At 37.7% G+C, this 55,351-nt stretch overlaps 2 protein-coding genes across 4 annotated transcripts; one reads left to right on the forward strand and one right to left on the reverse strand.

Annotated features, from left to right (window-relative positions):
* Positions 1-2,211: 2,211 nt before the first annotated feature.
* xpo5 (exportin 5) lies at positions 2,212-17,895 on the reverse strand. The gene is made up of 33 exons (XM_028469455.1): positions 17,702-17,895; positions 17,194-17,315; positions 17,044-17,116; positions 13,980-14,117; positions 13,550-13,732; positions 13,429-13,455; positions 13,164-13,349; positions 12,445-12,521; positions 11,770-11,814; positions 11,596-11,686; positions 11,422-11,505; positions 11,206-11,331; positions 11,040-11,130; positions 10,827-10,955; positions 10,500-10,615; positions 10,241-10,396; positions 9,282-9,323; positions 9,119-9,208; positions 8,826-9,025; positions 8,436-8,538; positions 7,399-7,580; positions 7,211-7,311; positions 7,025-7,121; positions 6,809-6,945; positions 6,623-6,720; positions 6,500-6,543; positions 5,708-5,814; positions 5,480-5,539; positions 5,302-5,396; positions 5,125-5,232; positions 4,281-4,418; positions 3,510-3,674; positions 2,212-3,304 (listed from the first exon to the last, which is right to left on the reverse strand). Exons 1-33 carry the CDS (start codon positions 17,801-17,803, stop codon positions 3,158-3,160), a joined length of 3,660 nt encoding a protein of 1,219 aa, XP_028325256.1. The 5' UTR covers positions 17,804-17,895; the 3' UTR covers positions 2,212-3,157.
* A 2,944-nt stretch (positions 17,896-20,839) lies between these two features.
* tp53bp2a (tumor protein p53 binding protein, 2a) lies at positions 20,840-47,241 on the forward strand. Of its 3 annotated transcripts, XM_028468444.1 has the most exons (20): positions 20,840-20,942; positions 21,237-21,366; positions 31,741-31,888; positions 32,802-32,915; positions 34,289-34,356; positions 34,599-34,700; positions 35,853-36,027; positions 36,529-36,710; positions 36,812-36,976; positions 38,052-38,099; positions 39,095-39,278; positions 40,456-40,578; positions 40,695-40,816; positions 40,908-41,316; positions 42,052-42,899; positions 43,701-43,838; positions 43,932-44,065; positions 44,892-45,058; positions 45,884-46,083; positions 46,173-47,241. In XM_028468444.1, exons 2-20 carry the CDS (start codon positions 21,340-21,342, stop codon positions 46,212-46,214), a joined length of 3,396 nt encoding a protein of 1,131 aa, XP_028324245.1. In that variant the 5' UTR covers positions 20,840-20,942; positions 21,237-21,339; the 3' UTR covers positions 46,215-47,241. The 3 variants fall into 3 exon arrangements, with proteins under 3 accessions (XP_028324245.1, XP_028324247.1, XP_028324246.1); XM_028468446.1 differs by lacking the exon at positions 38,052-38,099; XM_028468445.1 differs by lacking the exon at positions 21,237-21,366 and having other exon boundaries at positions 20,869-20,942.
* Positions 47,242-55,351: the final 8,110 nt, after the last annotated feature.

Below are 55,351 nucleotides of genomic sequence, written 5' to 3' on the forward strand. Positions count from 1 at the left end.
TAATGATAATAAAGGTTTAGTCTAAGCTGCAGAGAGTTTTTAATCTTTCCAAGTGTGCAAATATTTGTCCACCACTGAAATGACTACCATGATATCCAGGATACTTTGAACAATAGTCATATTAAAGCACAAAATACATGTCAAATTCTACTTCCTTTTAGCATCATAAAGTATTTCCTTATGTAAAAAAAAAAAAAAAAAGGCAGCAAAGGGTAAAGATGTTGATGCTTTTTAGATTTTTGTTTTAAACACTGACTTTATAGGCTTTATAATAGCACAATTTATTTGTCATGTTTGTTTTCATTCAGAAGCGCAAACGAGTTATTGAGTATTAATGGTATTATAGTTTAATATGGTTTTCTATTATTGCCAGTTATTATCTGTAATGATAATGTTTTCTATTGTTTCACTAGTAACACTGAAAGAGGAGTGAAGACGATCACACAAGGATATACAAGGTAAGGTATAGGAAGTATATTTCAAACAAGGCTGAAGGAAGATTTGATACATCATTTATCATGTAAAATAAAGTGTGGGGTGTGAATGATGTGCTGAAGATTAGAAAAAAAACATTTGAAATGATGAAAAAAAAATGGAACGCTATGAGAACATTTTGAAGAATCCATGAAATTGCGGATCCAACTTCATTTAAGGTCGATTTAATTATTAGCAATTAAAATGTATATTTAAAATGTTTAATCAATTTCAATTATGCCCCCCCCCCAAAAAAAAAAATAAAATAACTCTAAATTCTACTTTCTTGTACACCAAAGTCTTCCTTCATCTGTTGTTTATTTTAATTAAGAAACACCAAAACCATGAGTTAGTGGAAATGTTTTCTATATTGATAATCAATCTCTCTGTTGTACACTTAGAAACTATTTACAGTGACCGACATCATCTGTTTCTGCAGATGAAAGTTCTGAAATCAAAGGCAAACACTACCTTTGATCCAATGCAATGTCAAACATCAAAGTTCAGTAAGTGCAGACAAAACCAAATGCTTTATATACTGTATGTATGCAACTGTATCATCCATTAATTGTATATTTCTAACAATGCCTTTAGTATAAAAAAAAGATGTGAAGGAGAGGAAATCATTGGAAAGTGAAAAGTACAAGTAGGAACTTTTGTGGGGGAAAAAAAAATTAAACTTAGTTTTCATACAGGGGGCGAGACTACAAGTCTCACTATAAAAAAACATGCGATCTTAGATGATTTTCAACTTACTTTATTAGAATCTGGGAATGGAATGGGTGGTGATTACTACACTTTGACTTTTCAACAAAGCATTATGATGCAAAAATATGGTTGTATAGTATGTGGTCAGAACAGTTATTTGTAGTAAGAACAAAGCGAACATTTATTAATGGAAAAATGTTTGAATTTTATAGTGCATCACTGTGTGTCTATTGGTTGTAATCACTGAACCAGTCAATCGTGTACATTTGGACAGGGAACTATTCATATTTGATTTTTTAGCTCCTTATTAATCTAACAAACTTTTCCCATGGTGATGTTTATTTTTAATCTATGATAGTAATGTCTGATTGAGAACTAATAGTCTAAAGATTTAATCCACTGATCAATTAATTCACGATTGTCATTCTGCATTACAACAATGAATAAACAAATAGCGTCATCTTTAGCTTAGAACATTTTCACAGAAATGTTAGTGAAGAATACAGGACAATAAAACCATTAGACGAATTCAAATAATTCCTTTCTTTATTTAAAAAAAAAAAAAAAAAAAAAAAAAAAATACAGATTTTGAAAAATTTGTTCTCACTTTGTTTTTTGTTTTTTTACGTTGAACAAACATTTTTTTAAAAGCAACACTTGTAGTTAAATAATAAAATTAAAATGACAGAAAGTTAGCGGCCAGCTAATTGGCTTATGTTGTTTGTCTTTAAAAAAAAAAAAAAAAAAAAAAAAAAAAAATAGAACAAAAGTGTCAGATACTTTTAAATAGAACCAGAACAGAGAGATTTATATCTACTTTTGTTACACAAAACAAGAAAATTACAGACCGACTTCACAAAACTAACTGAGAAAAACACTTTTCAACGAATGACATTTAAAAACAACGTACAATAAGGGAATGTAGTGCTGGTTCCTCAATTTCCTGCTTTGGCAAAACTAAAAGAACAAAAAAATATAAAAAATAAAAACAGTAATATCTTAACATTCAGAAAAACAATTAAAAAAAAAAAAAAAAAAAAAAAAAAGGTACACAGTTCTTTAAATAAGTCGGCGTGCTTCCTAATCATTACCTTTTACAGAAAACATTTTCTACTCACATTTACAACAAATCATGATTTCTGCAGGAAAACGTTCTGTCTGAAATAAGTGAACTGCACAGAATGTAGGTAAATTGTGCAAATATATGGAATTAACAATGGGCAAATCATGGATGTCCCATTTAATAGTTCAATATTTAATTCATCAGTAGATTTACAAAAGCTAAAGTAACTTCACTCCATTGATTTTTTATATTTACGCACTTGTTCAGTCAACAAAATGTACAACAGCTGTGCAACCACAGTCCTGACCACAAACATTCAATACATCCACACTCACCTCTGAAATGACATTATCCTGATTTTACCCAAAAATAGACTTCTTTTTTCATCTGGACGCAGACAGGTGGCCTCTGCAGGTATCTGCTACACTCACTCTGTGTGTGCATGTTTGTACTGTGCTGTGTTATTGGTTGCAACTTTGGCATGTCATGATGTTACTAAAAACATTGATCAATAGAAGAAACTTCCGTCGTTAGTAAAAACCATTTATATTAAACAATATCTTTAGTGAGAAAGAGGTAATGGGTTTTAAAAGAATACTTTGTGGGGAAAAAAGGCAACAAAAATGTAAACTCTGATTCTATTAGGTTTATGGATATCCTAGAAATGTCACGTAGGAAAAATGCCGCCTCCAGCTCAGAAAGAAAGAAAGGAACAACAAATTTCCATAGCTTCCATAATCTTCAAAAACCGTAATGGCTGTCTCAAAACGTTGGTCGGGGTGACATGAATCGCTGAGAAGAAGCTGTGTTGACAGATATGTGAGGAGGTAATCCCACTGAAGGAAGAGACGAGGCTCCCGACCCTTTGTCTGCCATTTTTTTCTTTGATTCTATTTTAATTGATATGTGTTGCTACAGCGCATCGTTCTCAGGTTGGAAAAGAGCAGCCAGGCCAAGTGAATCACTGCTGAGCACATCCGTGTCTGGCTTTGGCTTTTTGTAGAGCGATGGAAGATTCCGGATATGAACCTCCTTCTTGAACTGCTGGCAAAGAGCTCTCTGTTGGCAGAAGAGAGAAGGACTTCCATTAGGCTGGGTGGCTTCACCACTGCTGCTCTTCTTATTTCTACTCCCAAAGAGGAGATTTATTACTGCTGAGAATGGCTTGCACTCTCACACCAGAAGTAGTGGTCACTTAATGAGCTGCTTAATGGACAAACATTTATGAGAAACACCGCCATCTAGTGTCAGACTGTGACATTACCCCAACGGTTCCTGCGAGCAGCTTCTTGAACTGGTCTTTCCTCTTCTTCTCCCCAAGCTTCTGGGCGTTTGGATCAATCAGCCTCTGGTCGTACTGGTCCAACGCCTCCAAGTTGATGTTTGGGATTTGGGTCATTATTGTTCTCAGCTCCACGTAACGTGGACGCTAACAAAACAAAAACAATATTTTTCAGTCCATCAAGGTTACTGTCTAGATCATGTTGCTATTTTACTAGCTACAAACAACTTCTAACTACTCGTAAAACATGTAAAATATGTAAAATCCACCTTGCGTTTAAAAAGATATATTTCAATCATAACGTATTATTATATATACCATACCACAACCCATACACCAAATCTGCAGCACTTAAAAACATTTGTCACAAGGTTTCAGTGAAAATAAACAATGATGGTTAATTTAATACTAAAACTTGATCACATGCAACAGTATTTAACTTAAATATGTAATAACTACATCTGCTGTATGCATTTATCTAACCCTAAGTAAATCAGATGTTAGATGGAGCTCACTGGTGACTAGAGCTCCTGATGGCCCCTCACATGTGGGCTACCTGGTGCCCGTGGGCACCGTGTTGGTGACCCCTGCTATACTCTAAATCTATGTAAGTTCACAGACACACAAAATATTTTCTTGCATTTTCTCTGGAAAACAACAAAGCATGCTTGCTGCACTTCTGTTTACCGAAAGAGGAAAAACAGTAACAGGTAGAAAAAAGGAAACCACAGCGGTGTTTGTGTTCAACCTTACCAGGCTTTCATAGATGTGCATGGCCAGCTGACACAGAGTCATGTTGCAGACCTCGTGCTGCCCGTGAACCTGAAGGCCTCTGAGAACGCTAGTGTACAGCCAGGTGACGGCTTCAAGAATGAGATTCCCTTCTACCACCTGAAATAAGAAGACATCCAGTAGAAAGAATGTGCACCTTTACTCGTACACAAACAGCCTAACTTAAATTGGAGGTACATTTAGGACTCAGAAAGCATATAAATTATTTTTTTACATCCATGTAATAGGTGTAGTGAAAATAGGGCCATGGATGTTTGGCGAATGTTAGGGATGTCCTGATACAACTTTTTCATGATACCGATATTGCAGCCTTGCGTATCGGCCGATATACCAAATTTTAACCTTCAACATAATATCTACAATTTAATAAAACAAATAAAAAATTAATTTGAAAAAATTAAATAAACATTGAAAATTTGAAATTTGAATCCGATATTCGTTTTATTATTCGCGATATCGAATCGGGACACCCCTAGTGAATGTACCCTTCAAAATGTGTGAAGGTACTCCAAGGAATATGAGAGAATTGCAAATAAAAGTATATATCTAAATAAATATTTGAATCATATTTTGCATATTCATTTAACAACCTAATCTATTTTTTCTGAAACACATAAATGTAAGAATGGAATCTCAGATGGTAATTTCAACCAATGACTTTACTGTACAGAGAAACTGTTCATTCTAAATGATGGAATTAGAAAGTGAGACAATATTTATGGCATTAAGTTAATAATTCACAGTTACAAATGAACATTTTAGGATGCACCTTTCACTGTTGACGTGATGTTTTGAACATGTGTACCTGTCGTAGAAGGGTCCAGCAGACCGTGGAGGCTGTGCGATGGCAGTTAACTGTGTCCTTCCATGACAACGAGTTGAAGGACAGGGTCAGCAGGGCCATGTAGATGTCCTAGGAAAAACAAACATGACTTTTATCCACTGCTTTGCTCTTCACCAATGACTGCATCCAACCCTTTACCTCATGTTTCATGAAACACTTTCCCAACTCTGTCAGCTCCACAGTGGGCTGTGCAGCCGAGGGCGTCTGTGCCAAGTCCATCATCATGTCTTCCTCTACCAGATAAACATTAACAGCAATAAGTTTAGGCTGCAGAAAGGTCTGTGTGCACATTCACCTGTTTGGACGGGACCATTACCTTCTATCTCCTCTTTATTTGTTGCAGAATCAGGAACCCTTCTAGAGACACAGCTCACAACTGAGGGAGCCAAAAAAAAAAATGTTTACATTTTTAAATGTTTCTGCAGCACAGAACAATAGCGCAGTTGACAAACCGATACTTTTTGTTTTAATGCACCAAAAGGACTACGTGTGAGCCTTCAGATGGCGTTAAATGACACACATGCAGAGTGACAAAACAACTCACTGAGGAGATCCAGCACCTCCCTGGTGAGCACGCGCACAAGCTGCTCCTCTAACATCTCCTGGGTCACCTGGCTCTCCTGGCACAGTGCCACCTCCTCATCTTCATCGCTGAAAACAAACAACTTTTCACTCAGGAAGTATCCAACCCTGTCATGCTTTTTTAGATGATTAAAATAAAAACATGAGGTACGATGGTAAATGATTAGCACAAGGTGCTCGCTTGATATTTGGAGTAAAAAGTTGTTGGATATGGTTCATATATTTGTTTTTTACATTAACCCTACCTCCTTTACAATTATTGCATGGTTTCTGTGTATTATATTGCACTGACTGTTTATTCACATTATAGTTTTCAAAGTGTTAGTAAATTGAGCGTTTGTTAACGTTTAAGTTAGGAAATCTAGAAAAAATTAAAGGTGTAGGATTAGATAAGTTTGTACTCCTTTGGGTTCATGTAAACTGAGATGCTTAAGAATTTGAAGATGCAAAATACAGTTTTGTTCTTATTTCTTGATTGAATTTCTTCAATTTATTTTATGTTAAACTGTTTTTAAGTTGTCATTTACATGATCAAAATAAATCAAATCATTTGGAGCTTTTTAAAATTTTATTTAGATTGTTTTGACACAACAGCCAATGAAGGTTATGCAGGTTCATCAGTTAAAGTAAACCTTTTTCATTTTTGGTTATTTGAGATAAATCAGTAAAATGCATCACATATGGAAATAACTTATTTGACATCACAATTAAAAAAGAAACCTACGTTACAAATGTAAACAACAGCAGTACGTACATGGAAGTCCTTTGATTGATAACTTGCCACTTGACGTTGAGCCTCTGTAGAATGGAAGAGAAGTGAGTCAAATGTTGCAGGACCAATGCAGTGCTTCTAATTAAGGTGTGAGGACATCCTGACCTGCATCATGTAGCTGAACATGGGGCCCAGCAGAGGGCAGAGCAGACTTTCATAGTATTCTTGGGGACACGAGATCACCAGCTGCTTCAGAAACACACGTGCACTAGTCAAGGACAATCAGCCTGATGCAAAAAACAAGATGTAATTGCTAACTATAATAATGGTGGTAAGAACATGGAAGGATATGGATCATGAGGCGAAGTCTTTGGTCGGGCACGTAGTCGAGAGAGACGAAAGCCGATCCTGCTACTTTTTCAGCAAACTTATCAATAGTGTAAAACTCTCGTTGCAGAGCTGGCCCTGCATTGCCCAGGATGTGGAAACTACGGAGCAGTGAAACAACACTTTAATCAGCAACATCGTCTACGTCCAGAACAGTTAAAGAAACTGTTGGGCTCTCACCAGTTATCGTGCACTGTGCTGAAAAATCCCTGCATGCGCTCGAGGCTGCTTTTGTCAGCAGGTGAATCATAAATGTCCAAAGTATTCGGAGGAAGACCTGGGAAATGTCAGGAAGGAGAGAGTCATCTCTTCAGACAAAAGCCAACACTGGTCAAACAAATGCTGATGTGTTTTCTCTCTTCTTACCAAGAACACATTTTTTCTCTGAATCCATTAAGTCAAAGGCTCTGGAGAAGGTCACACTGAGGAGGCACAAGTTCTCCGGCAGAAACAGGCTGTTGAAGGTCCTGTAGAAACCAAAAAAAAAACAACCATGATTAGAAAATGGACAAATAAAAGAAAAACAATGGTTTCATGTTATCTCACAGACATACCGGATTAACACCAGCAGGTTGGGGAGTAAAGCAAGAAACTGGGCAGCAAAGGGGTTTCTGTAGATGGGAGCTCCACTGGAGTTATAGCCCAACACAAATCCACCAGCCTTGGCTTCTTCAGGATCAGCAGGCCAGCGAGCACGTTTAACCACAGCCAATATGGCATACAAACAGAAACTCAACTGAAAACGAAGAAAAAAGGAACAAAGTGAATACATAAAATAATAAAAACTGACTGCACAACAAAGATTTTTACTTTAAATTTATTAGGTATTGCATGATTATTTTTAGGTATGTAACATCTTTTTTTTAAAAAAAGAATGCACTAGACACTTATTTTATATAAGCTTACAGTAGTTACTATATTTTCCTTTACAGCTGCTCAGGACTAAAACAAAACCATCAGATGAATTATAGGCCTCATGGTTCCATAAATCAAACAACTTTTTATCTCCACCATAAACCTTCTGTTGAGTGACATTTTTGGAAAAGTTTGGTGCATTGCATTGTGGGATGTGGACGGAGTCCCATAGACGGATGCAGTGTTTTCACTGTTTTGTTTTTTTTACTTTATTTGTGAGTGAGTGAGTGAGTGAGTGAGGTGATATCACGGGGAATACTTGAACAATCACTGTCCTCCTTGTCTGGTGAAGAAACAAAAAAACACTGTAGGAATGAAGTAAAAATGCATCTTTTTATGGGACTTCACATCCCACAATGCAATGCGCAAACCTTTTCCGAAAATGTCGCTATGGTGGAGATGAGAACCAACCTTAACGGAAATTTCAACCGTTTACATCTTGTTTCCGGCAGCTTTAAATAACTAACCACTGTGCAGCTCCCACTGATCATTTAAATGCCTTGCTCAAGGGCTCATAGTGGAGATGTACTGAGGCAATTTCATGCACCAGTCCCCTTGTCTGGTCGTTGCACGAACACTACCAGAATACCTTCAAATAGTATCTCCATCAAGGAAGTAATCAAGCTTTGGTTTTCACAAAGAAAAATCCTACATATATACAGTAAATTACACTTACTCTTCCTCTGTTCAGGCGAGCTGCATCAGATTCCTTATTTTGTTCAGTGATAATCTGATCTGCTCCAATAAAGGACAGGAAAGTGACAGGATCGCACAACACGCTGAAACACAATCAGAATACAGTGATTATTAATTATGTTACAATGTGCTACACTTGCAGACAAAGAAGTAAAGAGAATAGAACAGAGATACTTTACTGATCCCCAAGGGGGAAAGTCATGTCACAAATGGCAGGACAGGTAGGAGAGAGGTGTAAAAGATGAAGAGAAAGATAAAAAAGCTTCATAAAATGTAAATATATATATATAAAAAAAAAAAAGAATGATTGAAATTGCAGTGGGAAAGGTGACCAAGTTTCTGTACATGGATAGATGTAATTCCAACTGACCGCCTGATCTCGTCTGAGGTCCAGTCAGTCACCACTGAACCCATCAGCTCGTCGAGGAAAGCCTTCTGCTTGGCAAAGTCTTTAAACTGGTTGCTGATGAGAACTAGCGCTTCTATCAGCGCACATTTCTCCATGTAGCTCAGAGCGCCTTTGCTTGCATTCAGTTCTTTCACATGAGTGTAGAAAATGTCAAAAAAAGGCTGTGCAGGGCAAACACAATCATCATTATAGAGAACATATAATCATTTCGATGCTTTTCCATTCCAAATATTCTATAATTGAGTGACTATTACCAGGAGGAATTGTGGGTAATCGCGGCAGATTTTGATGATGGAACACGAGGCGTGCCTTCTCACATTTTTTACGGCTCGAGTCTGAGGTGCCTGAGGAAATTGGATTTTGAAAATTTGCATCTTTCTTGAACATATGGAAGAAAACAATATGAGGATGACTTGCCTTGCTGTCCGGATCAATCATAAATGTAACGGCTTTAAAGAGCTGCACGAAACAGAGCAATGACAGAACGTGATGGGTTAACAATCAAATCACAGCAAAACTAAAGAAATTCACAAAAAAAGGGAAAGACACGACCCAAATCATCAATTCAACATTAACCAATGAAATAAGCAGAAAAACAGTCCAACATCAATAAATCGAACAATAACTGAGACCCTAAAACTCTTTAGGCTGCAATTTAATACTGAGCATGTATTAAGTTTTGATGCCTTAAAATGCTAAATGCAGCTAAGTGAACAAATTGGAGTGTTTACATGACTTTACTGAATTGTTTACACAACTTTATTTCAAATGCAATTAACTTATTTTCCTTTCTTTCCCAGTTTGCAGCATTTTTCAATAAGGCAACAACAAGAAACCCAAGACTAATTCAGATAGTGAAGGTAGAAAATAATAATATTAAGGTTTCATTTATTCAGGCAAATTTTTTCATGAAATTTACTTTGATATCCTGACATGTTTCGACTGCCATCTGTCAGTCTTCCACAGATCGCTTTGATGTCTCCTTATGTCAGGAGATCAAAGTACATTTCCTGAAAAAAGTTGTCTGAATAAATGAAACCATAACATATTTCAGCATCAGCACACATCAATTTTACAAATGTAATATTGTAGCAAACGCTTTTTCCTATGTTGTATCGATTTTAGGCTGTGATGGTTTCTTGAAAACAAACCATCTGATTAATTTTAAATGATTACTGTTCCGCTAATATTGCATGTACAGTATTTGTTAGTGCTACTCACAGTTATTTGGAATGTACTGTTTTAATACTGTGTGCACCTGCCCAGGGACTGCAGATGGAAATTAGCATGAGCGGTGGATGTCTATAGGAATTCACACCAAAATGTATATGAATGAAAAAAAAAAAGTTTACAATAACATTATGAATTAAGCTGACCGTGGAAAGAACTTGCGGCAGTAGCTGTGGTTTGTGTATGACCAGTGGAAAAAAGGCAGAGATGTTGCTGAGCACACAGGACAGGATGAGCGGCTCTTTGGTGTTATAATTCAAAATGGCTTGCAGCATCTCCATTCCTTGATCGATGGGCAACTTCTGTTCAGAAACAGAAGAATAGCAAACACATTAGTAGAATTAGCTACATAAGGATCAGTTTACTTCTTCATATTTCTTGTGAAAAAAACAACAAATCCATTACCCCATCTTCCAAAGTTTTGAAGACCTGTGAGACCACACAGTCAATGAAAACCGTCATCGCATCCCACTGGACCACTGATGGAGACATGAGGGAGCAAAGGCCTTCAGTGGACTGGGCTAAGGATGAGCAGAGAGCATAACTCAGTAAACTGGCCACATATAAAATGATCATACTTAATTTATTGGTATTTATGTTTTAATCTAGCAAGCCATAAGCCTCCATCTCCTATTTTTGCACAATCAATACAAACACTTCCCTTATCTATAAACATTCCCCATGGTCTCATATTGCTTTTGCAAATGAATTGTAAGTAAATAAATGTCTTACATGCAGCATCTCCAGGATTGATTGGGCTGGCTATCTGATACTGTAACCATTCAGCTGCAATCTGAAAAGCTTCCAGAGGAACAAGTCTACAGGAAGTCCTCAAAACCTCCCCATGCTGGGCACGAAACGCTGTGAACCACAACAAGCCATCAATGAAGAAATGTGAAGTCCAGATCATGAGTGCATTGATAAACTCTGATCAGAAACACGTACAGTTAAAGAAAGCATTGAAGTCCTCGTCGCTGTCAAAGTCCATACGAGAGTACTCACAACTTGGGCTGTCGTCTCTGGATGGGAAACCAGTCTGTGGAGGGAAAACTGCATCAAGTCATACTGGGTTCAGTTTTTGTCTACATCGTGAATGACGTTCATGTCGGACCTTGACAAGGTTGATCATAGATGTTTTCAGGTACGTAATGACCATCTCTACAACAGATGGGTCTTTTGACAGAGTCTCGTGTCTGAACAGAGCTCCCCACGTCGGCTGAGTCAACGCTTTTAAAAACTGCAACAGAACAAAAGCATTATTTATGTTGGGTTTACTTTACTAAGCAAAATATAAGCTTAATGTTTAGGGCAAATATGATCAACTCACCAAACTGGAATGTGTAGTAAAGCCTAAAAGAGCTTCCATGTACTTGCTAAGATTTGATGGTATCTCAACCTGTACATCTGAACCCTGTAAAGACAAGGTTTTATCACTGGTTAGTGAAACACAGAAAAATAAACCATGGCTTTATATGATAGGCCTCGTGACCACAGGACTCACCACTAATGAGCACAGCTGACCCCCCAGAGCACAGAGGACCTGACAGAGCCTCTTTAAAAAGATGTAGCGCCTTTCCACCACCTGTCCTGCTCTAAAGCAAAGGAGAACCAAAACTGTCATGTGTGTGAAACATTCACTTTTCTTACAGGTGAGAAGATGATCCTCAATACTTACTGGGATATGGAGGATTTTTCACAGATTGCTGATCCATCAGCTGATCTGTAACCACCACAGAGTCATCCAATGAAACAAATAAAAGTGAAGTAACATGGTGAAGCGTTTAAAGGAATGGGAGTGAGTAGTAAAAAGCAATGAAACAAAAAGACAATCATCAACATCCCCTGCCAGATTGGTTCTCATTATACCTCACAACCTTTTCCTAAATCTAAGAACTTAGACGTATACATAAAAAAATATTATCACATCAGAATATAAAATTACTAACTATCTTAAACTGTTTCTAAGAAAAGCTGTCCCCTTTGAAGATACCTTGAACAGAGTAAAGAAAAACAAAACAAGAGCAGTAACTTCGTGAAAAATAATTGCGCGCTTCTCATTTTCAAACTCCATCAAGGTATTGATACCCTGAAGCCACACATCGTGTTTTGGTTATCCTATCTTAAACAGTTTCTGAGAAAAGCTGTCCCCTTTACCTCGGAGGGACGGACGCACGGAGCTCAAACCTACTGTATATTCCTTTCATTATTTTATATTTTATTATCCCCTTTGTGGCAGGGGATAATAAAATGTGCAGTAGGTGGCGATATGCGCCTATTCATGTCAACACCCGATCACCAAAAAAGAAGAAGAAGCATTTACACAGGGATGATAAAGAGGAACAAGTCTTACTGAGCTGCAGAGAGAATGTAGTCAATGGCCACATCGTCAAAAAGCAGCATAAATGGCTTCCTCTCCTCCAGCTTGCCCTGCAACAGAAAATCACAATGAATTGGAAATCATTGATTCTTGCAAATTCAACACAGACTGCAAATGAATTCACACAGGCTGATTGAATAGTTGTACAGTTATAAAAGTTCATTTATTAACAGATAGTGTTTCATTATTCAATCTTTTTTTTTTTAAATAAATATGTCCACTTATTTGCCATAACAATATGCTTCCCCTGTTTGATGTTATATTTTTAAGTCCATTTTCTGCCGTTTGATATGAAAAACCTTCTATGTGCTATGCAGTGCATTCTGACTGAACTACTCTCCATAAAAAAAACAAGCTTTTCCAACCCCTTGAGGAGCTGCAGACCAGTTACAGCTTTGACGCAAAGTTTTACATATTACGCAAGCCAATTGTTTTTTATCTGCTCCAAGAATCAAATTGGAAGAAAAATATGTTTATCATCTGATACGTCTACCCTCTAACGTGCAAAACAACATTCTGGATTCTCACTTTTCTTAGTATTGGTCAAATAACAAGAATGGTAGAATAGAATAGGCCACATGGTAGCACAGATTTTCTTTTTTGCAGAAAAGAGATCAATACAATGCTTTTTCCTTATATCGGTAACAACTCGACGTTTGGAACAAATTGGCAAACTCTTTGGAGAATCTCACCTTCCTACTGAGGGCAATAAGAAGACACTCGACTGCCTCCAACCGTAGCTCTGCTTCACCCAGCAGCAGACACAGGATTTCCAGCAGATGACAGTTTCCAGAGGTGATGTGCACCAGAGACACCCAGTCTATGTAGCCGGCCAGCGTATTTAACGTCACCACAGCAACTCGACAGTGAGCTCTGGCCTGTGTGGACAAATGGAGACCTCACGTCAGATGCTTAGTAAAGGAGTGAAGAGGCTTCAATGCAACACTATTTTCTCACCTGCAATTCATGCCCAGGTAACATTTTCTGCAAAAAAAAAAAAAAAAAAAAACAATAATCAGCTGACAGCTAAGCACCTCTATTTCTGCGGGTAAGAATCAACAGATAAGAGCCAACTGACCACTCTACGAAATTCATCCACGTTAATTTGAAGCACAGCCATCATGAAACTGAAGATGTTTTCCATGTTCTTGGTGAGTGTTAACTGGATTTCTCGGCGTCTTTGTGCGGGCAACGACTGGAAAGTGATCACGTCTTCTGCAAGCCTCAAAAGGATTAACATCACCAGCTCAGTCTGGGCCTCCTATTTGAGAGATGAGTTTTTTCCAAGTTAATAATAGACTGAAAGGAAAGCATTAAAAGTTGAAAAATAATCACGGTTAAATGATAATACAGAGAAGATATGGAGCTGGGTCATAGCTGAGCGATGACGTTACCAGTAGTCTGCATTATGTCATAGGAAAATGAACATTCGGAAAGTGATTGCATATACAAATGAATCCCTTGGAGGCAAAGAAAACAAATGAAGGACTGCGTCACTGTTTACTCACCCCTTGACTGATGAGGGCCTCCATTTCTTTCAGCATATCAGGCCAGTGTTGAGGCCACTCCCTCTTTATTATTTCCACAATTATTCGAGACAGGGCATCTTTGATGTGGCTTTCCTCCACTAAAATGGAATAAGTACCCTGTAAAGTAAACAGAGCTGGATTATAATCTGCTGTAGCATTTACATTTGAAATCTAATTAAACTGATCCAGACAGAAACAGGAAAGGAAAAGGTTTTCTACTACCCACAATTAATTCATTTATTAACGCTGCTGGAGATGATACATTTTTATCAAATAGACATAGTCGAGGCCTTGAAGATCAATAAATCAAAGATCATTCACTCACAAAAAATAGATGTCAAAGGTTGAAATTGCTACGCGAATGTTTGTCTTGATCTTTATTGTAAACACGCCGTTTATTGACATTGTTGGAAAAGTTTCACACATTGCATTGTGGGATGTGGAGTCCCGTAAATGAATACATAGGGGTGTTTTTAACTTCATTCTTACCATGATTTCTTTTGTTACTTCACTTGACACTATTTTTGTTCTAGTTCGTTCCTGGTATTTCACCTCACTCAGACATTTCATTTCCAGATCTTTGTAAGCCCCAAAATAAACACACACCAGTGTTTTGCTGCAACTTTCAGTCCGTAAAAACACAAGAAACGTGTTAGAATGTCACTTTAATAGAGTTTTTCAGGGCAAACGCAAGCAATTACGGAATCAATTAAGTATTAATTTGATTTATTGATCTATGAGGCCTACACGCTCTCTTTATCTGACAAATATCCAGCAGCTTTAAATATTGAATCAGACATAAGACAAACATAAAAGAGCTTCTCTATTTTCCACAAAAGAGAAGACATAAGTTAGGATTACATTCACATTCAAAGATTATTCAAACAGGGATTTTTTATCTTAAGCAAGAGCTATGAAAGATAAATAAGCAGCTACAACTGCATCACTGCAGTGTTTGTGTGGAAACAGAAATGCAAGATTTGAAAGGAAGCTTTTACACTGATTAACAACTCCATAAAATTCTATGATTGGAGGAGAAAATTAGGTGTGTGATGGTACGCAAGTGGGGAAAAAATGTAAGACCATAGTCCTGCCAGGAGGTGGTTTAAACTACGCAGCTATTCTGGGGGTAAACGGTACACTGACCAATGCTTCATATGGACATAAACACATGTCACCAATCAATTTTTTCTTAGTCACATAGAATATAATAAAAATGTTTGATTCAACTGTAATCCAAGACAACTCAAGGAACAGCTGATCAGCTGTGGCATTGGGTCAGTCAGTTTGTAAGTGTTGACAAATGAAGAAAAGACAGGACAGTATGGGGAGATGCAAAGGTGTAATGGACTCAGCCACTTCCATGTGCTTTTAATACTCTTGCAATATATCTATGCCACCCTTTCGTCAATAACATTGGAACACGCTATGCACTGAGTCTCTTAAGGAGATGGGGTAGCTGAGTTTTTGTGCAAGTCATGCGGCAAATATTCTAAACACACACACTAGGGCTGGGCAAAATATCGATTTAATCGATTCATTGAATTTGTAAATGAAAACCATCTTTATTTTGCAAATTCGAGTTCAAATTTATTTATTTTTTAATTTAATTTTTAAATATTTTTCTTGCGTTCCGGTATGAGCCAGACCCCTCTTTGTTTACCCTTTGAGTAGGCTATATGTGCGCCACAGGCATGTTAAAAAAAATTTTCGCACTATGCTGAGATGCTATGGGAAGAGTTTTTTTTTTTTTTTTTTTAATTGTAATGTTATTTGTTATAAAATGTGCAGTTATCTAATTTCTTAATCAGAAAATTTAAGCTAGTGTGAAATTGCTGTTGAACTTTTGCTTAAACCTGAGTTAAAGCTTGAAGTTGTTGAATGACAGAGCCTCATTTACTTTTTATTTTGGGATTGTTCTATGCATTTTAACTCTTGAGGAAAATCACAGCAATAAAGTTGCACTTTTGACAATATATCTGATGTTTGCAGTCATTTTTACGTGCATCAAAAAAAAAAAAAAAAAAATTGAATTGGAAATCAAATTTTTCTTTTAAAAAAAAAAAAAAAAAGAGATTTTTTTTTTTTTTTTAGGCAAAATCGCCCAGCCCTAACAAACACACACATGATGTATATGAAGTGATGAACACCAATGATACGTATTATAACTACAATAAGGATGTGCCCCTGATTTTACATTTGAAATAAACAGGCGTGTGAAAGATTATGTATAGAACACAAGCGTCTCCTAGTACGTAATATGTATCTATATACTGGCAGTCTATCTATACGAAACACATCGCCATGTCAGGATGGCCGAGTGGTCATAGGCACCGATCTGAAGAATTCTTCCTTCCGCTGCCGTGGGTTCGAATCCCACTATAGACATATATATTTTTTCATTTTAACATATTTAACATGGCAAATTTCACCTTTAAAAATACATATATATGAAAAAAAATTAACATTTTAGGGTGTTTCCTGGGTTAGGGCTAAAAATAAATAGGGGCTAAAATAAAACTGACAGAACACGTGACCTAAATTGGCCAATGAGGGGCGCTGCTTACGGATAGACTGCCGGTGTAGTGAAGAATAAACCTACCGTGAAAGTTTCTTACAGTAGACAGTGGGCATGCGCACCTGACGAACTGTGCATGCACGTCTGTCTTTTTGAAAAAAGGTTGTAATCTTTCCTTTAATTTTTAGGGTTAGGGTTCGTGTTAGGGTTTATCATAGTAGGAAAAATTAAGGTGGCAAAATATTGTACGGGATACGTGTAAATATTTACTACGCTATTAGTGTGCATGCGCCTATAGGAGACTTTCACACGTATGATTATTTTTCACTACACCGGTCTAGTGACACGTATTACGTACTGATAGCCACTGCCTACATGTTATTTAGAGGTGCATGTCAAAATACCAAAGGTCACCGTACAAGCAAGATTAAAACAAGTTAATAACATATAATAAATACATAACATCTAAACTGGCATGATGGCTAAATGAATTATTGACAGCCTGGCACACTTTGATAGACTTACAGTTGATAATAGCTGCATGGCACACTCCTTCAGCTTGACCTTCTCTTGTTGTTGCATGTCATTCCATTTAAACCTACAAGAAATAATAATAAATGTATACAAGTTTCATTTTCTGCAGCCAATTCGTGTAAATAAATGTGTGGCACTCACTTGATGACGTGCTCCAGGGTTTGCAAACCAAAGTGTCTGACAACAGCTGGCTGGGTTTTGTCAGCTAATTGTAAACCACATGGTACACAGAGGGAGCTGTGCTCTTTGAACTCTTCACAGAACTGTTGTGGAAGATGAGCTTTGTTAGATCACACATCCAAAGACTATCTGACACGTGAGGAAAACTAACAATTACATGATTTATGTTAAGCTAAGCTAACGTAGCCAGTTAGTTGGTTGATGTCAGTGCTCTGCTTTACAGTCAATGTGGATGGGTGAAGATGACAGTATAGTGGATTTGGTGCTATGATAATTATTCTAGCTTAACATCCGATTAGCATGTAAATAGCTACCATGCCTGCACATACAGCTAAGAATAGCTATCATTGACTCAATGCACGGGCAGCAATGTTGTGATTTCACCCCGAACAGCTACTAAAATTACTTTCCCTACGTGACACGATTAGCTAACAAGCAGCTAGCTAACAAGAATGAATTGTGCCGCTACCTTCAGGGCCTCCAGTCGGTAAATTTGGCTGGATTCTGCATCCATCATCACATTCACAGCTTTGATGAGCTGGTCACACAAGGTAGCCACCTGCTCAGCCATGGTTTTAGGATGCGTTATTTAGTGATGTGCCGAGTCTTTAAAGCGTGTACCGAGTAATCTAAGGGAGGTTCTTTTGAAGCGTGGGTCGAGGCGCGTGTTGGTGACGTATGTGGTGACGTTCGCGGCCGTACCACGTGACCGAACCCGGAAATGATTCGCTGGTTTGGAGCGCGATTCAAAATAAAACAGATGAGTCGACGCAATGGATTCCCCCTCACTTTTTGTGTTTTTGGGTTATTGCGCTTCTTTTGGCATCCTATTCGAGCTTCTTCTTTTGCGATGGAACCAGCAAGAAAGAGAAGATTTTCTCCAGATTGGGAGCACTTTGAGCAGATCTCACCTAATAAGGTAAGGCATAGCAATAATTATGTAATAATAGATTACACAAATATGACAACATATAATTTCTCTTGCTCACATTTGTCTTTTCTAAATAGGTTTGAATAATTGTTTTTTTAATTGTAGGTGAAGTGTCTGTTGTGCTCTAAACAACTGGGTTATAATAATAACACCTCAGCTATGCTAAGGCACTACCGAGCCTTGCATGGCAGTGTGGATTCCAACCAGGGTGAACCTGTCTCGGGTAGGCCATTTTATTTCATGATAATAATTGATGATGATTGTCCTACAATTACACTTTACATGGTTATTTGAATTTAATTGTCCATTAAAATGTCTAACTATAACCTATGCATTTTCATTCAACTGAGACGGTTGACTTGACTGAGGTGTTGGTGGATATGGTGATTGAGGATTCCCAGCCCTTTTCCATTGTGGAGGGAAGTGGCTTCCGAAAGCTTGTAAAAGCTTTGGCTCCATCTTATGTTCTTCCCACGCGGCAGGTATTTATGTGAACAAATGAAACAATGTTAACAAGTTCTTTTTCTCAGATCTGCTATTTCAATACTTTACTTTTTTTAGACTTTGAAAGCCATGGTGGAGAAGAGGTATAGGGAAGCCAAAGACAAGGCCAAAGTGGTGGTGTCTACTGCATCTGCTGTTAGGTTAACAGCAGACATGTGGACCTCAATCAACACGGATGCCTATCTCGCTGTGACTTGTCATTTTATTGATGAGACCACTTCTCTGCAAACTGTTGTCCTTGGGGTGCAGCATTTCCCTGAGGCACATACAGCAGCAAATATTGCTCGACTTGAAAGTCCCCTTCAATATTGGGAAAAACATAAATCTACATTTCCAATTCTGTACAAACTTGCCATTACATATCTATGTACACCTGCATCATCTGTGCCCTGTGAACGGGTTTTTTCAAAGGCGGGTGAAATCCTGTGCAAAAAAAGAAATCGCCTAAGTCCAAATACTCTCGAAAAATTATTATTTTTAAATAAAAATGAATAAATGTATTTTTGTTTTTATTAAACTCTGTCAATAGTTGCATAAGCACATACATGAACAAAGTCACACAAGCTCATTTTACATCACAACTTTCTCCACATTATTGGCTGTATTCTTTCAGACCATAGTTCAGACCCCACCATTTGTTATAGGCCCTTGGCATGTATTACATTTTTTTGTCCACATGATGGCGTAGTGGAGCATGTATCACTGCGACCCTTCGAACCATGTGCTGAGTAATAGGCTGCGATCCCTCAATGCTTCATGAGGCTTCATATTGCCATCACTAGTTATTCACGTTAACACCAAAATAAGCAACCCACGTCAGCAAAACAGCGGCGAGCAGAGCAGACTGACAACGTGCACCAAGTTTGTTGTCGCTCGAACCTCCGGCTTGCCGTAGAGACTTGGGATTTGTAGTTTTCGTTCTCCACTGTTTTGTAGTTCTTTTTTTCTTTTTCTTTTTTATAATTTATTAAGTTAAATAGCTTGAGCTCTTTTTCTAAAATGACTAAATATAAATATTTTGGGTCAAGTTTTGTAAATTAATAAGATTTTTCTTTAGCACAATAAAGAAAACACGCACTTCCCTTTTACTTGAGGCAGTGTGCTGGATCAAAAGGTCAAAAAATGCTAAGATGAAAAAAGGTCCACACAACTGCGTAGCTTCGAGCTGACCATTTCAGCTCGAAACGTCACGTTTTTTGGTGTATATTTAAAACTGATATTGGGAGCTAACTACGCAGTTGTGCGGACCTTCTTTTCTTCTTAAGATTTTTCTTTAGACATTTATTGTACTGACAAGAACATGACTTAATCTTCTTCTCTATATTAAAAATGTATTACAATTTTATAGAATGCGATACTGCTTTAAAAAGTAAACTTCAAATTATATAAAAACCCTAACCTATATAAATATCACAGCATGTACTATCCCATTATTCTAAAAGAGTTTGTCATAGGAAATACAGAGTTGAAATATATAAAAGTATATTTTTGGGATGTGATTGTTTTTTTTTTGTTTTTTTTACTGACTACAATGCTCCTTTGTAAAGCTATCGTTACCCTTAATTCATAACAGTACTTAAAATGAATTGCTAAGTCTGTACTTGAACAATTCATACACATTGATAAAAGCCATAGAAGTGCTATTGAAATTTAGATAAAATAAATGTACAAGTTTGTAATTTATTTATTTTTTATCCGTGCATTCGTAACACAGCTACTAAATTACAAAAATAGGTACACTTTCATATATACATAATACTAGGACATAAACACTACAATAGGGTGGGAAAGAATGAAAATAAAAGAAAAATGAAAAGTGTCATTGATAACTACTGCACTACTATCAATATTTACAGATCTAGTTTCAGATCTATGGCGGTAGATATGTCTCTTTATTTTTCAATCAGAAAAAAAAATTGCTGCATTAATTAAAAGTATTTTCAATCAACATATTTTTTTTCTTTAATACAAATAACACATTTCAAATCGAAGAAAAAAATGCTCATGTGCAATTTTCATTGATTGATTGATTATTTATTTATTGAAGTGAAGGCTTTTTTTAAATTAATTTATTTTTTTAATGAAAGTACTGTTTTTGGTTGATTACCTACCCGGTCGGTGGGCGTGTTTCTGTCTGCGGAGGGGCGGAGCATCGCCACCACTGTGGAATGAGTTTCCTCTCACTACGTCACTCTGGGGGATCGGCTGCGAGCTGTCGGTTGGGTTACTCCGACTTTAGTCCGAGGTTTCGTCTTGATCACCTCCGCGTCCTCTGGTGAGTTTATCTTCGGTTAACTGCTTTAAGTGTCACATTTAGTGTTGCTCTAACTTTACGCGAACGCTAATGTGAGCTGCGGTTTTGTAATTGCTCACATTTATTCATATTAAAGTTGGAAAGATACGCTCAGCCTCTACTACCACGGAAACTTTTGTAGCCGAGGCCTTCTTATGTGTAGCAACAGGTCGGCGACGCAGGCTCTAATTGAACCCAACGAATGTCGGATTTAAGCTTGTATATGTAGCATATATATACTGTATTAACACGTTGTTGTTGTTTTTTTTATCACAGGGCGGGAGTGCACCTAGCAGGAGAGTAGACGTTCCTGTCTGTGGGTTTAGTATTAAAGTGCTCGTCAATCCCCTCAGGGATTCATGCTGTGCTGTTGAGCTAAATGCGGTACGAAGCTAAAATGATGCCGGTGAGTTAACTCTTTTTATTCGTCCTTTCTGCTGTTTTGTTGGCGTTGTACGCGTGTCATTAGTGTTATTGCATCGCCGTGAGTTATCGGGACATTTAAATTGTTACGATGTGTCGGCTGTTGCCTGAGGTAAATCGATGCTTTTGATTTTTATGTTGGGTGTAGGTCAATAGGATGGTCCACACCACACACATACTGTACTACTGACTTCTAGTCAAGTCGCCCCTTGTATCAAAAATGATCTGTCCATTCTTGATCTATAGAGACGTGCTGTATATCCGCAGTGGAAATCTGGAGTGTCTCAGCTGTCTGAGGACTGATGCGCTGTTGTTAACCCACTGCATCCACATGCATTTCATCCATATCTGCAGGTTTAACCTCTGCCTGCAAAGATGGACATTAACCGACTGCAGATAAATGCAGTGACTTGCCCCGCGCAGCTCTACACCTTATTACTACATGTATATTTATCAGGCACAGGACAAACAGAAAAGAGAGGACACCTGCCAACACTTTGCTGGCAGGAGGGTATCCTCAGCTTTGGACTGCTGCCATGTCATCACCACCTTCATCATCATCAGTGGACCCTTGCATTCACTGCAGCAGAGGCTGTCTTTCATAACTTCTTTGGCATATGTTTGGAAGGCAGCAGACACACTTGCTTCCTGTTTGTGCTCCTTTAAGAGAAATATCTCTTTTGTCAGTGTAATAATACAGTGGGAGTCCATGGCCTTGTCCACACGTAGCTGGGTATTTTTTTATAGATGTATATCCACCCTCATCCATTTAAAAAAGATACATAAATATATATATATATATAAAAATTAAGTCCACTCATCAATGTTTAAAAAACAAAAAATTCCATCCACACAAAACCACATAAATGTGCTATCCACAAGTGAAAGGACAAAACTCTCTGTTGTTGGCACCTTTATGTAATGGGGTCCCAAGTGCACAGTTATAGCTTTGCACACCTGCCTAACAATGTTTGAGACCCTGCCCATGGAGAAGCCCCTGACTGCACCCTGCAGTCTGGGGTGGCGCTCAACATTCAATAAACCTGACTTACCTTAACACTAACCCATATCTATTTTGTATGTCAATAGAATTATGTAACACATCAAATTATTTATATGGAACAATGTATTTATTTTTAGGTTGATTATTTTTAACTGTAAAAGAATCACACGGCACAATAACATGCCGCGTTGAGTTCCGCCCCCGAACTGTGGACTGCAGGCAGGGGTACTTCGGTCCATGTAGGAGGCACACCCCGCAGCACCCTCTGAACCACACCGGCTCCAGGGAGCACGGCGGCACCCCCACTCCCCAGGTACAGCGGGCCACCAGCCGCACCAGGGGTGACTCCCACCACATGGCCCCGAGCTGCCCGCCTCACCGCAACAGGTGAGGCTGGCCCGCACAGTCCCTGTGAAGTTTGTAAACTTAAAACTCCGGTTATCAGTGTCCACACTCAAACGCATAACCGGAGTTTTCCCAAACCATCGCTTTGGTCAGAGTTTTTCAAAAGCCCAGTTTTTAATGACCTTATTCTGCGTTTTCATGTGGATGACAGGCCAAACTGTAGAAAAATACATTTGTTTTAGCAGATCGCCAGCTATGTGTGGATAGGGTCCATGATTGTGGGAAAAAAACAGTCTTTGCAATCTCTGGCAATTCACAAGTTTGTACTGATGCAACATAAACTTTTTTGAGCTCGGTTCTTAGTTTTTCTCACCTTAGATAGTTGTAATCATTGGTGCATTTAGCTCTGCATATGAATGGCAGGTTACAGACAGCTATCATAGATCACTGTTCTTATATTTTTAGTTATTTACGTTAGTTTGAAATTTATTTTTGTTTGTAAAGATGGGTAAAAAATGGCATATTGTATTATGTACCTTTCTACTATTGTATACTTTGTAGTTTTCTCTTATCACATTAATGGATTGGAGATTTATGCAGTACTTTTTTCTTCTTTTTTTAATAAGCAGAAGCTCAAAGTGCAGACAGCAACCATCATTTATTTACACCACAGTCATCTGGAAAGTGAACTTTGTTTATATTAGAGATGCTGCTAACCAACTACCGTATTCCTTGTTGACTAGATAGATGTTTTCTTAGCTTAAAGCACCAAACAACAAGCATTTGGACAATTAACAGTCCTCAATATCAACAGGCAGTAGTAACAGCAATGGGACTATCATATTAAACAATTGCAACTCACTCTACAAAAGACAAACAAAAACATTCAAATAATCAGTCAACAGAATAGCTCTTAAGATCTCAAAAATATTTTCAGGCCTCAAGGTTAGTATAAACTAAAAACAGGGCAGATGGTGAAAAAAACAGAAGTAGTCTATATTTATCTGTTGCAATATGGTAAAGCTTTGACTACCCAATACAAACGGAGCAAAAGCTGCCATGTAATTAGCACATGCGATGGTTCAATTAAAAAACACATCCACTACACTCGCTCTTAATTTTCCTCATACTTTAAAGTGTGCACACACTCCTCACACTGCTATTTCCTCAACAGACCAATACAACATCCCAGCTGCAGTTTGTAAATTTCCTGGGATGTTTTTCATATTTAAAACACATGCTACTGTTTATTACGTCATCATGAGCAAAGAGACGACTAGTGTTTTGGTAGTGGACGAGAACGAATGTTGTGTCAATGTGTTCACGGTTAACCGTTTACATGCCATCGGTCTTGGTTCATAGCCATAGCTGCCCCTGTGCAGTTTGAAAAAGCCCATTTGTCCCGATGTTTTTTCATATGAGGCGATGCACATAAAATGTCTTGTCCAAGGACACAATGACAATGTATTGGACAGGGTGATGGTTAAACTACCAACCATCCTGTTATTGACAATCCAACAGGCTCTCGTCTTTATAGCTGGGTTTCAATATCTTTGCATTTCTGTCATTAGTAATTCTGTTGAAATAATTTGCAATTCATTACAATTATACTAGTTTTTTTATCCGTATGCATGAACTAGATGATCCAATGCTTCACCTGTGAACAAACACGTGAACTGTAAAAACATTATTAGTTAAGCGATTATTTGTTTTCACTTTGCATGTGTCCTTAGTAAAGAATGTACAAAAAAGTTTACTTCTGAAAAAGTTCATTGTGCTCATTGTAAATCCAGCTTTACAGTGTTGCAGTTCTGTTCTCAGACTTTTAATGCTTCCCTAAAAATAATTTGATTATGGGTACAATCTTCTTTTTGTACATAAGCCCTCCTAATTGGACTCTTCCGCCTCTATCTGTATGTGACTCACTGGTGGTGAACTGATAAACACATAATGGCTTCAATAAAACCATGTCTGATATGAGGTATTGTCCTAGAAATTGCACCAATAGGATTGTACCCTCCTTGTGCACGCCAGGGGCTCAAGGGGTAGTGAGAATGCACTGTCATAATTACTTGTAGACTTTGTAAATAGGAGGTCACTGTTTTCTGAACACAATGGGTGGCAGGGACCTTTTGACAGTGTGCTTTTCAGAGCAATCTGCATGTGCCTGTGCTGGCAGCACCCTGATAAGAGATGTTGACCTTTTATTCTGTACGGCCCATTTATACTTAAATTCTTATCCTGCTCATCAGCTTGATGAAATGGTAAATCACAGTGACTCATTGTAGTAGTGAGTGTAGTTTGAAAGATGCAGCCGCAAAGCTCGTATCCCTTCCTCATTCCTGTCCCATGACAGCTTGCTTGGTATGTAGATACTTTTAACAGACATGCTTTTGTCTACAAAGCATACATGAGGCGCACATTCATTCCTGTGATACATTGGTTACACTGTATAAAATCTCACTGTTGCATTGTGATGGTATCATGACAGTGGGGAAAGTGAGGTGATGGTCTGGGAAGCCTGGTTTTGCTGTAAATGTCAACAGAAACTCAACTTGGCTTTTTCTCGGCCACCACAAGCTTTGTGTTTACTCTGTGGGAGAGTTGCGGTGGTTGCGTAAGTAGACGGCCACATAGGGGATAGACAGGAACATTCAGGTTCAAAGAAAGGTTGGGTCAGACTACACGTTTTCTTCTTTTTTCACACAAGGTGAAAATGGTAATTAAGAAGCAAGAATATGCTGAAGTGGAATATATTTATTTATTTAAAAAATGCAATGAATAGGTAAAGGTCCATTCATCCTGCTCAATATAATAATAAAGATGGGATAATATATTGTGTGACAATATGTTGCAATATAAAACGTCATAAGATCTCAATTGCTTTCACTACAACATCAAACATGAGAACCGGAGAATCCTGTTGTTGTCTTGTAAAATAAGATTTTTTTTCCTTATCTAGCCTCTTTTTTTGTAATTTTATAATAAATAGTTTTGTCCACGTTTTTAACAATTTCTATCATCTAATTATCCTTACCCATACTTCCCGGTGCAAGTACTTAATATTGATATTTTTTATCTTAAAAACTGTCTGAAATAATTTCTCTGCCCTTATATAAGTACAATGTATGTTTTTGAAATGTTTAAGGGGGCATGCCCATGAACTAGAAAACATATAAACCATAACTTATAAACATGTATCTTCCAGGATATCAAGAACATCCAAATGTTGAGTTGATGCTTTCAGTATTTAAAATTTCACATTTAACCCCCCCCAAAAAAATGAATAATTGGGATAAAAGGGCTCTTGTTTTTTGAAGAGATTTTGTTGCATTTGATGCAAAAGGCGTCTTATGTTTATTACCAACTCCCTGTTAGCTTCTTTAATGTGAGGCAAGGAAAAAGAAAACTTTCAGCAGTAATAGCCTTGTGTTGGACATTTTTCTGTAGCTATCTTAATTCTATCATAAAATTTCACCTTAAGGCGTTCGAGGCAGCAGGGATTTTCTGAACAAGTTACAAATGTCAAGAAAGCTTGGACAAATTGTTCCATCCTCTCTCACTTGTCTATTTCTAACTCCCTTTTCCTGTGTTTCCCAGATAAGCCAAATGTAATGTAAGCAATAAACAGTCTCAGCACGTTGACAAGCCGTTTAAAAACACTGCAACAGTGCAAAACTATAAACTTGTAGGTTCAGTGCTGCAGTGCAGATAAAGGTAGGGATTCGGGAACCACAGCTTTTTTGTGGCTTCAGTCTGCTGTAACAGCTGCACTGAAGCTTATTGAGGCTACTGCATGTTTCTGTTCTATATACTTTGTTTGTTTTCCTGACCTTTTTCTCACTCAACCCTTCCTTATCCTACTGCGGCAGAGAGGGAGAGAAAATGACAGAGAGACAAAGAGAAGCAACGCATAAAGCCATTAGGGACTTTTGTGCTGCCTCGTCCATTTGAAGGAGTGCTTTGCTTTGCTGACAGATGTCAACTCTTATGGCAGTAGCAGCAGAACACAGATGGTCCACACACAAGACAATGCTGCTGCAGTGTCTTACAGGCTTCTAATAATTAGATTCAGAGGTGACTCTATCAACAAGCCCTAGTTGACTCACTTGCATTGCTTACCACAGCAATATTTGTAATTGAAGGTGTTTGGAATGGTTGGTCCAGCAGGCAAGAGCTGAAGAAACTAGATATTTTCCCTTAGAATACTCATGCTGTCCACTTTTGCACCCATTACACACTCCCAGATATCAGATCAGATATTGTGCGTAAGCATATTTGACTCTTTTGTTATGAATACATCTATTTTTCACTAACGACAACATATTGTACTTTTTAGGGTGGCAGCTTTAGGACCTACACTTTAATGCAAGAACACTTTTTAAGTGTATCACTGGTTATGTTTTGATTTGATTTGACATGCTTATTGATTAACTTTACCACCTAAAAGGCTTTTGAACTATACTTTATGGCAAAATGAAACACTTTAAACTTTATTATTCAAATACTATTGAAAAAAATAAATAGTTTCCCCATTTAGGTTGACAATAAAATTAGTAATGAGCTTGTAGTTCAATTCATGATAACATAACCTTAACCTAACTTGTTTCCACACTTCCTGTGCTAAAAGGTTGATGAGTAGTTTGACTAAAATAGAAAACACCCCACGAGGGGAGAATTTCCTGTTTTATTTTTTAGTAAAAATTATACTTTGACTACTCGTATTTTTGGAAATTACTAGTTTAATTGCAACCTCTTAACCCAAATATTTAATATGGAATACTTGTATTCAATTTACAACTATGCTGATTAATGTTTTTGTATTTTATGCAAAAATAACAGATGAGATGTGAGCATAAATGAGCCTCAAGCAAGAAAATATCTTTGATATTTCTCAGGTTTTTTTTTCTGTAATGATGTGAATTTCTTTCTTTTTTTTAACACTTTATTTATACAGGTTTTATATATAACGCACTGATGTATACAAGTAAGGACAAAAAACAAAAACAAAGACGCACGTGCATTCTATCCATAGGTATTGAAAGACCACCTAAAGGGCTGCAAACGTATGGTTCCAGGCCAGACAAAGTCCGTAGTTAAAGAATGGGTCCCAGGTTTTATAAAATCTATAAGCAGATTCGTTAAAGGTGCATCTGATTTATTTCTAGCTTGATATTGTGCATCATATCTTTGATCCATTGGTTGTGTGATGGAGGGGTTTCATCCTTCTATCTGGATAGTATTAAAGGTCTTGCTAATAGAGAGGAAAATGCAATAACCTTCTGAAAATATGGAGGAAAATACAAACCTGTTGGAGTTCAAAACACACCAAAGATACCCACAGTAGAAGAGGGCACAACAACCAAGACTTGGAGAGAGTGTCAAAAAATGATCACCAGAACTGTGTAAGTTTTGAGCTCGACCAAAACATGTGGTAAGCAGTTGCTGGAGCCTGTGTACACCTATCACTTAATGGGCTTAGGTTAGGAAACATTTCTGCAAGTGTAATGATGTGAATTCCTCATAATACATGATGTGACTTTATGTGGGAGTTATTCTGGCCTCATATTGATAGTGCTTTGATATGGGATAATTCTTATGAATGGATCTATTTTTGGAAATGGAAAACTGCATTGGCTGTCAGTTTGAATCACTCTTAACCAGGGCCAATTGCATTTGGACCATGATCTTTGAAGGGCAAGTGCACTAAAATTGACTCTCGCTAGGATACTGGATTTTCAAGGTTGGACACAGGGATTGACAAGCTTTTATTGGTGTTTGGTCATTTATTAATGCTATTTCATTCTTCATCTAACTGGATTTTTCTTTGACCTGTTCAAAAGCAAACATCAGGAAGGACCTTAGAGGTCTGCCAAATACTCTTTGTGTTGACACTGATCTGTTGCAGCGATGCAGTTTCTGCAGGTCTTTTAAGATGCAGCATTCATCAAAACGATCAGTGGGCGTGTCGCACGCTTACTGACGCAGCATTCCTTTTTTTAATTGGCTTCAGACGCTGAGCTGATGTTTGAACTAAGCTCATTTCACTTTTCAATGTCTTTTAAATCCAGAAAGGTTTGAAAAGCCTGTTTAGGGCCACAGGTAAGTGGGGCTTTTTGTGATAGGATGAGCAATTATATATAAACCAAAGGTATAATAAGATGCATTTAACCTTAAAGCACAGCATTTCAATGCAAAGCTCATTGTTTTTCTCAAAACTTTAAGTACCACAAAACGGCTTGTAATTATAATCAGTGTCAATTCCTCAAGCTTGGAGTTCCCAAATTGTCACATAATGTCAAATATTAAAAAAATAAGAAAAAAATACAACTAAACCTCACATATATTCTGTATCTCAGATTGAATTGATTGAAATCTAGTTATAGTATTTTAGCAAAAGGTTTTACTTAACTACCTACTTGTCACGAAGAGTCTGCGTGTGTGCATGTGTTAGTGTACCAGTACCTAGATCATTATTAAACATTTTTAACTATGCATTATAATAATCTCAATCTTAATTCCACACTGAAAACAGAAATGTTCTTATTGTTAAATTAATAACACTCAATGTTATGATGTGGTTACAGCAGCCCTGGTGCACGTGTCTTAATCTAAGTTTATTTATATAATGAAAAGCCAGTGAATTAGTAAAGGTCTATTTATTGATTGCATTAGGATAATCCCTGTAATAAATCCACTAACTCAGTCTTATTGCTGTTTTATATTAATACAATACACGCTGCAATATTGATAGACCCATATATTTCAATGGCTATGCTTGTCAATGTGATACAGAGACAGCACTGACTAATTCAATGCTGTGATGGAGATGTACTATAATATAGTGAATAAGAGCAGCAGGTCCTGTTCTTTGTCTTTGACGGTAAGGAACAACCTTCATCATCCACTGCACAAATAACATAGACTAAAAATAAATTATGTGCAGCTCTGTCAAATGTTTCTGCTCAGATGTGACTGCAGCTAAATTGTTTTCATTTGTCCCATCAGGCTCTTAATAAGCTTTACTTGTATATTAAATATGTGTTTTACATTGATATTTTCAAGATCATAAATTGGATTAGTGGGTAAGAACCACATTTAATCTGGCCAATTTTTATTGTATATTAAGTACAATATTATATTCAGACAATAGATAACGTTTATTAAGTGAAATTGGACATTTTGCATAATTTTTTCCACACATTAAGGATTCTGTTGAGTAATGTCGCTTGTATAAAAAGAAATGACCCCAAACAGGATGAAAGTCACTTTGCAACTGGATCATTAATTTTATAGCTGAAAAGAAAAATTAGTTTTCCGTCACATAAGACTGCATCTTTCTCCCGGCAATATTTTCACTGTTTCACTTTCTTTCAGTCTGTTCCCACAATGAGCAGATTCAGGTTAATGTCTGAATGAAAGTCTTCAGGAGTAATGTCATTATGTTGGCTACTCCATGCAGATATCTGGAAGGTTTTCTCGGGACATCGTAGGTGGAAATAATGCTGATTAGAGTTTTGTTTTAGTTCTGACAAAAAAAAAGGATTTATCATTTAGGCTTTGAAAGACTTCCTGACACTTCCATCGTAGAGGTGTTTGCTTTGTAAGGGCAATACATGCTTGGAGTGTTTTGTTCTATAAAAATTACTGATAAAGGTGACTCATTTGCTTCATGGGAGATCTTTTATTTACATCCCAATGGAACAAATCAGATGACTCATGTCCTCTGAGTCAGACTACTGCTGGTGTTCACATTCACTTCTTCATAGCTACAAAAATAATCTTTATCTTTCCTGATTGTTTATATCACCGTGGACATCTTTCACAGGAAATGCATCACCCTCTTTTCCCTTTTTAAGCTTCTTCTTACCAATAAAAAAACAGGAAAAAGTCATTCATCTGGAGGTTGTTCTACTTCTAGTTTAAGAGCAATCTAACCACCGTACCTTTGTTTCTGGCTGCAGCTGGGCAACATGCTCACTATACTCCCATGTCCTTTGTTCTCCTGACCCTGTTGACCTGATGTTCCCACCATGTGGTTGGTCATTCATGATTGCTCAGAATAGTAAAAGAAGACCCTGGCTAACCTGAAGGGATGGATACTCTACAATTGTACTATTCTGATAATTATACACTCTTTTTAAAGCATTGCAAGCTTTCAGCACCATTAAAGTCACTTAGTGGGATGTGTCAAGACATAAACAAAACTGTTAAACACTAAAATTAGCAACATCTTTGTGCTGAGATTCTTGTTTTTATGGACTGAATAAACCTAGACCACCCTGAAAACTTGCTTAGCACGCCCCTAGCTGATAATGTCTCACTGACATTTAATTTCTCTAAGAGCATTTGAAAGATCAAGTCACCATTTCTCTTTTGAGTTGAAGATGTCATTGGCTTTAATCTGACCTTGTTCTAGTGTTGAATAGCCCCATTGTGCTGCAAAGATAGACTTTTTAGGAATTATGTGTTATATTCATGTTAGGATTTTGGATACCTTATGTTTTTCAATGCGTTTATATTTTTGTCTCATCGTGTTTTGCTTTAAGGACTACTGCGTTGAGGTCGCTAATTTCTTAAGCGTAAACTATGTGCCAGTCGCAATCTCATGCACAAATTCAGCTTTTCCCAAATCCTCTGTGGACTGTGCCTGTCCAAGCCCTCGTCAGCGGTATGTGTTAGTAGGGTTGGAGAGATCTCTCACAGTGGTGACAGCACTAGTTAGCAGCTAGATGGTGTAGCATGGAGAGGAATTCTAGGAGCTGCTCTCTGATTCCTCTGTTGAAGTGGAGGAATTAGGTCTGGGAAAACGGATACTGCTGATATCGCTGAGGCCAAACGTTATGTACACAAACACTGCCCATCAGGGAAATCAGGCAGCATTTATCGAAACAGAAGTGTTTACTTCCTCTACCTTCTCTAGGAACATGTTTTGTTGTTTGAACTACCTCTATTTAATCTAATCTGATCGAATCAACCCCATTCTCTGTTTCTCCTGCTGTGCCACAGATGTTCCTGACAGTATACCTCAGTAACAATGACCAGCATTTTACTGAGGTTCCCATCACCCCAGAGACACTTTGCCGAGATGTGGTCGAATTGTGCAAGGAGCCGGGAGAAACGGACTGCCACCTGTCTGAGATGTGGCGGGGATCTGGTAAATTGTTGTTTTGCCTTGTGTTTTGTACAAAAGCCATAGAGATGTTGGTCAATGTGTGTACACCCTTTTAATTATCTCCCAACAGTTTTAGATGATTTTTTTTTAAGTAGAAGACATGAGGAAATTAGCTATACTCATGGAGGACTATATTATTACTTCATGTTATTTATTTAGGTCTGAAATGCAAATGAAGCAGAACATCTCAAGCCCTCGCACAAAGACAAGCACTTAGTCATCTCCCAGCTCAGAAAGGGGGCATTTAGATTTCATTCCTGACTCTTCTCCCCATCTTTGAGTCACGGGGTTTTTAAAACCACCTCTCAAGGAGCAGGACTCCACAGACGTTTCCATGGCGATGCTGCTGTAAGACTGAGGAAGGTAGCAATTATTGTGTTTGAGTACTTCCACAAGTAGCCTGAGGAGGGGGGGTGGCTAAATACTGAAAAGATTCGCCATCATTTACCACCTGCTGTGAGATTCTTATTAAGATCTTATGTTCATTTATAACAAAACAAGATCATTATTTTATATCGAAATATAAAATGTCCCTGTTATTAAACTAGACTGGTTCCTTGGCTTTTTACCTCAGTGTAATGTGACGACTTGTTTAAATTGTCCAAAGCTTTTTGAAATAAAAAGTCTGAGGAACAGATGAAAAGCCCTTTGGCTCAGAATAAATGACACCACATGATATCTACCCGCAAGTTATTGCTAATAAGATCAAGCACTGACTAAACAAATTACCTCACAGTGTGTGTTGGACTTGATTCAAAAGAAAGCAGCATATGCCCCATTGCAACTACTGTCACATGTTTTCCCCTTCAGGGCCTATCATAATAAAGATGATTCAATATTGATTTTATGGGTGTGTTTTGACGTCAGGCATGTTATCTACTTGATTTTTTTTTAGAAAGAGCTGTCGGTGAAGGAGAGAGGATGCTGGATGTACTGCAAAGGTGGGGGCAGCACAGGGGGGAAGTGCGCTTCTTTCTTCGCCACATTAGAGCTCCCAGCAGGGAATCAGGTGAGTGCCTTACACCATCCGGCTAAATGTGTGACAGACAGAAATATACATGGCGGTTTTACTGGTCTCTAGTTCTTTGCAAATGTTTGTCTTCAGGTATAAAGCATTTCATATGTATTATATTTATTTGAAAACTGCTGGTTTGGTAAATGCCGTTTAACATGCACTGCTACCTTTTAAGACATGGAAAGCTCACTCTGTTGAGATCAAATTTTATCTACTTTTTTCTGGCCCACACAGAGATTTGCAAGTCATACTCCAAAATCATCTGTGTTGTTTTTTTTTTTCTTACTTTTTTGACAGTCGCTAATCTTTAGAGAAGTTTTTTACGCTTCACTGTTAGAGGAGTTTAAAAGCTGCGCGTCCCAGTCACATTGTCATAAGCTTATTACTCTCCAGTTCTTTTAGTAACATAGAAAGTATATTAGTGGTACACTATCTGTCCAGCCGTCACTTGCGTAACTAAGCCCATTTTGCTTCTTGCAGCTTGAGTCTGGCCTGGGGATTAAACGACTGTTTTCTTTTCCTGTTTGTTATCTTATTCTGCTCTTCTTTTCCCACATGATTAGCTTGGTTTAGCTGCATTTGTGCGGCGCAATTCTGTGACATCTTTGTTTTTTTTATAAATAAATAATTTTCTCAATAAGTCAAACATGTCTTTTGTGCCAAATTTACAAATTAAATTTGATATTGTTTAATTCAGAATGTGTTTATTTTAAACTAGTGTATTTATGTACCTTTTATCTGAGTGTTTACTGTTGGACTTAGCAGAGTGCTGTGTTTACATCACATAACTAAGTATTAAGCTTGCATACTGAATGTCAGGGATCATCTAACTCCATTAAACAGACTCTATAAGCGTCTGAAACCAATATACAAGCTAAAGGGCTTTGGTCATGAACCAGTGCTTTAAGGCAAGGATCTGGATCACCAGACTCCTCTCAAAGACCAATAACGTGCTTGTGTGTCGGTTTATGGACACAGACACACACATGCACACTCTCATTGCTGTGTGCACGCTCACCAACGATTATGTATGAGGTTAAATCCTGAGATTATTGTAAGTCACAAAGAGCTCTGGTCCTGGTTGTTTCCCAGAGGAGCTAAGATCATTCAGTTCAAGTATTTTTTTTTTTTTTTTTGTAAGCTTTGTATTGACCTGCATACTGTGCAAGTCGCAACGGTTTCAGTGAAACCAGAGGATTTTAGTGTGCCAGAGACATTTCCAGCAGAAAATGCATGAAGTTCCAGACATTTTTACAGCTGTCTGTTAAAATTCTTCACGTTGGATGTGTTTTTGACTTGAATTTGTCTTAAAAGCGTGTAGAGGATTTAGTTGTTTGAAGGTTTTTATTATTCTTATTTATCAACAGGGTCAAGGGGATCAGAACCCAAAAGAAATGGAGTAAAAGGTCCACCAGACAGAAGAATGGAGAATGGAGTAAGAAATCTTTTTATACAGCAGGTCAACCATATTTTGAAAAAAACAAGAATGAATATTATTATATGATGATATTCAGTTGGTAATGACCAATTATTTGAAAATATGAATTTTAACTTGATTGTAAGGCTTTTTGACAAATTATTGAATTATTTATTTCTCACGTGAGACAAGGAATAACTGTCAAAATGTTGATCTTTGGAAAGTATTTGTGATATTGTGTGTTTTCTCTAAATGCCCAGGTGGTCACACCGCGCATGGACATGACGTTGGCTGAGCTGCAGGAGATGGCTGCCAGACAGCAGCAACAGATAGATGCTCAGCAACAACTCCTCGCCTCCAAGGTAAACTATTACAGAATGCTGAGAATAATGTACACAATCTGACACTGGAGATCACATTAAAGGGTCAAAAGAGACGAATCTGAAGAGAGTCGGAAACGGTGTCATTTCTAAAGTTGGAATACACGGTGTGATTATATATATTTAATTTATAACTAGAATTTTAGTTGTGATAATTTGAGAAGCCTGAGACAGTCACTGTCAATAATTCTCACTGTATGCAAACGTTTCTCGTTCCGCTCGGAGCTTCTTTCTGACAGCAAAAGTATACTTTCTGTAATTAAATACTTCCTCTACTTCCTTTTCAGAGTCTTGTTGAGACACCTTGAAATAGTTTACTGTTTTTGGTTTAGACCAGGGGTGTCAAACACGTCAGATCAGTTTGACTTCAAAACCTAGTAATTTCAACATTATTGTGCCCTAGTTTGCACTTCTATGTATACATAAATTATAAAATATGTAAGAAACCGACCATATCCAAGCAATAAGTGATATATATCAGTCGCAACAGGATCTTCAATTACATTTCCTAGGTTTTGGGACCAATTTCTATTTAATTAAGGGAAAATTAAAGATTTTTTGTAAGAATTTTGAATTTTTTCAACTAACATTAAAATATAACTGCAATCATGACATATAAGCACCAGGGACATTTTGAGTCCCTGCAAATTTTGTTGAGTTTCATTTACACAATGAGTTATTATAGCTATCTGTCATTTTTACTTTCTCCTGCGGACTGATTTGGAGGCTCCAAAGGGCCGGATTTGGCCCCCGGGCCTTGAGTTTGACACGTGGTTTAGACCATACTGCTGTCTCCTGCTTCTTTCATAAGCCATGACATGCAGACTTCAACTTGTTTCTTGGAGTCTGACTCCCAAGAGCATTTGGTTTGGAGTACTGTTCATACCTGGGGGCAAAGTAGCATTTCAAGGAAAGTGGTTTTCCAGCCTGTCAAGCACACAAGTAACTGTAAACAAAAAAGTGATCATTGCGCATGTGACTGCGTCTTTAGTGCAGCAGTAATGTTCTTTACTCACGAACTGTTAGCATAGGATTATTGTAGGTAATACTTTCTTAGTAGTGCTTTGTTTGGAGAGTGTAAGCTGTAAGTAAAAAAAGTAGTTTTTTTATTTACTTACTGCATTTTACTTGCAGGAGCAGCGTTTGCGTTACTTGAAACAGCAGGAGCAGCGACAACAGCAGCAGGCCTCCGAACAAGAGAAGCTCCATCGGCTCAGAGAGAACATCGAGAATCAGGAAACCCGACTCAAAAAGGTCCGGGCCCTCAAGGGTCAGGTGGAGCAGAAACGCCTCAGCAACGGCAAACTGGGTGAGCGTTTTTCTCTCCTACATTCATGACTGGATGCCCACTAGAACAGTGTGTTTCAAACTTTTTTGAGTCATATTTTCATTGAAAAAAGGCACACCACCAACAAAAATGTTTTTTTAAAAATGAAACCGTGTAGGCTATATTAACAATAAACAGTCATTCTTATAAAACTGTCTTCAATGGGAATCAAATAAAAACAAAGAAAAGACGTTTTTATGATGTTTCATATGTTTTCTTTCTAATAAAAAGTACAATTAACAATCTGTTGCCATTCTTCGAAGGAATCAAATTAACAACAACAAAATCTATTGTGATTTTTCATTTTTGTAGAAAATATTTAGTTTTCAAAAATGTTTTTTAAGACCATTTAAGTTAAATGTAATAATTTCCACAGTGGTTGAAAAACCCTTCACGAGAATAATGCTGTAACTCCAGCAGATGATGATATATTGTCTATATCTTTAACTGTCACTCTGCTTTACTTCCTCTCCCAATCTACAGTGGAGGAAATCGAGCAAATGAACAACCTCTTTCAGCAGAAGCAGAGAGAATTGGTGATGGCTGCATCCAAGGTGGAAGAGCTGAGTCGGCAGCTGGAACTGCTTAAAACTGGCAAAATGGACAATGTCCACGATAACCAGGGCTCAGTGGCTGAATTGGATCGCCTTTACAAAGAGCTGCAGGTATAAGGAACTGAGTAATTAGAGGCCGTATGTGTTTAAAATGTGCAACAAAAGAAACATATTATTTGTTTTTCCTTATGTTTTCTTTTCTCTGTGGTCAGCTGAGGAACAAACTCAATCAGGATCAGAACTCAAAGTTACAGCAGCAGAGGGAGAACCTGAACAAACGCAACATGGAGGTGGCAGCGATGGACAAACGCATCAGCGAGCTCCGAGATCGGCTCTGGAAGAAGAAGGCGGCCCTACAGCAGAAGGAGAACCTGCCTGTAAGTGTCATCATCACATCACATTGATTTTTCTCATCTCCTTTCATTTGTTTACTAATCACTGATCGAAATAATCTCTCATAGCCGACCTCGTGTATTCTTAGATAAACTTCTAGAATAGTTTTTTGGATTGAATCATTTTGATTCTTTAAACAATATACAAAGCTTCTTCCTTTTTTTGCAGTCCCATTTTTTTTTTTTTGCTTAGTGTTTTCATTTTTTTTTTTTTTTAAGCGAAACAAGTCTGGGAGATGACAGCGAGTCGCAGATTTCTCACCAATATCCCAGACAGTAAGGAAGTTTAGAGATTGTCCACTATGTTTACTTTGAACTCTTGAAAATAACTTTTTTTTTTTTCCCAAATCGTAATTGTCCTTTGCAAAGTCAACATCGACCCTTCAAAAAACACTTGTCCTTTTTGTGTCCTAACTTCTCTTGGTTAGGTAACTATGGTATTGTTTTATAGAAGTTGAAAAGACAAACATTACAGGACTTCCCTAAATGAACCTTACTACATTAGAAAGTTGACGTTATTTGATAAATCTGTTTCATGTCTATAAAGCTTTACCCCATCAATGTTTCAGGAAATGTGTTCACCTAGCACGATTCAATGAACATTTTAAGTACAAAATGCACAATTTATTAGAAATGTTAAATACACCTTTACAGAAAAAAGCAGCCTATGTCAAAGATGTTTATCTTCTGGATGCGTTTTGCTTGTGCGCCTGGGCTTGTGTTTGCTTTGAGGATGAAAGGCCTGAATAGGTCTGAGGTGATTTACCAACACTCTGCCTAGAATCATAATGAGTGAGCCTTTTTTACTCACACAACGACACAAAGGCACACTTTCTCAGAACTGTTCCCTCCCTCAGCCAAACAACAAGAGCCTCACATCACATAACTGATACATTGATCGAAGAGAAGTAGTTCAAGAGCTGCAAGGCTGAGAGCCACCATTCTCAGATCTCTTAAGTGTCATGCTAGCCGAAAAGCTGATATTCCAAGTAAAGGAGGATAATTTGGGATTTTGAACTGTTTTTTTTTTTTTGCATGTTTGTGCTTTTGTTTTCTCAAGAATGGCTATCCTGGTAAAGAGAGGGCTTCAAAAGACACTCATCCTCAGGTAACTAAACTAGCTTTGGAGCTGCACATTATGACTCTGAACTTGTATCTCAATGTATGATTTAACACATTTTCTTAGAATTTATTTTGCTTAAAAGCCTGCAGATGCATCTTCAATTAAGCTGCTGTGTTTTTATTTGTATTTTTATGTCATGAGAAAAGGAGAATGTGCAGCTGGTGTGTTTATACTCTAATTTATGTATGCTGCAGTTGGAATTTTTGTTAGACCAACTGGAATTGCATTCTATGTTTCCATATAATCACTAAATAGAATAGTAGACTACATCTACATTTTTTAAATTTCTTTGAAACTTGAGTCTAAATGAGTAAACTGAACAATGCAAAAGAAAACGTTGTCTGTAAAGTAATATACAGTATATGGATATGTGCATGTCTGACAAGGACATAGAAGTTTTCTAAACTACTGTATGTTCCCAGTCAGGACTAACTTAAAAGCTATTACAATAGCTCATTTACAGGGGTTTGTTGTATAGGGGGGCACACATGACAAGTTCTCACAATGAGTTTAAAAACAAAACTCGACTGTTCTCTGGTATTCAAAGTCATTTAAGACTATAAATACTCTCATTGTCATAAATAAGTATTTTATTTAAAGAAAAAATTAAGAAAAGTGTCCTGCGAACATTCATTAGTTTACATGTGTACCATAAACAAAAATCCATTCTCATTTATGCTTAAAGAGACTTTTTCTTTGGTGCCATCTAATGGCTAGTGTTTGAATCTCACTGTGGAAATGGTACATCTCCTTGTTTTTCATTCAACACTAATTCTAATTTCTACTGATATAATTAACATTACAGACTCCATGTTTATTTCTTTATCAGTTTATTTGAATGGTACATTGAATGTTTTTTTTTTGTTCACATGCATATTTTACAGTTTTGGTTCCACATCTGTCACCCTCTTGTTCCGTCTCACACCTTTCCTGCTTTGTGTAATCATTTCTGCTCCCTTTCTCATTTTCTCTCTGTACAGCTACCCTCTGATGGCCAAGCCGGGCAGCAGTCAGGCCCGTCCCGTGTGGCAGCAGTCGGCCCATACATCCAGTCGTCCACTATGCCCCGTGGCTCAGTGAGACACGATCTACTCGTCAAACCAGCCGACCCTGATGGGACCTCCACCCTACCAGCCGTAGACCCACAGAACAAGGCCAGCATAGGTGAGCAGCTAGAGACAGCACACGGTCACGTAAACATAATTAATGGTATTTGGCATTAGATCGCCCTTGTTAACATTTTAATGCCGTCAGGTGAATGCACTTAATCTAAGCACAGTGTGATGATCTCCTGCCTCCATCTCAAATAGGGTGCTTTGGGAAAGCCTCTGACTGTGATGTCACATTGAGCTCAGAAGGTAGCTCGTTGCTTTCTGGGTGCTGTGGAGTGAACTTGTTTGTTTGAAACTTTATCGGTTTTTGACACATTTTTCTGAGGAAAGGTGATAATGTCTGCAGCTCGATAAAAGTCATATTTGACCAGATTTTCTTTCTGCAATTTAGTTGTTTGTGATCATTCTCTTCTCTTGTTGCATGTGTTAATTGTGAAGATTGAGTTGATTTGCAGTGTAAAAAGAAGAGACTGTGATGGTGCTCTCATGTGGGAGATTTGTTCATTGTGTTAAGCTCCAGGACAAAGAGCAAAGCTAGTTTTGGACCTTTAAGGCTACTTTTGTTTTTCTTGTCTTTTAAATGCATCATTCGCAGAAGCCATTCTCTTGCTTATGCCCCTGGGAGAGCTGCGGGCTAAGAGAAAAGGTACACACGTTGGGTTTATGTGTGTTCTCTTTTTTAATCCCTATCACCTTTGTTGTTTTATTGTTATGCCAGTTACTTTCCTCATTTCAAAATAGGTCATTCGGAACAAATGCAGAACCTTCACTGGAATGCAGATTCTGTGCATGTAAGGGCCTAACTATTCTGCTCTGGGTGTCAACTCCCGCTTGTTTATATTATATTATATTTCAACCCAGGAAAAGTCTCTCTTAACTTTTGCTCGACACATATGTTGGCTTTATAGATTTTAATGGTAAATATTGGAGTTGCACATGGGTCGTTTGACTCTAGTTATGTGTAAGCAGTCAACCAGAAAAGGATTAATGAGAAAAAAGAAAAATTTACAATGCCAGTGTTTATAATCCCCCCTGTAAACATGGGTAATTGCACTGTTACTACAGTAGATGCATTGATTTTTCCAGGTAAATATGAACTGAAGCTTTTTCCCCTCTGTGTGTGTTGTTGCTCGTGTTTATTCTTAGAATGTATTTTTACATTGAACTAATTAATCAGCGTGTGCTGCTTTTCTCCTCTTCTCTCACGCGCTGCTCTGCTGGTCATGCAGCCCTTCAGCCTGGGAAGGGGTCGGACTGGAATTCATCAGTTCCAGAATCCAATACAAATAGTCTTGGTACAGCATCAACACTTCCACGTATGACCTCTCATTCCAGCTCTAACCTAGAACAAGGTAAACAACATTAACAAATCCAGAGCATTTCATGATTGAGACGCCGTCCTTGTTTTTCTGCTCTTAAAACTATACTTGTTTAGAGAACATTTTGTTTCTTATTTTCATTTGGACAGATGAGTTAGACCCAAAGAGAGACAAGAAGGTGCGTCCCTTTTCCATGTTTGAATCAACAGAGGTTCCAGCTACTTCTCTCCGCAAAAACCAGAGCAGCGATGACCTTGTCAGGGATGTTCAGGTAACCAAAATATATACATGACTCATTGCACTTCTGTTGAACTAATGAAAAAAACATTAGATGTAATGTTGTTTTGTTTCTGTCTGTTCAGTCTGCCCCCAAGGCTCCAGTCAAGGTGCCCCCTCCAGTACCCACCAAACCCAAAGGCCCAGCTGTTGTGCCATACACCAAACCAGGCCTCAACACGGGCACCTTTCCCAAAACAAAGCCATACAGCCAGCAGGTCCCAGCTGGTCAGGGCCGCAGCCCTCTACCTCCCACACAGAGCCAGACTCTCCCCCTGCCATCCAAGCAGGATGTTCCACCTGCTGCAGCAGTGCGACCCTTCACTCCCGAGCTGCCCTCCTCCAAAGACAGCAGCCTGACCAAGCCCCAAACATTAGCCGCTAGCTCCATTTACTCCATGTACACGCAGCAGCCTGGCTCAGCAAAGCCCTTCCAGCCCACTATTCTGAACGCGCTCAGCAGGGCTCAGACTCGAACCAATGGATTTGTTAGTGGTAAGAACATACAATATACCCAAACAGGAAGGTTGTAACAATGTGGAGGCGTGTGGTTTTTCCTGCTTGAGATCCGGTAGAAATACAGTAGAAATACAGTACCTATTATACTCATGACATTTATGAAAGTAACAACCTTGTGCAAACAAAGCTTTTTCCAATCTAAAGTGTCATAGCAATGACATGTTACCTTTTCAGGCAGTAAATTGCTCTTATAGTGTAAGTACATCCTAAAACCACTAAATACATACAGTATATGATTATCTATGACATAATGTAGTTTATTGGTCCCACTCTTCTCATTTTAGTCCAAGTATTTAAATTTAGCATTTTTAATTGTAAAATGTCAGAGAATGCCCTCTATGGGTGGAACACCGACTATTGCAATTTAATTTTGCTATTGGCTGATTAGATCAGTGATGTCACTGTCACTGTTGGCCCAGCCCCTTCTATAATAGATGGGAGGAGGGACTGGTGTCCTCCTCTCAAAGCCCTCAGAGAGCAGTGATTGACAGCTCCATGCAGAACTGTGCAGTGCTGCGGGGGCGTGTCTTAACTACTCTAGGAGCAATGCCCACAATCGAGGCATTTTTAAAATTTCTTCCTAGTGGCAGATCAGCAAACACTTGGTGTAGTACTTACACTTTAAGATAAGATTATGTTAGTTTTTTTAAGAGATTAAATAGACCTGATCCTGTACTCAGTGGTGTGTTAACATGTGTTTCATGTTTGCAGTTTATGGTAAACCAGTGATTCCCGGTGGCGGCCCCCAACATCCAGAAAATCCATACCTGGAGCATCGTTCTCCTTCTGTTGAAACTGACTTTGACCACAGCGGGGCCAACTATGGGAGCCCCAGTCCGTCTGAGGGTCCACAGCCAGAAACGGAACGCACCCCCCGTCCCCTCAGTCCTACCAAGCTGCTTCCTTTCATTTCCAACCCTTACAGACACCAGAGCGACGGCGACCTGGAGGCCCTGAGGAAGAAGCTCTATAACGCCCCGAGGCCCCTGAAGAAACGCAGCTCCATCACCGAACCAGAAGGTCCTGCAGGGCCCAACATTCAGAAGCTCCTCTATCAGAAGACCACACTGGCAGCGATGGAGACCACAGTCAACACTCCCACCCAGGCTGGGGAAGCAGAGAAGGTGACAGATGAAGCTGCGGGGTCATACGGTCCAGGCACAGAAAACCACCACCTGGAGACCGGACAGACCTTTGAGGGGGGAACACTCAATCCAAACCCAACTCACACCCACTTTAATAATGTCCCCATTCCACATTCTGCTGATCAGACCCAACAACCTTCTGTCATGTTAGAAAGGGAGGACATCATCCCTCCTCCGCCACCATCCCACCCCGCCCCCAGGCCAGATGATGCTCTGTTCCCACCACCTCCACCTCTACTTGGTTTGGATGACTCAATGCCCAGCCCACCGCCTCCACCTCCAGAAGGCTTCCTAGAAGAGTTCCCGCCATACCCTCCACCCCCATACCCCAGTGGGGCGGAGCAAGACAGTTTCGGCGACGACACCTTTAACATGAAGGCGCCCGAGGTCACGGGACAAGTCCCTCTGCCACCGGTACGAACCACAATCCTCAACCACTGAGTCACAAATGTCATTCATCTGAGATAATCACTATTTGTCAATTGTGCAGATCATGTGACTAGCCTTTTGTCATTTGCTACTGTTCATAGCAGACGTTAGACTTGTTTACTTTAGCGCTTTGTGTGTTCTCACATTTATTAGATCCAGTTTGTGCACTTTACTATTAATGTGCTGCTTGTTAGGCTGCTGTCACCTGGTTTATTGTTATATAATGTTATAATCTTTGTAAAGTGCAGCTATTGTTTTCAGGGAAAACAGGTCGTATTCTGAAGCCACTAATCGGATATCTACCCTAATTATCCCCATTTACGTACAGATTTATTTTGTACTTTACAGTCAGTCTGACTCCTAACAGGTTTATATGATTTAGTAGCTGATAATGATAAGAAGAAACCAATGAGAATGTTTGTGTTGACCCATTTTCCCCAACTTCCCACTCATTATCATTCCGCCCACTTAGAAGGGGGCTTTTTCGCCACTCAACAGCAATTGTTCCTAATCAGGTTGCATAATGAAGGGCTTAGAGAAGTGAATGTTTCTTACACCCTGTGCTTATAATTATTAGCAGCTCAATGTATTAGCAGCAACTCACCAAGTGCTCAAAAAACAAAAACAAGAAGTCACTCCCCTGGTAAAGTCCAGACAAAGGAGTGGACACTTCAGTTTCATTTGGTTCTATCTGGAAGTAGCTGTGTTCGTCTTTTTTTACTTTAATGGATGTTTTGGGATTCTTATCATTCTTTAAATGATGCCCCGTCATGATTATGTCTTTAGGGTAAGAGGACCAATCTGCGTAAACTTAACTCTGAACGCATTGATCACAAAATGAGGGTGAAGTTCAACCCTCTGGCTCTCCTGCTCGACTCGTCACTGGAGGGAGAGTTCGACTTGGTGCAAAGAATCATCTATGAAGTAAGTAAACCACATGGACCTATGCTGCGTTTTCTCATCATATACAGAGATCTTTATAACCGTACTCACTTTATTCATCTTTTATGATGGCAGGTTGAAGATCCCAGTCTGCCTAATGATGAAGGAATAACTGCTCTGCACAACGCCGTCTGTGCTGGACATACAGAAATCGTTAAGTTTTTGGTTCAGTTTGGTGTCAACGTAAATGCTGCTGATAGCGATGGCTGGTAGGTTTGCTGTTATCTTTAACTTTGAATGTATATTTTGACCTGTTAACATGCTTTGAAGACTGTTTGCTTATTCAGATTTAGTGACTGGAAAGCTACCAGTCACTAAATAGTGACTGGTAGCTATTTAAAGCATACAATAGTCAGTATTGTATGCTTTCATATATTCAGACATTTTTTTTATCAGAAAGTTTAAATTGAAACTTATTTTTAAATTTTTTTAAATTTTTTTTAAATTTACTTTAATCTACTGAATGTTTTAACTGCCAACTGTCAGTCTTCCTCAGAGGCATCTACTGATTGCTTTGATGTATCCTTACAAGTTATTTTTTAAGGAAAGCCTCAAAGCATCTACTGATTGCTTTCATGTGTCCGTATGAGTTCTTTCTATCAAAGCAATCTGTAGATGCCTCTGAGGAAGACTGACAGTTGGCAGTCGAAACATGTCAGGAGATTAAAGTAAATTTCCTGAAAAAAGTTGACTGGATAAATGAAACCTCAACATATTATTTTAAAAATAGAAGTCAAAATGACCTGGAATTAGTCAGTATTGTGCGTGGTAAAACTTATAGAATTTAGTATGAAGATGATTATGGGATTACATTTTCTTTGGCTTTAATTTAAATGTGATGTTTATTTTGATGGCAAATGTAGAAGATGGAACTATAGAATTCACCTTGTTTATCTATATACAGTAGAGAACAATACTTGGACCAGTATAAAGTCAATAATTACATTGAGACATGGTTGATTGTCCTGCTGACCACAGGACCAGCAGACCTCATACTTCCATCATCTGACTCTGTCACCCATCACTACATTTCAGGACACCTCTTCACTGTGCCGCCTCCTGCAACAACGTGCAAGTGTGTAAGTTCCTGGTAGAGTCTGGAGCAGCAGTGTTTGCCATGACTTACAGCGACATGCAGACGGCAGCCGATAAATGTGAAGAGATGGAGGATGGATATACACAGTGTTCCCAGTTCCTTTACGGTCAGTGTGAAACAGTGATCTAAGTGCACCCCTCGGGGTGCGCGATGGCACTAGTTCGAACTTGAGAGTGAGAGAAAGTGGGGAAAAAAGCATGAAAGATATGGGGTTTTGTAATGTTTATTTTTAGTGAAAAAATTCTAATCATAATAATGATGATGAAATGATCTTGATGATAATGTGAACTGAAAATACAAGGGTCAGACTTTGTTCCACAATAGGTGGGAGATGACAGAAGATTATAAAAACTATAGAAATAAATCTATTCAGGAGCTACTAAATACTATTTAATTTCACTTATTAACAGGGGGAATCTTTAAAATGTGTGTTATCACTCACTCATTCATTCAATCATTATTCATTATAGTTGTTGAATTATTTTTTTTTATAGAATTCTGAGCAAAACGTAGTCAGAAATTATAGAAAGGGGTCCTTGGGCCAAAATATTTTGAGAACCACTGGTGTATAAGACACATCAAAAAAAACACTGAAATTGTCATGGATGATACAATACAATAGAGACATATAATTATAAACTTATGCACCATGGAAAAGATTACAGCAAAACTACAACAGAGGTTTGGAAAATTTGAGAAAATCTGGGAGCCAATTTTGCTAAACTTGAATGGGATCTCTTTAGATATGTTTTATGTATTTATTTATTTATTGTTATCACTATTTCTTTTCTTGCTTGATAAATGTATGATTTTGTGTGTATGCTTTTATTAATTTAAATAAAAAATGTTCTGAATAAATAACGTTAAAAAGAAAATGTGGAAATTGATTTGCTCTGTACTAAAATATCAGGTGTTTGTTTTATTTCCATAGGTGTACAAGAGAAAATGGGCATCATGAACAGGGGTGTGGTCTATGGCCTGTGGGACTACACTGGTGAAAACCCAGACGAGCTCTCTTTCTGCGAGGGCGACTGCATGAGCATCGTCCGCCGAGAAGACGAGGACGAGATCGAATGGTGGTGGGCGCGCATGGGTGACACCGAGGGTTACATTCCACGCAACCTCCTAGGAGTGAGTCAGCCGTAGCTACAGCTGATAATAACAATAATACCGGTGCTGTTTTCATGTCTAAATGTTGACACGCTGCCTTGCCTCCACAGCTCTACCCCAGGATAAAACCAAGACAGAGAACACTGGCCTGACAAAAACACATGGACTTTGATGGACTGGGTAGGAGAATGTTGAGGTTTAATTGAAGACGAGGACCATTATTATTATTATTATTATGAAGGAATCACCATTTCCAGCACTCCTGCAGCGACGATAGAAGGGCTCTCATCTTACTTTCCAGGTCACGCTGTGTACTTTAAACTCCTAATACCTTTATTTTCTTTGCTCAGCTATTTTTGTAATCTCTAAAAAAAAATAAGAAAGACACTGTTGGATGGTGAACATAAGTCAGTATTTTCATCAAATGAGAAAGATTTTTACCCTTTAAAATAAAACAGCCTTTTGAACCTGTTACCTGGGATGCTGGATATTTTCCAACACGTCTGTTTCCACATTGCAGGAGGTAATGAGCCTTTAGCACTTGCAATGAAGCTTTTGAAAACATATTACAATGACAATCTTCAGGGGCTCGCCTGATTGTGCCTCTTTGGGTGTAGTTTTTCTCCTGCGACCACTTTTTCGTTTTTCCAGCTAAAAAGAAATTAAGAACAAATCGAGTGATTTGAAACTGTGATTGAAGCTCTTTGATTTCTTTCTGTTCAGTCTGTGGTCGATGATGCCTGGAGGCCAGAGAGCTTCTCTGCATTTGCACAAGGTTGAGATGCCATAGAGACTGTGGATACTTCTCTCACACAAATACAAGCTAGTAGTGACTGTAGCAGGTTTCTCTTTGTAAAACTGATCATGCAGTATGAATTAAACAGTTCAATACAGACTGTACTGTAATCCTTTGTGTAGCAAACACTACCTGATGATATCAACAGAATTATGTTGAAGTCAAAGAAAATGATCTCTCTTTTTTTTTTTTTTTGTTAAATAGTGAAGGACCAGCAGAAAAAATGCAACGTTAAAAAAAAAAAATCCTGAATTCCCAACACATCCTGTGTCTCATTACAGATGTATTTATTTTTGTTACTTCTCTCTTTTTCTCTGTCTCAAATGTAACCACAAGTGTACTGTAGTATTTCAAACATTTACAATAAAACACTTTATACCAAAGTTGGCTTTTCTCTTCTCTACTGACACACTTTACCACTTTTTCTATGTCATTTATAAATGTAGAATCCAATAAAATCGTTTATTTTGCTGTATTTGTCAGTCTAGCCTATTGTTTACAAGATTACCTAGAAAGATTTTTGAGAACATGCAAATCCCCTACCAGAAATACTGGGTCACTCACCTAAAAGGCTAAGCTTAGAACTTGGGACCAAAATGTCTTTAGCATGATTTCAGCTCAGTAAGCAAGCACAGAAATCAAACTTAATGCAATATTTTAGAATTTGAAATTGGAGCGTGAATCTTAACACCTGACTATTTTTTTTTTTGACTTTTGTGTGTTGAGACATGAAAGTGTAAGTTATCAAATAATCAATTCTATCCTGTCGTGTCCAAATTCACCACAGAAAGAAAATTCAGCAGTATTTTTAAATGACTGTTTATTGTTTAAAGTCTTAAATATACAGAAGGAGCATTAGTTCTTACATTAAGGCTGTTTTCCTTAAAATTTTAAAGTAACACTGAACTACCTAAATTAGCACCATAAACATCCCAACTTTAAAAACATAAGGGAACATATTCATTAATATTCTACTGCTTGCTTCTGGGAATAGATATTACAGTATGTTGCTGGAAACTGAGCTAATTTCCTTTTTTAATCTCCTTTGCAAATGAGAACACACGGCTTTGTACCAAGAGAGAAGAGCTGAGGAAATAACTGGAGGGATAATAACTTTCAACAAGCTCATTTTCTTAGTTGCACATTGCCTGCATTTATTTAGAAGAATCCTAATTTACACCTTAGACACGCTACAATGTTATTAGTGGACGATAAAATCTTTTAACATTTATGACCATTGGTTTATACTAAGGTTTATGTTAGAGGGTATGGTCATAAAGGGTTTTTTTTCCTCTGAATGCAACATGAGGAATATTTGTGGTGTTACAAACTTGGTATTTGTGATGCACAATATTATCGGCCAGTTATCAATATCGTCCGATAACGGATATTGACCATTTTTGCCAATATATTGGTTAAATATATGTGCTTGCTTCCTTGATAAAACCCATAGACATGCACGTAAACGCCTCATTGCTCCTGCAGAGGTGTTACTAAGTGCCGCCATCTTGTGTGTGGGGAACGGACTACAGAGTGCTGGTAAATCAACATTGTACAAGACACTCTACAATCTCAAATTAGAATTATTCACTGAATTTACCAATTCCCAAATGGTTAGATATTTTTCCCCACATGTATAGCCATGACAGAATGTGTGGAGCTAAAAAAAAAAAAAAAAAAACTCAAATTTAAGTAGGTAAGTGTAATAAGTGTTCTAAGTGGGTTATTTGGTTTAGAAAAAATTGTAAAAGTTTTACATAATGTAAGTTAAAGTATTGTTTTTATTCTGCACAAGGAATGATTGCTGTTGCATCATTTTTAGCTTTGTCTGATGTCTGCGTTTGCTAGCGGGCCAATATATGCAGAATCATTCTGTTTCTTAATTCCACTATAGAAATGAGATGGTCCCTGCAAATACACCAACAGAAAAATATAGGTTTTGATATGGGTTATTGGCCAAATGAGCTGTAAAATAATAGCCAAAATTCCAATGTCTTGCATGACTACTTAGTATCACACGATGTTTACGCCAAACTAATTTGTAGTCTTTGTAATATTTTGTGAAAGAGTGTGAGTCCTGATATATCCGATGCTTTAGTAGCAAATGGATCAAAGAGGTATTCCTATTTCTGATAGACGGACATCTTACTTTGGGTCTGCTTCAAAAGTTCAGTACTTCAGAAGAAAAAGACACACATGATGAATAATGTATAGGCTCTGGAGTGCCAGAATATTGTTTACTTTAAACAAAAATAGCCTCATGTATACAGAAGAGGAACATCTTATTAAAAAGATTTCTGGTGAGAAATAAAGGGTCTCTAATGAGGGGCCGGGCAGCTTAAACTGCCTGGAGCCTGTTTATTGTTATCCTGCATGCTCTTCTTTCTTTCTTCTCCTTATTATGTGGAAATCACTAATTTTTGCATAAAGGTCCGGTCCCATGGCGGATTGGCTCACATGTAAAAAAAAAAAAAAGGCCAATAGTCAATAGTTGAAAATTTGGAAAATTCAAGGTCAACCATGTTCTACAGATTGGCAGCTTTCACCAAAATGTAGCCCCAATACTGACAAAGGTTTTGTTCACTTAAACCTATTGCAAATGATAAAGTCAATCACCCAGTTTTGTTGTGTAAAACGTATTAAACCTATATAACAAACTGACAGCAAACGTCGTCAGACTGTCGTACACAAACAATCAATACACATTTTGATTTAGTGAAAATTGAGCCTACAGTGCATCAAAACAAATTGCAAATTCTTACTAAATACATTTTTAATGTTCATTAGAAAATGACATAATTTTGGAGTCATTGTAGATGATGAGGGAAAAAAAAAAAATCGAAATTTGATCAAATACTGAATTTTTCATGGCGTTTTAATGTCGCTGTATGCGAATAATTGGAGTCATTGCCAAATAGTCATATTTCAACATTACCTTTTGACTTTTAAATCCAATAAATCATTGTTAAAAACATATTACCAACATATTCATGCTGTCTAAATGCAATATGTGTATTTTTTTTTTTTTTTTTTTTGTCTTAATAACTGAATTTTTGACAGCTGCTTGAAATCAGCCTTTAAACGCTAACAGCTGCTGTCTTACACACAGGGGAGTGGCTTAGTCAGTTAATGAAACTACATGTCACATTTCCATTTTCCAATTAGCTCAGTGACAGACAGCATTGTCTCTCAGTATTGACGATTGGGAGTTCAAGCTATAGCGTATGCAACATTAACCATTTTTGCCTAAAATTTATGAACACAGATATGTTGCAAAATGTGTGAGCTTGTAGAATGTGACGTGAGAGCTTGTGTAAAAAAAAAAAAAAAAAAAATCCACACGTGAAATAAATTTCATGTCACACATGATGGGGAAAAAATTTTGAACGTGTAGAAAATATTCACACGTGTGATCTGAATGTGAAGTCAGAAAAAAATATTCACACGTGTAGACTGATATTTACACAAATAAAATGACAGCTGCAAACTTGTAATCCAACATTTATTTGCATGTTTTTTAATTGCGTGTGTCAATTATCGTTTACAACCACAAGTCTCCGGTTACAACTTCTCGAATCGGCCTCTACCGATGCACAAACTGCTTTTCTAGCGTGAATCTGCGCTGCTTGAGTTTTGCAACACGTTTTGCGAGACGTCTGTAGCAAAACAGATTTGTACATCACATTCTACAAGCTCGCACATTTTGCAACATATCTACCGTCATGAAAATTGCCTGGCCCCACCCATTGCTGTGCAGCAGCTATAACTTTTTCTCACCTTCCTGACTGTTTCTCAACCACATGCATTTCCTAATGGTAATGTAATACTTACATCACATAGTCTGCAAAGAAGATTTTCATTTCGCGACTTCAGGAAACCCCAGAAATAAGGCTTGTATAATGAGTTCCTACAGTTTCCTGTGACACACTAAGGAATAACACATATACATAACATATTCTATTCAGAAAGGCCAATCAAAGATAGCTGCAATCATCATTGAGCTGCAAACTACTGAGAACAATAAATAAATCAAAAACCCTTACACAGGAATACCAAGGGAAAATAATGTGATGTATATCCATCTATCGCTCCACCACATCCTTGGCTATCCTTGCTGTTGCCATGGTAACCTGTGCTTGTGCTGCTCCTTCCTCTGAGCTTCTCCCTGAAGTTGCATCCCTCAGCAAGCTCTAAGGGGGTAAATGGAGGAGGTTATTTAAAACTTAAACCCTTCTGTGCACAAACCCAGCACAGAAGTGACACGCGGTAAGATGGAGGAAAAAACCGGACTAGATTATTAATACTCACATGCATAATGGATTAAAAAGCTCTGTGTAAATCAAAAGTACTCATATTTATCATTGATTGCTGCTGTCACTTCATTTCACAACCAAATGCCTGTATGTCATTGCACTGCACCAGTGTGTGTGTGTGTGTGTGTGTGTGTGTGTGTGTGTGTGTGTGTGTGTGTGTGTGTGTGTGTGTGTGCGTGTGCGTGTGCGTGTGCGTGTGCGTGTGCGTGTGCGTGTGCGTGTGCGTGTGTGTGTGCACTGCAATAACCCGCATGGGCTCACACACACTAATGAACAGCTGCTCTGTTTACAGCCAACTACAATTTAAGAAGTAAAGTCCCAGTGGTCATCTTAGTTCACTGTGTTTGTGGAGGTCTGACAGTAGGAATATACCGAGGAGTGTTTAAACATTTAACATTCTAATAACGCCTCCTTTATTAAACTCCTGCTTATATTACTTCCACTGTCCACATGGCCGTAAAATCTCTCCTCATTAATTTCACCCTTTGTAATAATGCAAAATATATATTTTTTATACATTAAAACAAATGCAAAGCAATAGCTACAACAAGCAAATAAAAAAAGTTAAGGTAATTAGGTACTGGGGGGTTGAAAAAAATTGATTTGGCAATATATCGCGATATTACGTCGCGCGATTCTCAGATTATTTTTTCATTTTATTTTTTTACATTTATTTAACCAGGAGAGTCTTTTCCACTGCAGGAGACATTGTAACTGCACAAAGAAGTGCACTGAAACCTGGGAATGTTGACCAGCTTGTGTTTTTTCAATAAAATCTAAAAAGAAAGTATTAACTTTCTGCATTTATTTGTTGTTCTAGGCATATACTGTACCTCAGTTAAGTTGCACTAAAGTCAAAGTTGGTTTAAAAGACACAGGCAGATTATATGTTATTTTTTTATTTTAAGTTGTTGGCACATGGCATGTTAAAGCCAATATTTTGAGTGTAAAATATCCCAATAAAATATATTTCATACATAATGTTCTCATGAAGATGTACAAATTTATAGATTAGTTGTTTCTTAAGTCATATATATATATAAAAAAAAAAATTGCAATAATGGCCTCATACTTTAATATCAGGATATATCGTATCGTATCGTGACATATGTATCGTGATACGAATCGTATCGCCAGATGCCAGGCAATACACACCCCTAATTTGGTTTTTTAAAAAGCAAAAAAGTAGTTGTAGTAAAACTCATCTTGCAAAGTTTCTCTACATATAGTTAGATACTAATAAATAATTTATGTCGCCTAATGCTTTGATGTTTTGCTATTTCAGTTAGTAAGTGTGGAAAATAAACAATGAATGATGTTTGTATTTTATTTATTGACCCATAACATATTATTATTATGTGTTGTGTGTTTATCTTTATGAAGATAATAAAGATAAAGTAGTGTTTCTGTGGGGCCTCTGAGACCTTTAAGTGTGGAGTTTTCCCAGTGCTTATGTATGTTTATTACTGTATGTTATTAATAAATGACAGCATATACACCCTCAACTCATGAATTTAGACTGAAAGGTGGTTGGTTGTCACTTTTGAGTATAAATTGTTAGTTTTTAGCTACAATTTTCTGACTATTTGAACTTACCGCGATTATTTGTATATGGCAATATGTTTTTCCATGACATACAGAAAGTGAACATACCGTATAAAGTTGAAGCAAGACAACAGGACAACAACACATATTCACATCCTGGAATAGGGCAGATTTTTACAGCATAGAGACATATTTATTGACTATATTTATCAAAACATGGTACAAGAAAACCAAAATGAAATAACGCTGCAACAATGACAAGGCATAATTTGATTCAGTTAATGAGTTTTAAAAATCTGAAGATGCAATTGAAAGAGTACGTTTATAAAGTGGAGGTCAACACATTATTATTATAATAATTATTATTATTGTCTTTCTTTCATGGCTTTTTTTTTATCTACAAGCATCATTTCTAATCTCAGAACTACTTGACTTGGAACACACACAAAAAAATACGTTCTGTATTTGTGTGATTCTTTATGAAATATTGGTTTCAAAACATCATCAGATGGGTGGATCCAGATGTTTTTTTTGTTTTGTTTTTTTAAATGAACATATTTTTGGAGGTATATTTGTGTCTTTATTATTCAATTAAAAAAAAAACAAAAAAAAAAAAAAAAAACTTTTCAATCAAAAAAAATCACTTCAATCAAAAAAAAAAAAAAAAAAAATCCAAATTATTATTTTTTTTTTTAAATGCAAAAAAATATTTGAGACCAAAATAATATTTTTCTTTGATTGAAAATATATATTTTTTTTTTTTCATTGAAAAGTTTTATTTTTATTTATTGGTCATCATTCTTGATGTATGGGTAGTACATTTGTGTCTTTATTATTCAATCAAAAAATAAAACATTTCAATAAAAGAAAAATTATATAATTATATCCTGGAATAATCTCCGTTAGCGGGCTTCAACTAACCAAACATTGTCCTTCATACAGAAGCTGTTTTACGAAGGTCGATCACGACAAGTTGAGTTAAGCTGTTGATTTCAGTCTGGTTAACCGGTGCGCTCTAGTGACGGAGGTGGATATTACAGCGTCTGACCAATCACACGGAGGGACCGTTGTAGAACATCACAAATGAGGAATAATTCTTGAAAAATATAAAGAATTAAAACAGATAATTCAGAGCAAAAACAACTCTGTTGCTGCAGTAAATGCAGAAAGTAATTAATGCAGGAATTGATGAGTGTTAATAAATGAGATTATAAATCGAGACCACCAATGACAATTCCATATGTTTCTGCTGGCAAGTGTTAATCTAACAAAATAAGGATCATAAAACACCGTTAAAGAAACATAAACAATTATTATTATTAATATAGCCTCCATACTCTCCCAACAAGATATATCTCATGACACGGCAGCGCATCCGTTGTTTGTGTTGGAAAGACAGAAACACGGAGAAAATTACAACAACAACAACTCAGAACAGCCTCAGTGAGGCGCATCCACAAAGCCAATCCTTCCTTTTGTTCCATTCTGTGGAAAGTATGAAACATTTTCTGACCTTACCTTTGCTGAAGATCTGGTAACTCAGCTGTTGGTCTCCCATCTTTTAAAAGTTGTAATTTTTCCTCAAAAGAAAGTTTCTTTATTGTCTCTAGCGCTGTCATCCTTCCTGTAGTGTTATCCCGGTTCTAGTTAGAAAACATAACAGTGGCCACGCTCTATCAATTCACTAATGCACTCTGAACGTACTTATAGCATTTAGCATAGCACAGTTACGTCCAAAGGCAGCGTAGAGAGCTGCCTTTTTATGAAAACTGTGCATGCGCAAACACACATAAACACAGGCTATGAGGCCAGAGGCAGAGCAGCAATGTGCTTTTGGCAGGGGGCGTGGCCTCCTCCTGCCTTACAGTGGAGTGAGACTGTGCAGCATCTCTACCGTACCTGGAAATAGTGATGTTTAGTCATTTGGGCTATGAAAAGCGCAAAATGCTGACACGTTCAAACTTGTAGGTACTGTAGGCTATCGGGAATTGAAAAATAAATAATTTATAGTTATATTATAATTAAAACAAAAATAATCAAAATATCAATTCACCCTTGGGTAGGCACTGCCTACCTTGCCTACCCTGACTGCACGTCACTGCCTACATCATAAGGTGGAATATATTTATGTTATATTGTCTACAGGACTGAGGCTCTTTGCATCACCACAGAATGAATGAATTAATCTATCGGTGCGAAAGCACCTGATGCACGCAGGCTTAATCAGGTGACTTTTTTTTAATTGATTTTACTTTATCAATCCATCAAATATAAATCTCTATATTTTCTAAAGGATGTCATAAATGAAAGGATTGCATGGATGTCTAAATATTCTCTCTCTCTCTTGTCAGCTGTCAGATCAGATCCACACAATGACGTGTTCACACATCACCTTTTATTGGACAACTGATTGGTCTGGAGGCGGGACTTTAGCACTCACTAAGATCCTAGCCAGAGAAAGACCTGCTCGTGAGCAGGCTAGTCGTTCACCATAAGTTTCCATGGTGATTTAGCTCCGTAAGCAGCGAGCTTCGCAGTCCAGCACACACTGATTTAATCCCGAAAGTTAGCGCGATAAGAGGTCCTCTAGATTTGTTACATACCCCCCAAAAAATTGCAACTGAAATATTTTTTT

The sequence above is a fragment of the Gouania willdenowi genome, chromosome 15 (assembly GCF_900634775.1).
Source record: "Gouania willdenowi chromosome 15, fGouWil2.1, whole genome shotgun sequence".
Classification (NCBI taxonomy): Eukaryota; Metazoa; Chordata; class Actinopteri; order Blenniiformes; family Gobiesocidae; genus Gouania; species Gouania willdenowi.

Coding starts and splice junctions, on each gene's coding strand:
- tp53bp2a (XM_028468444.1), top strand. CDS start 21,340: ATGCGGTACGAAGCTAAAATGATGCCG. Junction 40,817..40,907: donor ACCTTGTCAGGGATGTTCAG/GTAACCAAAATA, acceptor CTGTCTGTTCAG/TCTGCCCCCAAGGCTCCAGT. Junction 46,084..46,172: donor TTCCACGCAACCTCCTAGGA/GTGAGTCAGCCG, acceptor TTGCCTCCACAG/CTCTACCCCAGGATAAAACC.
- xpo5 (XM_028469455.1), bottom strand. CDS start 17,803: ATGGCTGAGCAGGTGGCTACCTTGTGTGACCAGCTCATCAAAGCTGTG. Junction 17,316..17,701: donor ACCGACTGGAGGCCCTGAAG/GTAGCGGCACAA, acceptor CTTCCACAACAG/TTCTGTGAAGAGTTCAAAGA. Junction 5,233..5,301: donor AGTGTTTCATGAAACATGAG/GTAAAGGGTTGG, acceptor TGTTTTTCCTAG/GACATCTACATGGCCCTGCT.